This window comes from Hyla sarda, chromosome 8, assembly GCF_029499605.1.
Source record: "Hyla sarda isolate aHylSar1 chromosome 8, aHylSar1.hap1, whole genome shotgun sequence".
NCBI lineage: Eukaryota > Metazoa > Chordata > Amphibia > Anura > Hylidae > Hyla > Hyla sarda.
The window spans coordinates 86,654,931-86,727,019 of NC_079196.1; positions in this window are offsets into that span (position 1 = coordinate 86,654,931).

Genomic DNA, 72,089 nt, shown 5'->3' on the forward strand with positions numbered 1-72,089 from the left:
TTCCCCATGAATACCAGTGCAGAAGTTGGAACACCAGGACTGTTGATGCTGACTGCAGGTAGAGCTGGCAAGATCCTGGCTGTTGGGCAGGTGATGACCTCACTGCTGGAGATGAAGGGGCGCTGCCACGTGTTCGATCTGGAGAGCTGGGTTCTGACATCTTGTTGAGTTTTGAGTGTGCTGTTGCTTTAAGAAGAATAAGGTGCTGACACCGGAGACTAAATATTGACAATCGTTGGTGTTTGCAGAGTCTGCGCTGCAGCGGTTGCTTCACGGATAGTGGCAGATCTGGACGCAGCAGCCAGAACCTCCTCGCTATGGCTGCGCCCAGGGAATTCTTGTTTTGGTCCAGTCGGCAAAATCTTTCCCTGTGCAACACAGGGGAGCTCTTTGATTCCTCCTCGCTTGATTGAAAATGCGTCACTGCTGGGGACTGGCTAGGCAGAGCTGCGACCGTTCTCGCGAGCGGGAATCACCGGACCAACTTTACCCTTTCAGGTACTACCTCTGTATAGTTCACAGTAGCAGATAACAGTCCTTTCTTCACCTCCCCCTCTATTTCACAAGCTCCACGAGTAAACCACTTTTTATTTCAAGTCCCATACACTTTCTGGCACAGACTTAAATTGCATCGGCATGCGGTTTTTGCAGACAATATTTGACACAGTTCAGACTAGGGGAGGACTTGTCGCATAAGGCGCACACCCGTATCCTGTTCGTAGGATGCAAAAAGTTGTGGGGTGTGATGAGGGTAGATGTTGTTACCCTAGAAGCAGATATCATTAACCCAGTATTTGTGACGCCAGGGGGCAATAAAGACTTTGACGCCAAGTTAGGAACAATGTTAGCTTTACTGAGGGTAGACAGTTGGTAAAGTGTATACAGTTCACCCAGGGCCCAAGGACGTGGCCAGTGATGCAGAGACCTTAAGGGATTGCTGGGACTTGTAGTAGGACTGGACAATTGAATGAATACCATGTTGACTTGATAGATGACAGGGACTGACTTGACCTAACTCATAAAGCTGTGACTTTTGCTTACTTGAATTGATGGTGACTGCAGGACTTGACTTTGAGGCCACCAACACTCTGGACACACACACTAGGAACATGTATATAAAAGACAGGCGGGCTCAGCATCATATACAAAGGGGTGCTATTAAGCGTACCAAACAACAATAACTACACAAGAAAAAGAAAAAGAGATACGCAATATAATGCACACCCACAGTAACTGTAATCCAAAAAATATATCTTTATTACATATAAATATTACAATAGATGGAGGAGTAGTACGGCAGGTGCCCCCCTAGGGTCTCTAGGGGGGCACTGCCGTACTACTCCTCCATCTATTGTCCTCCACTACCAGTCCCCTGTGTTATATATTAAGGATACTCAGGTTGTATATACATATCAGTGTTGTGGGGACAGGACTGTATTGATTTAACATTCTTGTTGTATGATAGGTTGATAACCTGTTTATTTGTGGAGGCAGGTGCCCTGGGTGGGGTTTCTCCCCCTCTTTTTGTTAGGGGGTCCCCCCCCTTGTTTGTGCAGTGGCCATTTGGGCCTTTTTTAATTGGTTTTAACTGTATTACACACACTAGGAACGACTGCCCTGGACCTCAGCAGGAAGCAAGAGCTCAGAGCTCAAAAGAGAGAAAAGCCAACTCCACCCAGGGCTTATATGGGGGAGATTAGCAGGGAGCCCGTAGGTCACTCTTGGGGTCACCTGGTCACTGATACCTCCTAGGTAACAATCACATGACATAACTCTTAAAGATACAACACATTTTATAATACAATACACTGCAGAACATATGTATAGGGGGGAAACAGGTGCAAGGGGCCCTGGGGACACTGGAGGCTGCCTGACAGGGCAGCAAGGGGACAGGGTAACATCTCCCTTACTGGGCAACCACACTGGGCATCATACGGTTGCCATGGAAATTATACTGCCCAGCATGAGCTGTGTCTGCATCTAAGTTCTGTTAGTTGTGAGATACGGCCTCCATAGATCAAGCTTGTTTTTCCAGATGCTTACAGATCCCCCCAGGAATTCCTGCTGGGGGACCGATAATGAAGGCTACAGATCCCCCCCCCCTGGGCTTGATTAGGGTGTGCCCAGGCACACCCGGCACACCCCATGTGCATGCCTATGGTCGTCAGATGTAACTGTGTCCTCTTTCAGGTGAAACGGCATCCCGCCTCTTCCCTCGGGCAAATCTCCGCCAGGCGTCAGCCGCAACTCCCTCCTCACTCCTTTGTCATCCTAAAGTCTCTCATCCGAAACTCCATCATCCCTCGAACGGAAAACTTTCCTGCTATGTAGCAGTGCCGAGTCAGTGTCAGGGTTCTGCTGTACATACTATTTAATGTCGGCTCTTCTATACAGACTCTGTAGCACATGTAGTGTCTGCAGTACACACGTGCAAGTTTCACAGTTTCGACTCTGCTATAGAATGCTGTGCAGCGTCGGCTCTGCTATGCGGCAGGATTGCCTCTGAGGGAGAACTGTCTGAGGCATGATGGCCATTTTGGATGACGGAGTTTTGGATGAGGGAGGATGGAGTTGTGGCTGAAGGAGGATGGCAATTGGTACGAAGGAGGAGGTGGGACGGAAGACGGCGTTGCGGCTGACAACTGACGGTAATTGGTCCGAGGGAGGAGGCGGGATGCTGTTTCACCTGAGGGAGGACGGAGTTGTGGCTGACGACTGACAGCGATTGGACCGAGGGAGGAGGCGGAACACCATTTCACTTGACGGAGGATGGAGTTACGACTGACGATGTCCTAAAATGGACACCGTACTCCTGGCTGCCTCTCCTCTCTTGCCTCCTCTCTGGTCCTCTGGCTCCTCCTCCTGCTGGCACACAGGAACAGATGCTGCTCAGGGAAGATGTGCTACACTGGGTAAGAGGAACTTGATCTTATTACTGGGAGTTCTGCTATGTGTGTATGTGTGTGTGTGTGTGTGTGTGGGGGGGGGGGGTAGTCGAGTCCTTCTATGTTCCTTGTATATGGTGGTGGTGGGGGGGGTTTGAGGCTAAATAGGGGGGCCTGTTATGTGGAAGGGAGAGGGGAGCCGAGAGTCCTGCGAGGGGAGACCTGCTTTAAAGGGGGGGGGGAAGGCCTGGGGAGGGTAGATGTGTTATAAGAGGGGGTCTGGAGAGGGTAGAGGTGTTATGGGGGGGCTGGAGAGGGGAGATGTGTTCATGTGTTATAAGGGGGGGATGAAGAGGGGAGACGTGTTATAAGGGGGAGCTGAAGAGGGGAGATGTGTTATAAGGGGGGCTGAAGAGGGGAGACCTGTTATAAGGTGGGGCTGAAGAGGGGAGATGTGGCTGAAGAGGGGAGACGTGCTGGGCACTTTGGTTCTCTTTTTTTGCAATGTAATTTGCTTGTTTATTTTTTTATTGTCTTTCAATTAAGTATATTTTACTATATTTAAACTGTCAGCAGAGTCACCCGCACTAACCAGGGATACTGTCTGGTAGTGCAGGTAGCACTGATAAAAAAAAACGATGCTCACCATGCCCGCATCCTGCTCTGTTATCTTCATTTTTCAAAATATGCAAATGAGCAACAAGTGGCACGGGCAGGGTTATAATCCTTGCCTAGGGCACTGTGACATCAGCTCTGTTTGTTCAGCGCTCAGCCTGGCTGATCAGTATTCATTGCCTTCCTCTGCCTCTCCAAGCTCTCTATTCTATATGTACTGCGCATGTACAGCTTCCTGGGTACACACTGTTTGGTATAGATACATATATAAACACATAGAGGGACATTTATCATTGGGTTTGCACCACTTCAATGTCCCTGCAAATTTTGCACAATAGCAAAAAACATCTTTCAAAGTTGTCTACTGTTTGGTGCACCGTACACCTCTTTTTGCAGTGAAGCTGTATTTATTATTTGTGCAAATTACATTTAGAAGTGTTTTTTTTTTTTTGTGCAAACCTACACCACCTAATAGGACACGTACAAAAGTGTCAGATGCCAGAGCACAAAGCTTAAAGGGGTTATCCAGGAAAAACTTTTTTTTATATATCAACTGGCTCCAGAAAGTTAAACAGGTTTGTAAATTACTTCTATTAAAAAATCTTAATCCTTTCAGTACTTATGAGCTTCTGAAGTTTAGGTTGTTCTTTTCTGTCTAAGTAATCTCTGATGACACGTGTCTCGGGAACAGCCTAGTTTAGAAGAGGTTTGCCATGGGAATTTTCTTATAAACTAGGCGTTTCCCGAGACACGTGTCATCAGAGATTACTTAGACAGAAAAGAACAACCTTAACTTCAGAAGCTCATAAGTACTGAAAGGATTAAGATTTTTTAATAGAAGTAATTTGCAAATCTGTTTAACTTTCTGGAACCAGTTGATATATATAAAAAAGTTTTTTCCTGGAATACCCCTTTAAACCAATCTCTGCAGTTCACTGGTTTCTATAATTGCACAAAATGTATCAAGTCCTGTGCCCCTTTTGGTAGAATTTGAGCAACTGAGCAATCAATACACCGAGCAAACAGGAGTAAAATCTTTACTACTTTACACCAACATTGATAAATGTCCCCCATACAGTACACGGTAGACTAAAAAACAGAGCGCACAGGAGGTGGAGTGAGGCAATGAATATATATTAGCTGGGCCGAGCGCTGACGTCACAGTGCCCTAGACATGGATCGTAACCCTGCCTGTGCCACTTGCTGCTCATTTGCATATTCTGAAAAATTAAAATAATAGAATAAAGGTGCAACAGATTCAGGCATGGTGAGCTTCGTTTTAATCAGGGTCACCTTCACTACCAGCCAGTACCACTGGTTAGTGCGGGTGACTCTGCTGACTACAGTTAAAGGGAACCTGTCATCAACCTTATGCTGCCCAAACCACAGGTAGTATAAAACTGGTGCAGTCATTGCATTTGTGGGACACTATGAATTACACTGAGACACTCAGGTATTTCAGAGTAATCATAATTTAAAAATGCTACCGTGACCCGGGTACTAGTCCTTGGGGTGGGTCCCGTGACTTGTTACCCAGGTCCTTGTGCAAAATATAGCTGGGAAAATAGCGAAAAAGAACCCATATTTTAACAACCACCTCTCAAAATCTGAAACACTGCGCTGGTTGTTTAAAAAAAATCCTTTTTTTCCTAACTTCCCAGATTCAAAAGAAATATGTTAAAGGAGAACTCAACTACTTTACTTCTTATTCCCTATCCATGGCATTCTGGCTCTCTTCACCCATTTAGTGAGGGTCGACACTCCATCTGCATTTATCTCTTTGGTAGAGCAGGAGGTACACGAGCACAGAACTCATGTATCTCTGGCTCTCCCATAGAGATGAATGCACTAGGAAAGTGCCATACAAGAAATTGCAAGGGGTTCCAGTGGTCGGACCCCCTGTGATCAGATACTTATCCCCTATCCTGTGGATAGGAAATAAGAAGTAAAGTAGCAGAGTACCACTTTAAGCTTTGCAGTATTCAGGATTTGATCAGTAACAGTATGATGGTAATATGTATGGTGACAATAATCCTCCTTTTATACTGGTGTTATTGGTAATATTGGTCTCAGTATACAGGATTTGGTCAGTAACAGTTTGATGGTAATATGTTTGGTGATAATGGGGAAGATTCATCAAAACTTGTGCAGAGGAAAAGTCGACCAGTTGCCCATAGCAACAAGTCAGATTACTTCTTTCATTTTTGAAAAGCAAGCTGATTGGTTTCTATGGGCAAGTGGTGGACTTTTCCTCTGCACAAGTTTTGATGAATCTCCCCCAATATTCCTCCTTATATACCATATACCTTATGTACTGTTTTATTTAGTAACTGTATGACTATTTAAAGGTATACAGTATAATTGTGCATGGAAAATGTACTTTATCACATCAAATGTGTACAGACAATGTTTCTCCTGGAGAAAAGTCCTGGAGGGAGCTGAAACCTTTCCTGTACACGTTGATGTAATATGTATACATTGTTTCCTGGTTTTACCTTTAGTGCTGCAGTGGAATGCTTTACGCTTTTGCTTGGTGGCTTCTACCTTAAATGTGCTGCTGTTATTGTTCGTTTTGTATGTATGTATCTATAATATATATATATATATATATATATATATATATATATATATATATATAATTTAAGGGAATCTGTCATCAGTGTCACCTGTCAGTAGTCGCCAGAATAAGGAAGATAACAGACGAGCGGGACCACGGTTCTGAGGCAGGTAATGGTAGGGATGGCACTGATAACAGGTTCCCTTTGAGTCTGTCATGTTGTGCACTTGATACAGAGCCCCTTGACTCAAAGCTTGAGTCAAATTGAACAGCATCAAACCTGCAACATGAGGAAACAGAAGCCCGGCAAATCAAATGCCAGGCTTCATTGTCCCTTCCCTGCGACCTGTGGCTGTTACAATGACACAATACTGTGTGGCTGGTATACAAATATTTCCAGGGATTTTTATCCCCAGTCCAGACCTGGTGAAGGAGTCCGTGCGGCCTAGCTGCTAGTGGTTGAGCCTCCGACGCTGTGTTTCCGGGACCTCAGTGTCGATCTCCATTGATGGAGAATGGCTGGGGAGGTGTATATGTATGATGTGTGTACAGTATGTAATGTATGATGTGGGGGGGGGGGGTGTATGTATGGTATGTGTATGCATGATGTGGGTGTATGTATGATGTGTGCATGTATATATGCTGTGTGTTTGTAGGATTTGTGTATATATATAATGTATGTATAAGGCTTCTTTCACACTGCCGCTGCGCTCCGTCATGAACGGCCGTCAAAGTTCTTTTTTTGCAAGTTTGACAGCCATCATTTTGAATGGGGGAAAACATGTGAAGGGATCTACTTAATGGGGGCACCTACCTATTCTTTCCCCAATCCCCATATCTACTTACTGTACTGTATGAGAATCCAAGGGTTTATTATTACCATATGGAGCGCTATAGGTGCTTAAAGAGTACGGATCCTAAAATGTTTGTCTGGCAGGTTCTGTGGAGACGAACTGTGGATGGAAGAATCGGCATGACCGTCTGGGCTGGATGGAGAAGAAAAAGGAAAAGTGAATGACTCCGATCGCAGATGACATCACCTGATGTAACTGTATGTAATCACTTATATGGTCTGTAGAGCCGAGGTCACTACTATATGGTAAATGCTGAATGGGGGATATTAGTCTGTGTACAGTGGTTTTATTCAGTATCAGTATGATAACATTATCCCGTCATTATATGGTGGTAATGGTAGTGGTCATATTGTTGCGGTATTATTTGTCCCTTGTATAGTGGTATTATTGGCGATACCAGTCTGTGTATAGTGGTTTCATTGGTGATTATGGTCTGTGTACAGTGGTTATATTCAGTATCAGTAGGGTATTACTATCTCGTCACTATATGTGGGTAATGATAGTGGTCATCAGGGGCGGACATATCGCCTGTGCAGCTGGTTCAGCTGCACAGGGGCCAAGTGAGTGAGGGGGCCCGCTGCCCTTTCATACTAGCAGTGGGGTACCTACGCTTTGGCGAAACCGCCCCCGCTGGCGGTGCAGGTCGCCAAGGCGTAGGTACAGGCGCTCGCTCTGCTAATGGGGATCCAGGACACTTGCCCCGGATCCCAAGGCGAGCGAGCCCCGCTTTCAGCTGTATGCGCACAGGCGCATACAGCATCCTCTAAGTGGGACCACAGCATCAGCGGCTCACACTGAGAGGAGACGTGACCTCCACCCCCATGCAGGAGCAGCGTCGCTGCACTTTGAAAGGAGAAGGACACGGCGCTGGAGCCCTGCCAGGTAAGCATTGGGGGAAATGTGAAAAAATGGGAGGGGGGATGCAAAGGGGGTGATGTGACAAAGGGGGAGATGTGACAAATGGGGGGAGAACGTGACAAGGGGGAGATGTGACAAGGGTGAGGGAAGAATGTGACAGAATGTGGCAGGATAGAAATTAAATGGGGTAAATATGAAACGGGGGGGGGGATGTGAAATAAGCAATGGACATGAAATGGGGGGGGGGGGGTCAGCATTTATTATATCACAATCAAATCACAATATTTACCTCCGCAAAGGCACATTTTCCCCAAATCTAACAGCCATACTGGCTACCTAACTAATCACATACCTAGCTACTTGGCTACCTACCTACTTACCTACCTGGCTACCTACCTACCTACTTAGCGGGTTACCTACCTAGCTTCCCAACAAATTGGCTACCCCTATGCAGATGATACTAAACTCTGTAAAGCTGTAAACACTATATAGAGGACAGTGCACTGTTACAAATGGATCTGGATAGGTTGGAGGTTTGGGCTGAGAAATGGCAGATGAGGTTCAATACTGATAAATGTAAGGTAGTGCACATGGGGAGGAAAAAAACGGGCTGGTATTATGTATTAAATGGGAGAACATTTGGGAGGACAGACGTGGAAAAGGATTTGGGAGTCTTATTTAATAGTAAATTTAGATGTAGTGACCAGTATCGGGCAGCTGCTGCCAAGGCAAATAATATCATGGGGTGCATCAATAGGGGCATAGATGCCCACAACAAGGAAATAGATCTACCGCTGTACAAATCACTAGTCAGACCACACATGGAATACTGTGTACAGTACTGGGCACCAGTGTACAAGAAAGATATAGGGGAGCTGGAGAGGGTTCAGACAGGCAACCAGGGTAATACGGGGAATGGGAGGACTACAGTACCCAGAAAGATTATCAGAATTAGGGTTACTTAGTTTAGAAAAAAGAAGGCTTAGGGGAGACCTAATAACTATGTATAATCTCTCTCCCATGATCTATTTATACCTGGACTGTATCTTTAACAAGGGGGCATTCTCTACGTCTAGAGGAAAGAAGGTTTTTACACCAGCACAGACAGGGGTTCTTTACTGTAAGAGCAGCGAGACCGTGGAATTCTCTGTCAGAGGAGCTGGTCATGGTGAACTCTGTAAAAGAATTTAAAAGGAGTCTGGATGCATTTTTGGAGGTTAATAACATTACAAATGATAGATTCTAGATCGATATCAACTCAGTAGGGACTCAGAGTTATAGGTTGAACTTGATGGCCTCTGGTCTTTTTTCGACCTTATGATCTATGTTACTATTATTACCTACCTTGCTACCTGTTTACCTATCTACCTACCTAGTTACGTACCTACTTACACACCTAGCTACTTGGCTTCCTACCAAGCAAGCTACCAACCTATATAATTAGCTACCTACCTACTTACTTATTGGGGGGGTTACCTACCTGAGGGTGTACCTGCCTATGGGGAGACCACATAATAAGGTCAATAACTTTTATTGTACATGCCTACCTAATAGGGGAACTATCTGCATACTGGTGGGGGGCAGGGGCTACTTATTGGGGGACCTACGGTACTAACCTGCCTACATTTTACTGTGAGGGACACTAAGGGGGGACATGATTATGTTTTTTTGGGCCTAAAGATGGGAAGATTGTGTAGAGGGAAGGAAAGCACTGGAAAAATGTCTAGTCCAGCTTGTTTGTCCTGCAGATGCTAAAGAGATGACGTCTTCCAGCCAAAACCTCATCATCGCAGTGTAAGACGGATGGAGAAGAAAAAGAAAGAGGACGACGCTGATCAGAAAAAATGTGACCTGTGAACCGTTTCATTTAAGGGAACGTAAGTTACTGTGTGCAAAATATACCAAACTTCCCCATGCGTGACAGATCCACGCCAGAACTGAATCATATAAAACGAGAAGAAAAAGGCATATAGATCAGATAAAAATTGCATTATTGAAACATAAGTACTCAAAAAGATATGCATTTAAAAACATATATAATTACAAATAAAGATAGAGAGTACAGCTGGTGAAAAACTGAACTGAAATGGAGGCTAGCAATGGGATGTGACCACAATGTAAATAGCTATATCAAGGGTATATTGTTTTTCCAACAATCATGATCATTATCATGAAACTAAATAGCAGCAATAAGTGCAAAGTGCATGATACAAGTAATAACATAATAATGCTACAAAGCAAAGGGAACAGAAATTACCCAAGTAATAACAAAAAAAGTGAGAACAGTCATTACCAAGTGGACGACAGGGATAGACCAGCTTCCACCCCCCTGACATTTCATTCCAAGGCTTCTTCCGCCCCGTCGGGACACCCCAGCGGACATGGAGAGCAGCGGAGCAGGAGAGGTAAGGTAAAGAGAGGTTCTCTTTAATGTTGCACCTCTAGCGACCGCTCCAATGTTGTGGAGAGGAGCCAGAGGGATCACTCACCTAAACACTGGAGGGTTTGCTGAAGAGCGCCAAGTTTATATGTGAACAGACCCTTACTTCCGTTACAAACTAGCAATAAAGTGTGTAATACAGATTTGTCCTTGGAGTCTTTTTATTAACAAGATATATTTTATTTGCATTTATATGTTTATATCTGTATGTGTGGTTTGGGGGGTGGGGGGGGGGGGGCAGGCACATTCTTTGCAAAGGGGCCCTCTACTGTCTGTGTCCGCCCCTGGTGGTCATGGTGTGGTGCAATTATTTGCCCCTTGTATAGTGGTGATAATGGTCTCTGTATAGTTCTTTTTGTTCATATTATTCCATCATTATATGGTGGTAATGGTCATAGTGTGGTGGTATTATCTGTCCCTTGTATAGTAGTGTTATTGGGGATAGTAGTCTGTGTACAGTGATAGTAGCGGTGTTAATGGTGATATTGGTCTAACACCAAAGGATAGGGGATAAGATGTGTGCAGAGGAGTACTCCTTTAACCTGTTGGGGACGAAGGGCATATGCATACGCCCTTGCATCCTGGCACTTAAAGACGAAGGGCGTATGGATTCGCCCGTGGGAATTTCTGTCCCCGCCGCACGCCGGGCGGGGAACGGACCGGGGTGACTGCTGATATCGATCAGCAGGCACCCCACTTAAATGCCCAGGGGGGTCACCAGACCACCCCATGCCGGCGATCGGCGCAAATCGCAAGTGAATTCACACTTGCGATTTGCGCCGATTCCGGGTCATTACGGGTCTATGGTGACCCGGAATATAAGGGGGATCGCGGTTGTCTAAGACACTTACGATCCCCTTGTAGGGATAGGAGTGAGGTGGCAGGGGTGCTACCACTCTTATCCCTGTTATTGGTCGTCAGAATCGAAGACCAATAGCCGATCGGGGGCGGGGGGTTAACTTTTGTTTTCCCCGTCCTGCCCACCCACAATAGGCGGGGCAGTATGGGGAAACCGAAAGAGGACCGGCGACGAAGATCACTTACCCATCCGCAGGCAGCGGGCGACGGTGATCGGCGGCCGGCGATGTCGTGCAGCAGAAGAGGACGGCTCCCTGGATCCTATGGAAGCCGGTAAGTTGCCTAGCAACATCTGAAGGGCTACAGTCTGAGACCACTACATAGTGGTCTCTAACCTGTAGCCCTCCAGATGTTGCAAAACTACAACTCCCAGCATGCCCAGACAGCTGTTTGGGCATGCTGGAATATGTAGTTTTGCAACAGCTGGAGGGCTACAGCTTGAGACCACTATACAGTGGTCTCTAAACTGTATCCCTCCAGATCTTGCGAAACTACAACTCCTAGCATGCCCAAACAGGTGTTTGCTATCTGGGCATGCTGGGATTTGTAGTTTTGCAACATCTGGAGGGTCACAGTTTGGAGATCCCGTTGCAGTGTTCTATAAATTGTAACCCTCCAGATGTTGCAAAATTGCAAATCCCAGCATTCCCAAACAGCTCTCTCGGCATGCTGGGAGTTGTAGTTGCGTACCTCCAGCTGTTGCATAACTACATCTCCCAGCATGCAACAGCTGGAGGCACACTGGTTGGAAAATACTGAGTTAGGTAACAGGACCTAACTGAAGGTTTTCCAACCAGTGTGCCTCCAGCTTTTACAAAACTACAACTCCCAGCATGCAGTCTGTCAGTACATGCTGGGAGTTGTAGTTTTGAAACAGCTGGAGGTTTGTACAGGGTACATTCACACAGTCAGGTTTACAGTAAGTTTCCTACTTCAAGTTTGGGCTGCGGCAAATTTTTCGCTGCAGCGCAAACTCCTAGCGGGAAGCTCCCCGTAACACGTCAGTGTGAATGTACCCTAAAAACACTATACTACACTACACTAACACATAATAAAGGGTAAAACACTACATAAACACCCCTTACACTGTCTCCCCCCCCCCAATAAAAATGAAAAACATATTGTATGACATTGTTCCCAAAACGGAGCCTCCAGCTGTTGCAAAACAACAACTCCCAGCATTTCTGGACAGCCACTGACTGTCCAGGCATGCTGGCAGTTTAGCAACAGCTGGAGGCACCCTGTTTGGGAATCACTGGCATGGAATACCCCTATGCTCACCCCTATGCAATCCCTAATTTAGTCCTCAAATGCACATGGCGCTCTCTCACTTCGGAGCCCTGTCGTATTTCAGGGAAACAGTTTAGGGCCACATATGGGGTATTTCCGTACTCTGGAGAAATTGCACTACAAATTTTGGGGGCTTTTTCTCCTTTTACACCTTATGAAATGGAAAAGTTGGGGGCTACACCAGCCTGTTAGTGGAAAAAAAATAAAACATTTTTACACTAACATGCTGGTGTTGCCCCATACTTTTTATTTTCACAAGCAGTAAAAGGAAAAAAAGACCCCCAAAATTTGTAATGCAATTTCTCCTGAGTATGGAAATACCCCATATGTGGGCGTAAAATGCTCTGCGGGGGCATAACAAGGCTCAGGAGTGAGAGCGCACCATGTACATTTGAGGCCTAAATTGGTGATTTGCACAGGGGTGGCTGATTTTACAGCGGTTCTGACATAAACGCAAAAACATAAATACCCACATGTGACCCCATTTTGGAAACTACACCCCTCACGGAACGTGACAAGGGGTATAGTGAGCCTTAACACTCCACAGGTGTTTGACGAATTTTCATTAAATTTGGATAGGAAAATAAAAATAAAAATAAATTTCACTTATATGTTGCTGTTACCCTAAATTTTTTTATTTTCACAAGGAAAATAGGAAAAAAGCCCCCCAAAATTTGTAACCCCATTTTTGCTGAGTAAGAACATACCCCATATGTGAATGTAAAGTGTTCTGCGGGCGAACTACAATGCTCAGAAGAGAAGGAGTGCCATTAGGATTTTGAAGAGAAAAATTTCCAAGAATTGAAAGCAACATGTGTTTATAAATCCCCCATAGTGCCAGAACAATGGACCCCCCCACATGTGACCCCATTTTGGAAACAACATCCCTCATGTATTGTATTAAGGGGTTCAGTGAGCATTTACGCCCCACAGGTGTCTGACAGATTTTCGGAACAGTGGTCCGTGAAAAAGAAAAATGCAATTTTTCCTTTGCACAGCCCACTGTTCCAAAAGATCTGTCAAACGCCAGTGGGGTGTAAATACTCACTGCACCCCTTATTAAATTCTGTGAGGGGTGTAGTTTCCAAAATGGGGTCACATGTGGGGGGGTCCACTGTTCTGGCACCACGTGGGGCTTTGTAAATGCACATTGCCCCTGACTACCATTCCAAATGAATTCTCATTCCAAAAGCTCAATGGCGCTCCTTCTCTTCTGAGTATTGTAGTTCGCCCGCAGAGCATTTTATGTCCTAACATGGGTTATTTCCATACTCAGAAGAGATGGGGTTACAAATTTTGGGGGACATTTTCTCCCATTACCCTTTGTAAAACATTTTAATTTGGGGAAAAAACTGCACTTTAGTGAATTTTTTTTTTCATTTACACATCGGATTTTAACGAAAAGTCGTCAAACACCTGTGGGGTGTTAAGGCTAACTGGACCCCTTGTTGCGTGCCTTGAGGGGTGTAGTTTCCAAAATGGTTTGCCATGTGGGGTTTTCTGCTGTTCTGGCACCATAGGGGCTTTCTAAATATGACATGCCCCCCAAAAACCATTTCAGCAAAATTCACTCTCCAAAATCCCATTGTTGCTCCTTCCCTTCTAAGCCCTCTACTGCGTCCGCCGAACACTTGACATACACATATGAGTTATTTCCTTACTTGAGAAAGATTGGGTTACACATTTTGGGGGGCTTTTTCTCCTATTACCACTTGTAAAAAAAAAAAAAACTGGGTCTACAAGAACACGCGAGTGTAAAAAATGAAGATTTTGAATTTTCTCCTTCAATTTGCTGCTATTCCTGTGAAACACCTAAAGGGTTAACACACTTACTGAATGTCATTTTGAATACTTTGAGGGGGGCAGTTTTTATAATTGGGTCATTTGTGGGGTATTTCTAATATGAAAGCCATTCAAATCCACTTCAAAACTGAACTGGTCCATGAAAAATTCCAATTTTGAAAATTTGGTGAAAAATTGGAAAATAGATGCTGATCTTTGGAGCCCTCTGATGTCTTCCAAAAGTAAAAACATGTCAACTTTATGATGCAAATATAAAGTAGACATATTGTATATGTGAATCAATATATAATTCATTTGGAATGTCTATTTTCCTTACAAGCAGAGAGCTTCAAAGTTAGAAAAATGAAAAAATTTTCACCAAGAAATGATGCAAGTATCGATGAAAATTTACCACTACCATAAAGTAAAATATGTCACGAAAAAACAATCTCGGAATCAAATTTATAAGTAAAAGCATCCCAGAGTTATTAATGCTTAAAGTCACAGTGGTCAGATTTGCAAAAAAATGCTCCTGTCCTTAGGGCCATAATAGAGGCAGGGATTTTTCATTTTTGCACCTTAGCTTTTTTTTCCTCCTAGCCTTCTAATGTTTTGAATTTCCCACCTACCCATATGGGGCTTGTTTTTCCCACTGTCAATTGTACTTTGTAATGACTTCACTCGTTTTAGCACAAATTGTTAAAAATTAAATTTTATGGAACCAAATTTGAAATTTTATTTTACTGAAAAGTACACTGTGTAGAAACATAAGTCCCTAAAAGTTTCACGCTGTAAAAATGAACATAGACCCCAGACGCCTAAAGAACACACTACCTTAAAGGGGTACTCTGGAGGAAAATTATTTTTTTTCATATCAACTGGCTCCAGAAAGTGAAACAGAAAGTGAGACACCTCTGTCCATGTCAGGAACTGTCCAGAGCAGGAGAGGTTTGTTATGGGGATTTTTTCCTGCTCCGGACAGTTCCTAGCAGGGACAGAGGTGGCAGCAGAGAGCACTGGGGTCAGACCGGAAAGAACTACACAACTTCCTCTGGAGCATACAGCAGCTGATGAGTACTGGAAGGATTAAGATTTTAAAATAGAAGTCATTTACAAATCTGTTTCACTTTCTGGCACCAGTAGATTTAAAATAAAAAAAGTTTTCCACCGCAGTACCCCTTTAAGGTTTTAAGGTGCCTACACAGGCTGTATAGAAACAACCCCCCACCCCGCTCTGAACTCACACACAGCATGCCTCCCACAATCCTGATAGATCCCTGTCTCCTGAATTCACTGCTCCCTGAAGGTACCTATGCTGATGAGCCTGAAGTTTGATTTTGTAGTATCATGCAACATTGATCCTCCCCTTTTGTAGCTCCGCCCCTTTGTGACTCCGCCCTTGCAAAGCCACACCCAGTTAGAATGCTATCCCCCCAGATTTCTGAGAGTTCCTACGCCTCTGTTACAGATGCTTATTCACATTGAGGTCTGGTGGGTTTGGAAGCCAAAATAAGAACTTAAATACTGTACTTTCTCAGTCAGACATGCACTTCCAATGAAAAAATGTTTAAGATCAATCGGACTAGACTAGAAACACATGACTGGGAAAAAATAAGTCTTGTGATAGTTTTCCTACCCAGGCCTTGAAGAAATTACATTTGGTCTTGCAGAATTGGTGACCTTGTCTGCACAGAAAGAGATGTTGTGAAACTAATCGACAGAACATTCTTTCACAATTGCTCACTGCATGAGATCATTCTACAGTATACGGATATATGACATGTTAGAATACATTATACATAAATAAGGATAGATTTACAGTCTATGTATGACATTATGACAGCATGTCAGAAATGACATACTGTGTTAACCTCTTGGTGATTTGCTGTTGGCTGTCAAGTCACGAGTATAATAAAGGCAAGGCCTGTTATGTGCTTTTATCATAAGAAAGGATATCTAAATGTAAAGATCCAGATCTAAGCATGTAGGATATAGTTTGTACTTCAGTTCCCATATACCGCGACAATGATCAACAAACATGATCCATCGTGGGACAGGGCAATATTTCACTGTGTGCCCCTGAATTTCACAGGATGTATGTTGTTTGTATCTCAAGTGTTTTACAGTTATCACCTCGGCTTGTGGATTACGTGACATTTGGCTAATTACAGGGTAGGGTGACAGGTGAATGGGACTTTGGGATTACAACAATGTTCAATAGGAATCAAACCCAGCGACTGGCAATGTTGATGATTCAGGTTCTAATCTTTAGTTCTGGGAGGAATTGAGGTGAAGGGAAAGATTGTATGGAGCTTGGCTTATCCGAAATTACCATGGTGAGATGCAGAGCAACAGATGAACCGGTACAGCTACTTTTAGTTAATCCCCACTAGGCACACCTTAACTTGATAGCTTCAATGCACCTGTCCCACCCTCACACGACTTCTCGTTCAATAGAGTGTTTCCTTGTTTGTCTCTTGAAATTTTGCTCTATTTACAGTCAAGTGCAATGAAGCCTTTACTGGTTGCATTGCTGTGCGGCTGCAATATCGCTGCTGGAAGAATTAACCCTATCAACAGTTGTAAATGTTAGATGTAATGTCATGGAACGGGATACCTAGGGTTGCCATCTTTCTTGCAAAAAAATAAAAATACTGGCCATGCTAATTTGCATAATTGATTATATATGCGTAACATCACAGGATACACATTTGCGAAGGAAATTTTGTCCTATTCTGACCCCTATAACTTTTTTATTTCTCCTTATATGGGCCTGTATGAGGGTCATTTTTTTGCACCCCAATCTGTAGTTTTTAACAGTGCCATTGTTGTTTTGATGGGACTTTTTGATCGCTTTTTTTTATTAAATTCGGGAGTTGCAGTTAGTTACTAAATACAACTCCCAGCATGCCCTGATACAGCCTGTGGCTCAGCAGGGGCCCCAAACGAAAACTAAAACTCCAAGCATGTTGGACTATAGAGTAGTATACAGAATACGTCAGTGTTTCCCAACCAGGGGTGCCTCCAGCTGTAGCAAAACTACAACTCCCAGCATGATGGACTATATAATAGTATATAGTATAGGTAAGTGTTTCCCAGCCAGGATTGCCTCCAGCTGTTGCTAAACTACAACTCCCAGCATGCCCGGACAGCCAACGGCTGTAGTTTTGCAACAGCTGGAGATGCTCTGGTTGGGAAACACTGGTATATTATATGGTGCAACATTCCGGGTGTTGGAGGAATGGTTGGATGAATACATTGCATGGCCGGTATTTTTAACCTCTTAAGGACGCCCGTGGGAATTTCAGTCCCCGCCGCTAGCTGGTCAGGTACCGGACCGGGATGCCTGTTGAAATCATTCATCAGGCATCCCAGCACATCGCCAAGGGGGGTCCTGCATAACTACATCTCCCAGCATGCACTGATAGACTGTGCATGCTGGAAGTTGTAGTTTTGAAACAACTGGAGGCACACTGGTGGGGAAGCACTGAGTTTGTCTGTTACCTAACTTGGTGTTTCCTCAAAGGTGTGCCTCCAGCTGTGGCAAAACTACAACTCCCAGCTTGCACGGTCTGTCAGTCCATGCTGAGAGTTGTAGTTTTGCAACAGCTGGAGAGATTTGTGCAACGGCCCCCCCTCCCCATGTGAATGTACAGGGTACATTTACTCGGGCGGGTTTACAGTGAGTTTTCTGCTGCAAGTTTTCCACCGCAGCTCACTCTCCCAGAGGGAAACTCGCTGTGAATACCCGCCCGTATGACTGTATCCTAAAAGCACTACACTACACTGAACAAAATAAAGGGTAAAACACTACAAATACACTACGGGGGAGATTTATCAAAACCTGTCCAGAGGAAAAGTTGCCCATAGCAACCAATCAGATCACTTCTTTCATTTTGCAGAGGCCTTGTTAAAAATGAAAGAAGTAAGCTGATTGGTTGCTATGGGCAACTGGGCACATTTGCCTCTAAACTGGTTTTCATAAATCTCCCCCTACACCCTTACACAGTCTCCCCCCCTCCATAAAAATTCAAAACATCTCATACAGCAGTGTTTTCAAAAAGGAGCCTCTAGCTGTTGCAAAACAACAACTCCCAGCCTTGTCGGACAGCCATTGACTGTCCAGGCATGCTGGGAGTTTTGCAACAGCTGGAGGAATCCTGTTTGGGAAACACTCCAGGAGGGTATTTGTGGTGGCAGAGGCAATTGTAACACTTGCATCAGGGTCCGTCCCTATGCAAATCCCTAACTCAGGCCTCAAATGCACATGGCGCTCTCTCACTTCGGAGCCCTGTTATATTTCAAGGCAACAGTTTAGTGCCACATATAGGGTATTTCCATCCTCGGGAGAAATTGCATTACAAATTTTGGGGGACTTTCTCCCATTTTACCCCTTATGAAATGGAAAAGTTGGGGTCCACACCAGTATGTTAGTGTAAAAAAATAAAAAATTTTACACTAATATGCTGGTGTTGTCCCATACCTTTCATTTTCACAAGAGGTAAAAGGAAACAACGACCCCCAAAATTTGTAACTCAATTTCTCCTGAGTATGGAAATACCCCATATGTGGGTGTAAAGTGATCTGCGGATGCACAACAGGGCTCATGCACCATGTACATTTGAGGCCTAAATTGGTGATTTGCACAGAGGTGGCTGATGGTTGCTGATGGTGTTTGACGTGAATATTAAACATTTTATTTTTTTCACTAAAATGCTGGTGTTACCCCAAATTTTTTATTTTCACAAGGGGTAATAGAAGAAAAAGCTCCCCAAAATGTGTAACCCCATTTCTTCTGAGTATATAAATACCCAATATGTGAATGTAAAGTACTCTGCGGGCGCATTACAGGGCTCAGAAGAAAGGAGCGCCATTGGGCTTTTGGAGAGAGAATTTGACTGGAATTGAAGGCCATGTGTGTTTACAAAGCCCCATGGTGCCAGAACAGTGGGTCCCCCACAAGTGACCCCATTTTGGAAACTACATCCCTCACGTAATGTAATAAGGGGTGCAGTGAGCATTGACAGATTTTTTGAACAGTGGTCCATGAAAATGAAAAATAAAATTTTTAATTTGCACAGCCCACTGTTCCAAAGATCTGTGAAACGCCTGTGGGGTGTAAATGCTCACTGCACCCCTTATTACATTCCGTGAGGGGTGTAATTTCCGAAGTAGGGTCACATGTGGGACTGTTCTGGCACCATGGGGGCTTTGTAAACGCACATGGCCCCTGACTTCTATTCCAACCAAATTCTCTCTCCAAAAGCCCAATGAGCTCTGTCTGTTTTGAGACCTGTAGTGGGCCAGCAGAGCTCTAAGGTCTTCAAAAAGTAAAAACATGTCAACTTTATGATGTCAACATAAAGTAGACATATTGTATTTGAATATGAAATTTGGGGATTTTTCACCAAGAAATTATGCAAGTAATCACGAAAATTTACCACTATGTTAAAGTAGAATATGTCACCAAAAAAACATTCTCGGAATCAGAATGAAAGGTAAAAGCATCCCAGAGTTATTAATGCATAAAGTAAAAGTGGTCAGAAATGCAAAAAAAAAGGCTGCGTCCTTAAAGCGTACCTGTCATAGTGCAAAAAAATGAAAAAAAGTGATATGTTACTCAGGACCCAATCCTGATCAAGTGCATATAATTTTTATGTGTCTCGGACCTATATATCTAGAGATATAAGCATTTATCTGCTGGTGAGTTACTTTTTCATTGTGCAGGCTGGAGGGGGCGTGTCAGTCTGTCTCCCTCACAGGAGCAAACCTGTGCAGCCAGCCAATCAGTACTCTCTACTCTGTAACCCTTTCCTCTCTGGTTTTATGCTGTGTCAGAGGAAGATTGGAGCTTGCCTGCAGTAATCAGAAGACATTATGGTGGATTCATAACAGGATAAAATGTATAAATATAAGAATAGATCTTTATAAAATTAGTGCAAGGATTTTTTTAGATAAAAGTACAGCATTTTTATGAATACATGTTCTATCTGTTTTATCTTCTCCTAGTAAAGCTGGATGCTAATCAGCATAACTGTCACTATGAGTGTCATTCATCTTTCACAGACTCCTGAATGTCTGATCAACTTCTTTGTCATTCAGGAGTCCGAGAAAGCTTTGACTATTTCAGCACGCTGGGAGTTGTAGTTTAGTAACAACTGAAGCTGCAATGTTTGTAAATAACTGTGTTAGAGCAGTGTTGCCTCCAGCTGTTTTAAAACTACAGCTCCCAGCATGACCACACTGTTACGCCGAGCGCTCCGGGTCCCCGCTCCTCCCCGGAGCGCTCGCTACACTCTCGTTACTGCAGCGCCCCGGTCAGATCCACTGACCGGGTGCGCTGCGATACCGCCTCCAGCCGGGATGCGATTCGCGATGCGGGTGGCGCCCGCTCGCGATGCGCACCCCGGCTCCCGTACCTGACTCGCTCTCCGTCGGTCCTGTCCCGGCGCGCGCGGCCCCGCTCCCTAGGGCGCGCGCGCGCCGGGTCTCTGCGATTTAAAGGGCCACTGCGCCGCTGATTGGCGCAGTGGTTCTAATTAGTGTGTTGCCCTTGTGCCTAGTGAAAGCGTTCCCTTGTGTGTTCCTAGCCTGTGTTCCAGACCTCCTGCCGTTGCCCTTGACTACGATCCTTGCTGCCTGCCCCGACCTTCTGCTACGTCCGACCTTGCTTCTGTCTACTCCCTTGTACCGCGCCTATCTTCAGCAGTCAGAGAGGTTGAGCCGTTGCTAGTGGATACGACCTGGTCACTACCGCCGCAGCAAGACCATCCCGCTTTGCGGCGGGCTCTGGTGAATACCAGTAGTGACTTAGAACCGATCCACTAGCACGGTCCACGCCAATCCCTCTCTGGCACAGAGGATCCACCTCCTGCCAGCCGGCATCGTGACAGTAGATCCGGCCATGGATCCCGCTGAAGTTCCTCTGCCAGTTGTCGCTGACCTCACCACGGTGGTCGCCCAGCAGTCACAACAGATAGCGCAACAAGGCCACCAGCTGTCTCAACTGACCGTGATGCTACAGCAGCTACTACCACAGCTTCAGCAATCATCTCCTCCGCCAGCTCCTGCACCTCCTCCGCAGCGAGTGGCCGCTTCAGGCCTACGACTATCCTTGCCGGACAAATTTGATGGGGACTCTAAGTTTTGCCGTGGCTTTCTTTCACAATGTTCCTTGCACTTGGAGATGATGTCGGACCAGTTTCCTACTGAAAGGTCTAAGGTGGCTTTCGTAGTCAGCCTTCTGTCTGGAAAAGCTCTGTCATGGGCCACACCGCTCTGGGACCGCAATGACCCCGTCACTGCCTCTGTACACTCCTTCTTCTCGGAAATTCGTAGTGTCTTTGAGGAACCTGCCCGAGCCTCCTCTGCTGAGACTGCCCTGCTGAACCTGGTCCAGGGTAATTCTTCCCTTGGCGAGTACGCCATACAATTCCGTACTCTTGCTTCTGAACTATCCTGGAATAATGAGGCCCTCTGCGCGACCTTTAAAAAAGGCCTATCCAGCAACATTAAAGATGTTCTGGCCGCATGAGAAATTCCTGCTAATCTACATGAACTCATTCATCTTGCCACTCGCATTGACATGCGTTTTTCCGAAAGGCGTCAGGAGCTCCGCCAGGATATGGACTTTGTTCGCACGAGGCATTTTTTCTCCCCGGCTCCTCTCTCCTCTGGTCCTCTGCAATCCGTTCCTGTGCCTCCCGCCGTGGAGGCTATGCAAGTTGACCGGTCTCGCCTGACACCTCAAGAGAGGACACGACGCCGCATGGAGAATCTCTGCCTGTACTGTGCCGGTACCGAACACTTCCTGAAGGATTGTCCTATCCGTCCTCCCCGCCTGGAAAGACGCACGCTGACTCTGCACAAAGGTGAGACAGTTCTTGATGTCTACTCTGCTTCTCCACGCCTTACTGTGCCTGTGCGGATATCTGCATCTACCTTCTCCTTCTCTACTATGGCCTTCTTGGATTCCGGATCTGCAGGAAACTTTATTTTGGCCTCTCTCATCAACAGGTTCAACATCCCGGTAACCAGTCTCGCCAGGCCCCTCTACATCAATTGTGTTAACAATGAAAGATTGGACTGCACCATACGTTACCGCACGGAGCCCCTTCTAATGTGCATCGGACCTCATCAAGAAAAAATTGAGTTCTTGGTCCTCCCCAATTGCACTTCCGAAATTCTCCTTGGACTACCGTGGCTCCAACGCCATTCCCCAACCCTGGATTGGTCCACGGGGGAGATCAAGAGCTGGCTCCCTACGTCCTTGCATTGACTACCGCGGTCTTAATAAAATCACGGTAAAGAACCGCTACCCTCTACCTCTTATCTCTGAACTCTTTGATCGCCTCCAAGGTGCCCACATCTTTACCAAACTGGACTTAAGAGGTGCTTATAATCTCATCCGCATCAGGGAGGGGGATGAATGGAAAACGGCATTTAACACTAGAGATGGACACTTTGAGTACCTGGTCATGCCCTTTGGCCTGTGCAACGCCCCTGCCGTCTTCCAAGACTTTGTTAATGAAATTTTTCGTGATCTCTTATATTCCTGTGTTGTTGTGTATCTGGACGATATTCTGATTTTTTCTGCCAACCTAGAAGAACACCGCCAGCATGTCCGCATGGTTCTTCAGAGACTTCGTGACAATCAACTTTATGCCAAAATGGAGAAATGTCTGTTTGAATGTCAATCTCTTCCTTTCCTAGGATACTTGGTCTCTGGCCAGGGACTACAAATGGATCCAGACAAACTCTCTGCCGTCTTAGATTGGCCACGCCCCTCCGGACTCCGTGCTATCCAACGTTTCTTGGGGTTCGCCAATTATTACAGACAATTTATTCCACATTTTTCCACCATTGTGGCTCCTATCGTGGCTTTAACCAAAAAGAATGCCAATCCTAAGTCCTGGCCTCCTCAAGCGGAAGACGCCTTTAAACGGCTCAAGTCGGCCTTTTCTTCTGCTCCCGTGCTCTCCAGACCTGACCCATCTAAACCCTTCCTATTGGAGGTTGATGCCTCCTCAGTAGGAGCTGGAGCGGTTCTTCTACAAAAAAATTCTTCCGAGCATGCTGTTACCTGTGGTTTTTTTTCTAGGACCTTCTCTCCGGCGGAGAGGAACTACTCCATCGGGGATCGAGAGCTACTGGCCATTAAATTAGCACTTGAGGAATGGAGGCATCTGCTGGAGGGATCTAAATTTCCAGTTATTATTTACACCGATCACAAGAATCTCTCCTATCTCCAGTCTGCCCAACGGCTGAATCCTCGCCAGGCCAGGTGGTCTCTGTTCTTTGCCCGGTTTAATTTTGAAATTCACTTTCGCCCTGCCGATAAGAACATCAGGGCCGATGCTCTCTCTCGTTCCTCGGATGCCTCGAAAGTAGAGCTCTCTCCGCAACACATCATTCCTCCTGACTGCCTGATCTCCACTTCTCCAGCCTCCATCAGGCAAACTCCTCCAGGGAAGACCTTCGTCTCTCCACGCCAACGCCTCGGAATCCTCAAATGGGGTCACTCCTCCCATCTCGCAGGCCATGCGGGCATCAAGAAATCCGTGCAACTCATCTCTCGTTTCTATTGGTGGCCGACTCTGGAGACGGATGTTGTTGATTTTGTGCGGGCCTGCACTGTCTGTGCCCGGGACAAGACTCCTCGCCAGAAGCCTGCTGGTCTCCTTCACCCTCTGCCTGTCCCCGAACAGCCTTGGTCTCTGATTGGTATGGACTTTATTACAGACTTACCCCCATCCCGTGGCAACACTGTTGTTTGGGTGGTCGTTGATCGATTTTCCAAGATGGCACATTTTATTCCTCTTCCTGGTCTTCCTTCAGCGCCTCAGTTGGCAAAACAATTTTTTGTACACATTTTTCGTCTTCACGGGTTGCCCACGCAGATCGTTTCGGATAGAGGCGTCCAATTCGTGTCAAAATTCTGGAGGGCTCTCTGTAAACAACTCAAGATTAAATTAAATTTTTCTTCTGCTTATCATCCTCAATCCAATGGGCAAGTAGAAAGAATTAACCAGGTCCTGGGTGATTATTTACGGCATTTTGTTTCCTCCCGCCAGGATGACTGGGCAGATCTTCTACCATGGGCCGAATTCTCGTATAACTTCAGAGTCTCTGAATCTTCTTCCAAATCCCCATTTTTCGTGGTGTACGGCCGTCACCCTCTTCCCCCCCTCCCTACTCCCTTGCCCTCTGGTTTGCCCGCTGTGGATGAAATAACTCGTGATCTTTCCACCATATGGAAAGAGACCCAAAATTCTCTCTTACAGGCTTCATCACGCATGAAGAAGTTTGCTGATAAGAAGAGCTCCCCCCATTTTTTCTCCCGGAGACAAGGTATGGCTCTCCGCTAAATATGTCCGCTTCCGTGTTCCCAGCTACAAATTGGGACCACGCTATCTTGGTCCTTTCAAAGTTTTGTGCCAGATTAATCCTGTCTCTTACAAACTTCTTCTTCCTCCTTCTCTTCGTATTCCTAATGCCTTTCATGTCTCTCTTCTTAAACCACTCATTCTCAACCGTTTCTCTCCTAAACTTATTTCTCCCACTCCTGTCTCCGGTTCTTCGGACATCTTTCCTGTAAAGGAGATACTGGCCTCCAAAAAGGTCAGAGGGAAAACCTTTTTTCTGGTTGACTGGGAGGGCTGTGGTCCTGAAGAGAGATCCTGGGAACCTGAGGACAATATCCTGGATAAAAGTCTGGTCCTCAGGTTCTCAGGCTCAAAGAAGAGGGGGAGACCCAAGGGGGGGGGGGGGGGTACTGTTACGCCGAGCGCTCCGGGTCCCCGCTCCTCCCCGGAGCGCTCGCTACACTCTCGTTACTGCAGCGCCCCGGTCAGATCCACTGACCGGGTGCGCTGCGATACCGCCTCCAGCCGGGATGCGATTCGCGATGCGGGTGGCGCCCGCTCGCGATGCGCACCCCGGCTCCCGTACCTGACTCGCTCTCCGTCGGTCCTGTCCCGGCGCGCGCGGCCCCGCTCCCTAGGGCGCGCGCGCGCCGGGTCTCTGCGATTTAAAGGGCCACTGCGCCGCTGATTGGCGCAGTGATTCTAATTAGTGTGTTGCCCTTGTGCCTAGTGAAAGCGTTCCCTTGTGTGTTCCTAGCCTGTGTTCCAGACCTCCTGCCGTTGCCCCTAACTACGATCCTTGCTGCCTGCCCCGACCTTCTGCTACGTCCGACCTTGCTTCTGTCTACTCCCTTGTACCGCGCCTATCTTCAGCAGTCAGAGAGGTTGAGCCGTTGCTAGTGGATACGACCTGGTCACTACCGCCGCAGCAAGACCATCCCGCATTGCGGCGGGCTCTGGTGAATACCAGTAGTGACTTAGAACCGATCCACTAGCACGGTCCACGCCAATCCCTCTCTGGCACAGAGGATCCACCTCCTGCCAGCCGGCATCGTGACACACACATCCTTTATCTGTAGTTTTGCATACAAAATTGAAATCTCCTATACTGGATACCTGTATGCTTTACGGCCGGTATCCAGTATGCTGTAAAATCTAGACTAGTCTGTCTGGCTAAAAGACAGGCGACCCCTAGTGGTGGATATTTTGAGCTTGAATTTCAGATGAAAATAAAAAAAAAATTTAACAGGTGTATATTGTGAAATGTCATATTATAAGGAGTCCTGCAATATAGGAAAAGTTTTTAACAATGACAGTGCCTCTTTAAGGTAAAAATGATCTGCGTCCTTAATTAAGGGGTTAATATAAAAAATATTGGAAGGGTGGGCAAAACACTGGCCAGGGGGCAACCCTAGTGATACCAGGATCATAACACTTTCCAAAAATAAATGCTTTTGTGAGTGTTGTATTGCAGGACATAACATTGTTTACTTTATTGTTGGTCACTTTGTAGTAAATCTTATTTTGGTTAACTTATTTACTGTGGTTTAGGTTACCTTTGGGCTGTTACCCATACCTTTCATCAGTGAAGGGCACACTTAGCTTCTGAGGAGCTATATTATCTAGTTGTCCTTGGGATCATTCAATTCTGAAAGTGTCTCTGGACAGGATCACAACCCCCTGACTGGATATGCAGGTCTTTGGACAAGCCGGAGCATGCCTGCACAATGGCTGTGGATGTCAGTACTGACCCCTCTCCTTGTTTACTATAATTAAAACGGGAGCAGAAAATGTACACCTCCCTGGTGCCTGCGGTCACAGTACAAAGAGAGTGAAGAAAATCCCTTTGTCCTACCGAAGAGCAACAGCAATGAGGAAGCTGGTTAACTGTCTCACTACCATAAAGATATGCATTCTAAATACTGAATCTATCCATTTTAATGGCTTCACCTTTTTTTTTTTTTTTTATAAATTTGTGTTTTTAGATAGTTTTTATATATTGAAGGAATATTTTCATCTCAGGCATTTATTGTATATCTACAGGATATGACATAAATGCCTGGTATAATGGAGAAAGGAGTCCCAGCACTCACCAAAACTACAAGCACAATAGTAGTTTTATTCCATATGCTCAGTAGAACAGGACACTTTTCGGCTTTAAGCCTTCCTCTGCTTAAGCAGAGGAAGGCTTAAGGCCAAAAGGTGTCCTGTTCTACTGAGGATATGGAATAAAACTTCTATTTTGCTTGTAGTTTTGGTGAGTGTTGGGACTCCTTTCTCCAATATGCATAAATTTATTGTGGTGTCCCGGTACCGTATTGCATCCAGTACCTAGTGTAGAGGTCCCCATAGTCAGAGTAACTACGTTCAGGTAGGGTTCCTCAGGTGGGACAGCCCCTAGTCGCCTCTCCTTAAGTTTAACTTGTATATTAATAAATGTATATATCAGTAATTCTATCTATATTATATAAGAATGTATAGTACTTGCCTTGTTCAGCGTCGCAGGACCTTCGGTCATGTGACCAAGTTAGTAACCACTATGGTATGTTGCAGGACCTTAGGAGGTCCTTGGGTCACGTGTTACCCAGTATTCTCTGTAATGGTGATTGACATCCGTATGGACCAATTAGCTTTAGTCCAGCCCCTGCCCATATAAGGGAGCTGCGTTCAATTATCGTGTGTGGAGAAAGGGGAACAACATGATGTTAGTTTGATGTATGTGTCTAATTATATATAAATATGTGTATATATATATATATATATATATATATATATATATATAAATATATATATATATATATATATATATATATATATATATATAGTCCAAAGAGAAAGAATGCAGCACTACTTATCATAGAAGTAGTTGGTGCCAGCACCACAGTCCTCCAAATGTACACACAACTGCGCAGCACTCCTCCATAAGGTGAAAAAAAGTTGGTTTACTGGCTCACAGCAAAGCAATATTTCTGTCCTACTGTAGGACTATTTCCAAGCTTTAATGTATACCATTATGTATTTGTGTGTGTGTGTGTGTGTGTGTGTGTGCTTGTGGGGTGACTACACTCAGCAGTACCTAATTTCAAGCAATGGTTGTTAAGCAAATAGAATGGAAAAAACATTGCTGACTCCAGTATTATTATAATTTTTGAGGCCACAACTTGAATTGGTGGTATCATTCTTGGAAACACTTAGTAGAGAAAACTTAGCAGCGTAAAACGATGGATTCAAACACAGACAACTATATTGATAACATTGCAAAGGAGCTGTCTCTAATAGCATAAGAGGCTTTTTCAGACTTTTTTTTTATTGACTATTTATTAAACCTCAGGATAGGCCATCAATATCGCATCGTTATGAGTCCGACACTCGGAACTCCTGCCGACTAATTGTTTGCCAGAGCTCTACCACCCTCATATATATATATATATATATATATATATATATATATATATATATATATATATAGTAAATACAGCTAAAAGCAGAGAGCTCCATCTGTACAATGTGTAGTAGCCATGCTGGGCTACTACAGTTTGACTTCCAATGTAGTATTAGATACAGTGACCCCCCGACCTACGATGGCCCCGACATACGATCATTTCAACATACGATGGCCTCTCAGAGGCCATCGCATGTTGAAGGCAGCATCAACATACAATGCTTTTGTATGTCGGGGCCATCGTATAAACGGCTATCCGGCAGCGCAGACTGCTTCAGCTGCCACCGGATAGCCGTTTACGGTGCCCCGTGTGGTCCGCTAACGATCACTTACCTGTCCTCGGGGCTCCGGCGCGTCCTCTTCGGAATCCCCTGCACCGTTGGCGCTCTCCATTGTCGTCATCATGTCGCTGCGCACGCCGTCCCGTCATCCAATAGGAGTGGCTTGCGTAACGACGTGATGGCGGCGACCGAGAGCAAGGATGCCAGGGAAGCAGCGGCTTTGCCGGAGTGTCGGGGACACCCCGGGGACGCGGCGGCAGTGATGGAGGGCGACATCCAGGGCAGGAGTGACGAGCGGTGACGGTCCGGAGCGGCGGGGACATGTGAGTATAACTTCCTATACCAGTGGTCTTCAACCTGCGGTCCGCTGACAATCACTTACCTGTCCTCGGGGCTCCGGCGCGTCCTCTTCGGGATCCCCTGCACCGCCGGCGCTCTCCATCGTCGTCATCACGTCGCTGCGCACACCGTCCCGTCATCCAATAGGAGTGGCTTGCGTAACGACGTGATGGCGGCGACCGAGAGCAAGGATGTCGGGGAAGCAGCGGCTTTGCCGGAGTGTCGGGGACACTCCGGGGACGTGGCGACAGTGATGGAGGGCGACATCCAGGGCAGGAGTGAAGAGCGGTGACGGTCCGGAGCGGCGGGGACATGTGAGTATAACTTCCTATACCAGTGGCTGTCCGGGCATGCTGGGTGTTGTAGTTTTGCAACATCTGGAGGTCCGCAGGTTGTAGACCTCAGTCCTATACTTTACATTGCACGGATCCCTCAACGTACGATGGTTTCAACAAACGATGGTCCATTTGGAACGGATTACCATCGTATGTTGAGGGACCACTGTACATTTATTTTTACTGAATATTATGACTATTTTACTATTGGGGAAGGTACCAGATGTTGAACCTCCACTAGTCAGATCTTGATATTCTGAGAATACGCCATCATCTAAAAAGCACAGCACAGAGGTGATATCAAATGACTGCATAGGTATATGCTATTACATCTTTATATTAAGTAATTACGTTGCAGCCAAGATCATGTTTATCCAAAACATTTGTAATCTGTAATCTCTGAGCTGTGCAATTTGTTAATGACATGGTGTTAATCTTCATCTTGTTACAACAAATGATACAGTTTGGGAAAGCAGCCATATAGACGGAAGTCCCACGCTGGTTCATGTTTTCAGCTTTTACTGTATGTGTATGAAGTAATATGACTAATTTGATGAGCCTGCTCATACATTTATATACCATTATGTCCTGTGGGTCTTCCGACGCCCCCTTTCCTTTACATATTTCTCTGCTCCCCTCCACCCCATGTGCCGTTGACTTTTCCCCTCTTTCAGCACACATTTCAGCAGGTTTATTGGCAGGCTGGCCGCTAGCAGATTCCTGCAGTACACCTGTCATACAGGATTCCAGCTTTCCATGGTAACTCCCAGACCAAGCCCTCCTCCTACTCCACACAAACCAACCTAATCCTCCCTCAGTTCCTCCTCGCTCACCCTGACACGGCTCTGGCCTTGTTGTCTTAAAAGCTCCGTCTTAAACAAATATGAACCGGTTTCTGTTTTCTTACATGGGAGTATATACACAAAGGATTTTAGCTCCCTCTATTCCTGTTTTCAGGGGTGCTGATGGACGTAATAAACCAGGGGTGAGAATCTCAAGTGTCATATTTTAAGTTGAAAACCCATTCAACAGTAAACCTTAGGTGTCCTATTGCTATATAATATTCCTATATATAATATTCTCTGTGTATGTTATATACAAGTAATAAAAGCCTGAAGGTCATTTTTTTGCAGTCCTATCTTTTAACCCCTTAACGACCAAGGACGTATATATTTATGTAATGTGGCCGTCTCCCAATCTGTGAAGCTTCTGATCGCGCTTCGTATCTGCGGGATCCCGGTTGCTATCAGCAACCGGGATCTGCGGCTAATACCAGACATCACCTATGGGGCTTTTGCAGAAACATAGAATGTGTCAGCAGATGAGAACCATTTGGCCCATCTAGTCTGCCCAATAATCTAAATTCTATCAATAGTCCCTGTCCATACCTTATATGAATGTTAGCCTTATGCTCATCCCATGCATGCTTAAACTCCTTCACTGTATTTGCAGCGACCACTTCTGCAGGAAGGCTATTCCATGCATCCATCCTCAGTAAAGTAATACTTCCTGATTTTACTTTTAAACCTTTGCCCCTCTAATTTAAAACTATGACCTCTTGTGGTAGTTTTTCTTGTTTTAAATATGCTCTCCTTCTTTACCATGTTGTTTCCCTTTATGTTTTTAAAAGACTCTAACATATCCCCTCTGTCTCTTCTTTCTTCCAAGCTATACATGTTAAGGTTCTTTAACATTTCCTGGTATTATAATGCAATCCATGCACTAGTTTAGTAGCTCTTCTCTGAACTTTCTCTAGAGTATCTATATCCTTATATTATATGGCCTCCAGTACTGCGCACAATACTCCAAGTGAGACCTCACCAGTGTTCTGTACAGCGGCATGAGCACTTCTCTCTTTCTACTGCTTATACCTCTCCCTATACATCCAAGCATTCTGCTATCATTTCCTGCTGCATTGTATTAAATTGTCTTCCTATGTTTAAGTCTTCTGAAATAATTACTCCTGAATCCCTTTCCTCAGATACTGAGGACAGGACTGTGTCAAATATTCTATATTCTGCCCAAGAGTTTTTACGCCCCAGGTTCATTATCTTGCACTTATCCACATTAAATTTCAGTTGCCAGAGTTCTGACCATTCTTCTAGTTTTCCTAAATCCTTTTCCATTTGGCGGATCCCTCCAGGAACATCAACCCTGTTACATATCTTTGTGTCATCAGCAAAAAGACATACCTTATCATCGAGACATTTTGCAATATCATTACTGAAGATATGAAACAAAATTGGTCCCAGTACAGATCCCTGAGATATCCCACTGGTAACAAGACCTTGCTCTGAATATTCTCCATTAACTACAACCCTCTCTTGTCTGTCACTCATCCACTGCTTAATCCACTCAACAATATGGGAGTCCAAGCTCAAAGACTGTAGTTTATTGATAAGTCTTCTATGTGGGACAGTGTCAAAAGCCTTACTAAAATCTAGATATGCAATGTTTACTGCCCCTCTGCCATCTATTATTTTAGTCACCCAATCAAAAGCAAATCAATAAGATTTATTTGACATGATCTCTCTGAAGTAAACACATGTTGTTTTTCATCTTGCAATCCATGGGATTTTAGATGTTCCACAATCCTATACTTTAGTAGGATTTACATTAATTTCCCCACTATTGATGTCAGACTTACTGGCCTGTAGTTGCTTGATTTCTCCCTACTACCATTCTTGTAAATGGGCACGACATTTGCTAATTTCCAATCCTCCGGGACGACTCCTGTTACCAGTGATTGGTTAAATAAATCTGTTAACGGTTTTGCTAGCTCACTACTAAGCTCTTTTAATAATTTTGGGTGTATCCCATCAGGCCCCTGTGACTTATTTGTCTTCACTTTAGACAGCAAACGTAGAAACTCTTCCTCTGTAAAGACACAAACATCAAATGATTCATTAGTCTTCCTCCCTAATTCAGGTCCTTTTCCTTCTTTTTCTTCTGTAAAAACTGAACAGAAGTATTCATTAAGGCAGTTGGCTAGACCTTATTCTCTTCTACATACCTTCCTTCCTTCCTTTGTTTTTAATTTAGTTATTCCTTGTTTTAATTTCCTTTTTCATTTATATATCTGAATAATGTCTTATCCCCTTTTTTCACAGACTGAGCTTGTTTTTCTTCTGCCTGCTCTTTATTTAGAAGTTCTTAGAACTTGCTTGGCCTCTTTCTGCCTAGTCTTGTAGATTTCCCTATCTTCATTGCTTTGGGTTGAATTTTTGCCACTTCTGCTGAGTACCATAGTGGTCTCTTCCTTTTTCTGCTTTTACTGACAAGTCTAATGCAATTTTCTGTTGCCTCCAATAATGCGTCTTTTAAGTAGTCCCATATCTCCTGGACTCCTTTCTATTCGTTCCGGTTTGATAGGGACTCATTTATGACTAATCTCATTTTTGACAAGTCTGTTTTTCTAAAATCTAAAACTTTTGTATTTGTGTGGTGTGACTCCTTCACTGTTCTTATATTAAACCACACTGACTGGTGATCACTAGATCCTAAGCTTTCGCCTACAATGACATCATATACCAAATTCCCATAAGTGAATACCAAATTCAAAATGTCCTCCCTCCGGGTTGGCTCCTCAACCACATGTTGAAAAGATAAGCCCAGTAGGGAATTTAGAATATCTGTACTCCTGGCAGAACTAGCTATTTTGGTTTTCCAGTTTATATCCGGAAGATTGGAGTTTACCATAATGATAACTTCTCCTTTCATTGTGATTTTAGCTATTTCTTGAACTAGTAGATCATCTATTTCTTTAACTTGGCCTGGTGGTCTATATATCACACCTACACGAGTTACTGTATGATTACCAAACTGCAACATAACCCAAACTGACTCTATGTTGGCCTTACTAACCTGCATTCGGCTCGATTTTTTGCTATCTTTTACATATAGGGCCACTCCTCCTTTCTTGCCTTATCTGTCTCTTATGTATAAAGAGTACCCTGGTATGAATATTTCCCAGTCATTACTTTCATTAACCCCTTCAGGACGGAGCCCATTTTGGCCTTAAGGACCGGAGCGTTTTTTGCACATCTGACCACTGTCACTTTAAACATTAATAACTCTGGGATGCTTTTAGTTATCATTCTGATTCCGAGATTATTTTTTCGTGACATATTCTACTTTAACATAGTGGTAAATTTTTGTCGATACTTGCATCCTTTCTTGGTGAAAAATCCGTAAATTTGATGAAAAATTTGAAAATTTAGCATTTTTCTAACTTTGAAGCTCTCTGCTTGTAAGGAAAATGGATATTACGAATACATTTTTTTTGGTTCACATATACAATATGTCTACTTTATGTTTGCATCATAAAATTGACGTGTTTTTACTTTTGGAAGACACCAGAGGGCTTCAACGGTCAGCAGCAATTTTCCGATTTTTCACAAAATTTTCAAACTCAGTATTTTTCAGGGACCAGTTCAGGTTTGAAGTGGATTTGAAGGGTCTTCATATTAGAAATACCCCATAAATGACCCCATTATAAAAACTACACCCCCCAAAGTATTCAAAATGACATTCAGTCAGCCTTTTAACCCTTTAGGTGTTTCACACGAATAGCAGCAAAGTGAAGGAGAAAATTCACAATCTTCATTTTTTATACTCACATGTTCTTGTAGACCCAATTTTTGAATTTTTACAAGGGGTAAAAGGACAAAATTTTTACTTGTATTTGTAGCCCAATTTCTCTCGAGTAAGCACATACTTCATATGTCTATGTAAAGTGTTCGGCGGGCGCAGTAGAGGGCTCAGAAGGGAAGGAGCGACAAGGGGATTTTGGAGAGTACGTTTTTCTGAAATGGTTTTTGGGGGGCATGTTACCTTTAGGAAGCCCTTATGGTGCCAGAACAGCAAAAAAAAACCACATGGCATACCATTTTGGAAACTAGACCCCTCGGGGAATGTAACATGGGATAAAGTGAACCTTAATACCCCACAGGTGTTTCACGACTTTTGCAAATGTAAAAAAAAAAAATTTTACCTAAAATGCTTGTTTTCCCCAAAAATTTTTATTTTTAAAAATGGTAATAGCAGAAAATACCCCTAAAAATTTGAAGCCCAATTTCTCCCGATTCAGAAAACACCCCATATGGGGGTGAAAAGTGCTCTGCTGGCGCACTACAGGTCTTGGAAGAGAAGGAGTCACATTTGGCTTTTTGAACGCAAATATTTCTCTGGGGGCATGCCGCATTTAGGAAGCCCCTATGGTGCCAGAACAGCAAAAAAAACCCCACATGGCATACCATTTTGGAAACTAGACCCCTCGGGGAACGTAACAAGGGGTTAAGTGAACCTTTATACCCCACAGGTGTTTCACGACTTTTGCATATGTAAAAAAAAATATTTTTTTTTTTACCTAAAATGCTTGTTTTCCCAAAAATTTTACATTTTTAAAAAGGGTAAAAGCAGAAAATACCCCCCAAAATTTGTAACACAATTTCTCCCGAGTACGGCGATACCCCATATGTGACCCTAAACTGTTGCCTTGAAATACGACAGGGCTCCAAAGTGAGAGCGCCATGCGCATTTGAGGCCTAAATTAGGGATTGCATAGGGGTGGACATAGGGGTATTCTACGCCAGTGATTCCCAAACAGGGTGCCTCCAGCTGTTGCAAAACTCCCAGCATGCCTGGACAGTCAACGGCTGTCCGACAATACTGGGAGTTGTTTTGCAACAGCTGGAGGCTCCGTTCTGGAAACAGTGGCGTACCAGACGTTTTTCATTTTTATTGGGGAGGGGAGGGGGGCTGTATAGGGGTATGTGTATATGTAGTGTTTTTTACTTTTTATTTTATTTTTTGTGGTAGTGTAGTGTAGTGTTTTTAGGGTACAGTCACACGGCGGGGGTTCACAGTAGTTTCTCGCTGGCAATTTGAGCTGCAGCAGAATGTTTGCGGCAGCTCAAATTTGCAGCCAGATACTTACTGTAATCCTCCGCCCATGTGAGTGTACCCTGTACGTTCACATTGGGGGGACATCCAGCTGTTGCATAACTACAACTCCCAGCATGCCCGTTGGCTGTCGGTGACTGCTGAGAGTTGCAGTTTTGCAACAACTGTAGGCACACTGGTTATGTATCACTGAGTTTGCGACCTAACTCAGTGTTTCACAACCAGTGTGCCTCCAGCTGTTGCAAAACTACAACATCCAGCATGTACGGTGCATGGTGTACGGTGACTGCTGAGAGTTGTAGTTTGCAACAGCTGGAGGCACACCGGTCGTGAAACACTGAGTTAGGTAAAAAAAAAACTCTGAGTTTCACAACCAGTGTGCCTTCAGCTGTTGCAAAACTACAACTCTCAGCAGTCATCGACAGCCAACGGGCATGCTGGGAGTTGTAGTTATGCAGCCAGCAGATGCACCACTACAACTCCCAGCATGCACTTTAGCTGTTTGTGCAAGCTGGGAGTTGTAGTTAGACAACAGCTGAAGGTACACTTTTCCATAGAAAGAATGTGCCTCCAGCTGTTGCAAAACCATAAGTCCCAGCATGCCCATAAGGCAATGCTGGGAGTTGTGGTGGTCTGCCTCCTGCTGTTGCATAACTACAGCTCCCAGCATGCCCTTTTTGCATGCTGGGAGCTGTTGCTAAGCAACAGCAGGAGGCTGTCACTCACCTCCTGCTGCTGCCGTCAGTCCCGCCGCCGCCGCAGCTGCTCCTGGGGCCCCGATCCCAACAGGGGCGCCGGGGATCGGGGTCCCCAGCACCCGGGGTGCACGTCCCGCACCCGCTCACGTCCTCCAGAAGAGGGGCGGAGCGGGTGCGGGAGTGACACCCGCAGCAGGCGCCCTGATTGGTCGGCCGGTAATCCGGCCGACGAATCAGGGCGATCGTGAGGTGCCACCAGTGCCACCTCACCCCTGCAGGCTCTGGCTGTTCGGGGCCGTCAGAGACGTCCCCGAACAGCCAGTAATTCCGGGTCACCGGGTCACTGGAGACCCGATTGACCCGGAATCGCCGCAGATCGCTGGACTGAATTGTCCAGTGATCTGCGGCGATCGCCGACATGGGGGGGCATAATGACCCCCCTGGGCGATATGCCGGGATGCCTGCTGAACGATTTCAGCAGGCATCCGGCTCCGGTCCCCAACCGGCTAGCGGTGGGGGCCGGAATTCCCACGGGCGTATGGATACGCCCTCGGTCCTTAAGGACTCGGGATTCAGGGCGTATCCATACGCCCTATGTCCTGAAGAGGTTAAACCATGTCTCAGTAACAGCCACTAAATCTACATTCTCAGATGCCATTATTGACCCAAGTTCATTGATTTTATTACCTAAAAACTTCACATCAAAATATTAGCCCTCATACCGCCCCATTTGTGGAAAAATAGAAAAGTTATAGGGGTCAGAAGATGACAATTTTAAATGTATTAATTTTTGTGCATGTGGGTATGATTTTTTCCAGAAGCATGACATAATCAAACCATATAAGTAGGGTATCGTTTTAATTGTATGGACCTACAAAATAAAGATAAGGTGTCATTTTTACCCCCAAAAAACGGAAGCCCCCAAAAGTTACAAAATGGCATTTTTTCTTCAATGTTGAATGATTTTTTTTTTACGTTTCGCTGTAGATTTTTAGGTAAATTGACTGATGTCATTACAAAGTAGAATTGTTGGCGCAAAAAAAGGGCCATCATATGGATTATTAGCTGCAAAATTGAAAGGGTTATGATTTTTAAAATGTAAGGAGGAAAAAACTAAAGTGCAAAAACTGAAAAACACTTGGTCCTTAAGGGGTTAAAGCATTACTTTCATGTCAATATTATTTTTACATTGCATGCAGACAGCAATTGAGTATTCCCGATAGTTGGTTTATGTAACACTCAAGTGGATGTGGATCCGCTGGATCTGTGTGGCAGATGACTCAGACTGTACCAGAGAGCGGAGTCTAAGGTGCCGCTGGTTTTCATCAGAGCCCACCACAAAGCGGGATGGACTTGCTGCGGCAGGCGGCACCCAGGTCGCTACCCCTGGCATGGCTCGACCACACAGGTGGCTGAGGATATGCGAGGCAGGGGAGGGATAAGACAGCTCGTAGTCAGGATAGCAGAAGGTCAAGGCAGGCGGCACAGTAGCGTAGTCATGACATAGCAGGAGGTCAATAGGCAGGCGGCAGAGGAGCAAGGTCAAGTCACAAGGCAAAGGATAAGATACACGGCAAGGAAACTCTCAGGAATGCTTTCTCTCAGGCACAAGGCAACAAAGATCCGGCAGGGAAGTGAGGAGGGTGGAGGAATTTATCAATGAGCCACAGGGGAATTATAATAATGAGCGCACTGGCCCTTTGAATCTTAAAGCTCTGACGCGCGTGCGCCCTAGGGGACGGGGACACACATGCCGGAGCAGAGGTAGAGGCAGGGGCAGGAGAAGCACCAGATGAGTGACGGACTGGGGCTTGTATATGGGTGTGTCCAGTGATGCGAGTCCAAGCCCCACCGGCAGCAGCAGGTAACGGGAGCCCATAACGTAACAGTTTTAAGTATAGCAACACAAAGTTTCCTTTGCACCTTTCCAGCCACGAATGCAGAGCACTTTTCCATACTGATGCATCAGCACAGTAGATGGGGACTTTATTTATAAAGCATTTGGAAAGCTTTCAGACCTTTTTTAACCATTTTGTTATTTTTTTTCCTCATCATTCTGCACTCAATACACCATAAAGAGATTGTGAAAATAGAATTTTAGAAATTCTAACATGACAGTTAGCTCTGGGTGCCTCCTAGTTCTCTTTATTTTCTTTTGAGATGTTTACTGTATATATGCGAGTATAAGCCAACCCGAATATAATCCATGGCCCCTAATTTCACCCCAAAAAACCTAGGAAAGCTTATTGATAGAGATGTCGCGAAGTGCTCGCCGGCGAACAGTTCCCAGCAAACTTAGCATGTTCGCGTTCGCATCACCGGGCGAACATATGTGAAGTTCGATTCGTCCCCTATACTTTAACATTGCGGTAAACTTTGACCCTATGAGTCAGAGTCAGCAGACACATTACAGACAATCAGCAGCAGTCCCTCCCTTGCAGACCCTCCTACCTCCTGCACAGATGCCATTTTACCTTCATTCGGCATGCTGCAGGTTTAGAAAGTGGAGGGACAGAGAAGCTGCTCCTGCTTTAATAGAGAAAGCCATAGCTAGGTTGCTGCTAGGTGGTGTATTCAAGGTCCACTTTACTCCTAAAGCACTAGTCTAACATCTGCTTTAAGGACAGCACCCAAAAAAGCCCTTTTTAGAACTCAAATATCAGTCCGTGTGTCTTGCAACAACTGGAGGCACCCTGGTTGGGAGGGAACCGCTGGTTAAAAGGTGTACTCCAGTGTAAAACTTAATTTCCTTCAAGCAACTAACTACAGTATTAAAAGGGCTATAAGTTCAGTCCGTGTGTCTTGCAACAGCTAGAGGCACCCTGGTTGGGAGGGAACTGCTGGTTAAAAGGGGTACTCCTGTGTAAAACGTAATTTCCTTCAAGCAACTAACTACAGTATTAAAAGGGCTATAAGTTCAGTCCGTGTGTCTTGCAACTGCTGGAGGCACCCTGGTTGGGGACCTCTGTTTAAAAGGGAAACTCCGCTGGCAACCTTTTTTGCTCATTGTCACACTAGTGCAAATCATATTTGGTGTGACTGTTGTTCAAGTAAAAAATAAAAAATACCTTTTTTGGCTGTGAAATAAAACCAGTGCTGCCTAAAGGGGGGCTCTAACTATGTACTGCCTTATATGGGGGAATCTATGTGCTGCCTAAAGGAGGGATCTAAATATGTGCTGCCTAAAGGGGGCTCTATGTGCTGCCTAAAGGGAGGCTCTAACTATGTGCTGCCTAATATGGGGGAATCTGTGCTGCCTTAGGCAGCTCTATGTGCTGCCTAAAGGGGGGCTCTAACTATGTGCTGCCTAACATGGGGGAATCTATGTGCTGCCTAAAGGGGATCTAACTATGTGATGCCTAAAGGGGGGATCTACCTATGTGCTGCCTAAATGGGGCTCTATGTGCTGCCTAAAGGGAGGCTCTACCTATGTGCTGCCAAAAGCGGGGCTCTTACTATGTGCAGCCTAATATGGGGGAATCTATGTGCTGCCAAGAGGGGGCATCTAACTATGTGATGCCTAAAGGGGGCTGAAGCACGTTATTCCAAAGAATTTAGGAATAATAGGTGATTTATGCCCTTTATGGATTAAAACCAGACTCTGCATCAACTATGTAATTTTCCATGGGAGTTTTGCCAGTCCACGGTCCAGGTGTTAGTCCCCTTGAAACAACTTTTAAATCACTATTGTGGCCAGAAAGTGTCCCTGTGGGTTTTAAAATTTGCCTGGCCATTGAAGTCAATGGTGGTTCGCCCGGTTCGCAAACATTTGCGGAAGTTCGCGTTCCCCACTCGCGAAGCGAAAATTTTATGTTCGCGACATCACTACTTATTGACTCAAGTATAAGCCTAGAGTGGGAAATACATCATCCCCCATCCCCCCCCTCCCCTATCATCATCCATCACCCCCCCTTGTCATCATCCAGACCCCCATGTCCATTTCACCCCCTGTCCAAATCACCCCCTGTGATCATCGAGACCCCTTTTGTTGTCTTCTCACCTCCCCAGTTGTTGCTCTAGTAGCTGTAGGGAACCGTTCGGGGAGGGTGGGGAGGACGAGCTGGGCCATCAATCTTCACTGCAGGGACCATTCACGTTCCAGTTGGGAGGATGAGCCGGTCCAGGTCATCCATCTTCATTGGCAGGCCCTCTTCTCCGCTCATTCTCGGACTAGTGACACTGCATTGACGCTGCTGAGCAGGGACATCCTTGTGCATCGTCGTCAGTGCAGCATCACAAGTCCGTGGATGGCTCGGAGTGGATGCCTAAAGCGTTATTCTTTTTTAATTTTTGGTTCACTCGAGTATAAGCCAAGCAGGGCATTTTCAGCATGAAGAATTTTCTTGAAAAACTCAGCTAATACTAGAGTATATACAGTATATACCTTTATCTGAGTCCATCTGGCACTGCTCATGACCTGTCCAATACCATCCAATTCACCACAGTGAAGCAGAAGCTATTTGGCACTTCTGCAAATATTCCATTCAGCAAAGCTTTCTGCATTCTCGGAACACAAAATATTGTAAAATTTCAAAATGTAAGCCTTTTTTTTACTTCAATGGGATTCCACCTACAAAATTACGCGGAATTCAACACATAAATTCCCCAGCATGACAACAACATCATGCTCTGGGTACTTTTCCGCAGCTGGTACATGGAGACTGATCAGGGTTGAGGTAAAGCTGAATGCTCTGGTTGCTCTGGGCCTCAGACTGGGCTGATGGTTCACCTTCCAACAAGACAAACCTGTACATGTCCTTGAGTGGCCCAGCTAAGGTCCTGGCTTGAATCCAATCGAACATCTCTGGAGAAACCTGAAAATGCCCAAATCCAGGTGCAAACTTTGTGGCATCATATCTAAGAAGACTGGAGGCTGTAATCGCTGCCAAATGTGCTTAAACTAAGTATTAAGGGTCTGAATACTTATTTTAGCTTTTCCATTACAATAAATATGCAAAGATTTTTAACATTCTGTTTTCACCATGGGGTATTGAGTGCACAATGATAGGGAAAAACAATATGTGAAAAAAGTAAAGAGGGTCTAGAAATTTTCCAAATGCATCCATAAGAGCTAATTTCTCTAATTTCTCTCCATCAACATGCCAACTCATGGACAGCCAAATAGTTCTATGTTGCAGGTTGGTTACAGCTTTTATTTTATTTGTAATCGAAGCATTAGGCATGTAATAATTCTGTTACTATCTCACTTTGAAACACTATCCCGATGAGTGGACTCCCAGCAGACAAGTCCAGCTCCGAAGCATGCACCGATAGCCCACCAGTGTGACTTCAACTGATCCCAAGGAACTGTGACATAGGACACATAGGACTAGAAGAAGAAAGCAACAGCAACAAATGTCAATACCTGTATACAAATGTAACAAGATAAGAACAGGAGAGGGTAGGCAAGATAAAAAAAAAAAAGAAGAGGAACAGCTGGATAGGGGCTTCAAGGCGTACTCCGGTGAAAAACATTTTTTTTTTTTTAAATCAACTCGTGCCAGAACATTAAACAGATTTGTAAATTATCACAAAAACCAAGGCAAGAAAATGGGGAGAGCACTCAAGGGGCTGTATCACCTAATGATGTATGCAATAAGGTCCTCGGTGACCTCTGATCAAAGTCTCCTGCGGGGTGCACGTCCACAAATATGAAGCATCAAATCAAACAACCAAAGAAAACGTAAGTGCACTCACCGCAAAGCAGAGACTGTCGGGTCTAGAAGTCCGGTGGCGGGATACCGGGTCACGGCATAGGCGCTGGTGGAGTGTGGCGCTCGGAGGCTACGCCGGCAGTTTCGCACGCACGGATGCTACGCCGGTAGTTTTGCACGTGAGTGCGTGCTTCTTCCGGCCTCTTCAGGCCGGAAGAAGCATGCACTCGCGTGCGAAACTGCCGGCGTAGCCTCCGAGTGCCATACTTCACCAGCGCCTATGCTGTGACCCAGTATCCCGCCACCGGACTTCTAGACAGTCTCTGCTTTGCAGTGAGTGCACTTACATTTTCTTTGGTTGTTTGATTTGTAAATTATGTGAATTCAGGTAGAAAACAGACATGGTGCACATCTACAATCTTGCACAATGATCCAATTGCTTCTCAGCATAATTTCAAAAACTAACAGGTTGTTCGTATATACGTTTTGATCAAAAAGTACAAAGCCCACTAGCCACGTCAAGGCCACCTATTTAGAGTGGGTCCATAGCATAAAATGGCGTAGCACTGGGCGGCGAATAGGTGGCCTTGACGTGGCGAGTGGGCTTTGTACTTTTTGATCAAAACGTATATATTATTATTTGAAATTATGCTGAGAAGCAATTAGATCATTGTGCAAGATTGTAGATGTGCGACCATGTCTGTCTTCTACCTGAATTCACATTGTGTTTTCTATCCCCTCTTTTTTTTTTGTTTTTGTTTTAACATGTGTCTGCACTCTTCCCCACCCCCTCAGCCCAACCCTATATAAGTAGTACTTAGCTACACATGGGCCATTTCTTTCCTAGCAGCCTTCCAGTCTGACTGGGAGAGCATTGTAAGTGAGCTGTAGCACCTTGTTCACACTGGTGTGGTGCTGTGCAGCATCTGTTGCTGCCGTGGCACCGTGTCTGCGGGGAGGTGCGACCCATGGACTGGTTTGAGTGGCATTGGGGCCGCTCTGCCAGTGGGTCTTTCCCCCTGTGGGCACTGGTGTCGCGGCGGTGGTGGTCGCCGCCCAGTGCTACACCATTTTATGCTAGGGACGTTAGGGACCCACTCTAAATAGGTGGCCTTGATGTGGCGAGTGGGCTTTGTACTTTTTGATCACAACGTATATACTAACAACCTGTTAGTTTTTGAAATTATGCTGAGAAGCAATTAGATCATTGTGCAAGATCGTAGATGTGCGACCATGTCTGTCTTCTACCTGAATTGATTTGTAAATTACTTCTATTTTAAAATCTTCCAGTACATATCAAACTTATATAAGTAGGGTATCATTTTAACTGTATGCACCTACAGAATAAAGATAATGTGTAATTTTTACCCCAAAATTTACTGCGTAGAAACGGGAGCCACCAAAAGTTTCAAAATTGCGTTTTTTTTCTTCCATTTTGTCACACAATAATTTTTTTTCCCATTTCGCCATTTTTTGGGGGGTAAAATGACTGATGTCACAACAAAGTTGAATTGGTGGCGCAAAAAAAATAAGCCATCATATGGATGTTTAGGTGCAAAATTGAAAGTGTTATGATTTTTAGAAGGTTATGAGAAAAAACGAAAATGCAAAAACTGAAAAACCCTCCGTCCTTAAGGGGTTTACCCAGACTGGTTGGAGTTGGCACAAATTGGGGTATAGAAATGGCTTACCTTATAATGAATGAAAGAGGTGTGGCTGGGTAATATGGCTGCTTCATGAGCTGTTCTGTCGATCAACTTACACTCAATAACAGAAACCTTTACATGGGGGGTACAAACAATCACTGGATCGCTGGATGCTGTATATCCTCTGTTTAAACTAGAAGAGGTGCGGCCAAATAACCCTGATCCCAGTGATCAGAATGAGTTGTTGCTTGGTCATTGGCTGATTGCTCAGTCATTTACACACATCAATAATTTTTTGCTGATAATTGCCCTGTATAAAAGGCCCCTTAGACAGTATATCTACTGTATACTGTGTAGTGCTGCCTTTTTACTCTTGTTAGATGATGTTGGTGGACAAAATTGTTTTGGTGTATTGGACTTTCTCTTCTCGCCCCTATTGTTCTAGGAAAGATTTGTTGCCATCAGAGCTGTCTGGCTGCAGCCTGCCCCTCCCCTCTACAAAGAGAAATCGTGAATTTGTGTATGGGTAAATTCCTCTTTTCTTTGTTTGTGAAAGATATATCCTTCTAAATCTACATCTTCAAGGTACAAATGGGGCCATAATAATAAAAAATAAAAAAAATTGCCTGATATATTGTCACATTTAATAACAGTGAAGCGAAACACTCTGATATAGAAAACAAAAAGTGTGCTAACAAACAGTATAAACAATTTGCAGAAACCAGACCCCCCAATCATTAAAAAACAAACAGAAAAAACATAAAACAAAGCAAACTTAGAGTCACTAATGCAATCTGTATTGATGCAAACAAAACATTAGTTTTAAAGCAACGATAAGTACCACAAGAAAGGTTAGGTGGTATCACCAGGGAAAGAAAATTCTTAAAGGTGTACTCCACTGGCCAGTGTTCGGAACGAAATGTTGCGAGGTTTTGTCACGCCCCGCGTGATGCCCCCTCCCATAGAATTGCATTGAGGGGTGTGGGCGTGACTGCCCCCAACAGCGCGAAAACAGAGTTCAGAACATTTCTTTCCGAACACTGGCGAATGGAGTACCGCTTTAACATATGGTAAGTACAGTCCATTAGGGGTAGAATATAAATATAAGCATTATTTCAATATTTCAACGCAGCACATACAGTATTAGAACCTCTGCCCAAAGTGGTTATCAAAACAGGAAGCAGGATGATGACACCAACCCTACAATTTGGCACAAAGCCTTCTAATAATACTGATATGACTCAGGTTCTAATCACTTTTAGCATCTGTAGCTGCAGCTGAAATTTGAAAAATAGTTTAAAAAAAAATAAAAGCAGACCAGGGGTTACATTTCCAGAGAGCGAGCTGTGTATTAATCGAAATTACAATGATCTGATCCCCATTGATATCCCTTGGACACCATATGGACATCATCTGGACACACTAGGCCCCTGCTCTGGCTCTTTCTGGCAGTTTGTGTTCCTTGTACTGTTACATCTTGGAAAATATCACAAAAGTCCTTCATGGTGGAGAAATACCACTGAAGTACAGAGCTAAACAGGGGTTTGCTAGAATTTCACTGAGGTTTTTTCCCTGCGTTTTTTTTGGCTTAAAAACGCCTGAAAAAACGCCAGAGAAACTGCCACTGTTTTTTCCTGCGTTTGGCGTTTTTTCTGGTGTTTATTAACTAACTGTTTTTTTTTATAACCAATTTTTAATAAATTAAAGTGTGTGTGTGTGTTTACATTTTTTTTCTCTATTTTTTTGATTTTTTATGTAGTACTACTACTTGCAGCATGAAACACACTGTTCATGATGGGAGTAGTAGTACGTGTACTTATAGACATATCGCCCTGGGTGTCAGTTATGCGATCGTCCATAATATAGTAGAGATGCAGAGTGGCTCTATACAGCACATGCATCTCTACACCATATTCCAGCCAGTGATGTGAATAGAACAACATTCATTCATATTTCCCACCCAGAGTGGTGATTAGCCAGATGGTTACGGCCAATCACAGCTCTCTGGGGGAAATATGAATGAGTGAGTGGCCAGCCGGAGTATAGTGCAGAGATGTGAGCGCAGGAGAAAGCCACTCCATCTCTGTAATCGACAGGACGATCACAGCGGATGTCAATAGTGATACCCGCTGTGACCTGTTCTTACCTGCAGGTACTACTACTCCCAACATGGAGCACACTCCGCTCCATGCTGGGAGCTGTAGTACCTGCATTAATAGACAGGTCGCAGCGATTGTATTTCTGACACCTGCTGTGATCTGTTTATTAATGCAGGTACTACAGCTCCCAGCATGGAGCGGAGTGTGCTTCCTATTGGGAGTAGTAGTACTTGCCGTTAAGGAAAGATCACAGTGGATGTCACTCCTGACACCTGCTGTGATCCTCCTGTATATTTTATTGATGCGGCGGATGCTCTTCTATGGTCCCCTGCTCTGACGTATATATACACCTATTCATATTTCCCACAGAGAGCTGTGATTGGCTGGAACCATCTGGCTAATCACAGCTCTCTGTGGGAAATATGAATAGGTCTATATATACGGCATTGCAGGGGACCATAGAAGAGCGGCCAGCCGCATCTATAAGTTATACAGAAGGATCACAACAGGTGATCTCTCAATTAGTACAGGATCAAACCTTAACGCAGGGTCCTAAGGCAAGCTCAGGGAGGACAGAAACCTCCCGTGAACAGTGTGTTTCATGCTGGGAGTGGTAGTACTACCTAAAAAATGTTGGGGAAAAAAGTGACAAACACACACAAACTACATTTTTATTATTGTCGGCTAAATTTTTAGTGCTTTATCCGCCCACATAAATTGATCCCTGTTTAAAAATGAATAAACATTTTGTAATAAAAAAGATAAATTTCGTTAAATACAATTTTTTCCATCACTACTGTATCTTTTTATTATTATTTTTTTAATGGTACCCTACGAAATTTTAATAAAAAGGTATCTCCATCACTTTTATGGATCGCTAAAGTAAAAAAAAGGATTTTTTCATCATTTTTGACGGCGTTTTTGCAAAAAAAAAAAAAAAACTCCAGCTTTAGAGTCACTTACCAGATCGAGTTGTGCAGGACCACACACGTGTATAATCAGATAGATCCAAATGCAGCTTTTCCCAATGTCTACCATGACATGTATCGAACAAACAACTGCTCCAAACCTTTAGGGCACCCTGTTCACACACAAAACAATTCAGCTCTATTTGAGGAGAGTCCCATTGTTTTCAATGGGATTCTGCTGCATCGTGCACACTGTGGAATTTCCCGATTCTATCCTCCGCAGAAGAACTGACATATCAATTCTTTCTGTGCAATTTGCTCAGAAATTCATTACCATTTATGGAGACAATTAGAGATGAGCGAACTTACAGTAAATTCGATTCGTCACGAACTTCTCGGCTCGGCAGTCATGACTTTTCCTGCGTAAATTAGTTCAGCCTTCAGGTGCTCCGGTGGGCTGGAAAAGGTGGATACATTCCTAGGAAAGAGTCTCCTAGGACTGTATCCACCTTTTCCAGCCCACCGGAGCACCTGAAGGCTGAACTAATTTATGCAGGAAAAGTCATCAACTGCCGAGCCGAGAAGTTTGTGAAGAATCAAATTTACTGTAAGTTCGCTCATCTCTAGTGACAATGCATCTCCGAGTAGCCTTGAACCACCATACTCTGCCGCTGCTGTTGTTTGTTGTATTGTTACATGGAAGGCCATTTATTGGAAAAGTCGTAAAGTTCCCCCACATTAGGTGCAGTACAGTTCCCCACATTAGGTGCAGTATAAATCCCCCACATTAGGTGCAGTATAGTTCCCCCACATTAGGTGCAGTATAGTTCCCCCACATTAGGTGCAGTATAGTTCCCCCACATTAGGTGCAATATAGTTCCCCCACATTAGGGGCAGTATAGTTCCCCCACATTAGGTACAGTATAGTTCCCCCACATTAGGTGCAGTATAGCTCCCCACATTAGGTGCAGTATAGTTACACTATTACTTTTTACCTCTTCTCTGGTCTGCGCTGTGTATTCCCTAAGACCTTGTTCACACACAAAACAATTCAGCTCTATTGGAGGAGAGTCCCATTGTTTTCAATGGGATTCTGCTGCATCGTGCACACTGTGGAATTTCCTGATTCTATCCTCTGCAGAAGGAACTGACATATCAATTCTTTCAGTGCAATTTGCTCAGAAATTCATTACCATCTATGGAGACAATGCATTTCCGAGTAGCCTTGCACCACCATACTCTACCGCTGTTATTGTTTGTTGTATTGTTACATGGAAGGCCATTTATTGGAAAAGTCGTAAAGTTTCCCCCACATTAGGTGCAGTACAGTTCCCCCACATTAGGTGCAGTACAGTTCCCCCACATTAGGTTGGCAGTATAATTCCCCCACATTAGGTGCAGTATAGTTCCTTCACATTAGGTGCAGTATAGCTCCCCACATTAGGTGCAGTATAGCTCCCCACATTAGGTGCAGTATAGCTCCCCACATTAGGTGCAGTATAGTTCCCCCACATTAGGTGCAGTATAGTTCCCCACTTTAGGTGCAGTATAGTTCCCCACATTAGGTTCAGTATAGCTCCCCACATTCGGTGCAGTATAGTTCCCCCACATTCGGTGCAGTATAGTTCCCCACATTAGGTACAGTACAGTTCCCCACATTAGGTGCTGTATAGTTCCCCACATTAGGTTCAGTATAGTTCCCCCACATAAGGTGCAGTATAGTCCCCCACATTAGGTGCAATATAGTTCCCCCACATTAGGTGCAGTATAGTTCCCCCTCATTAGGTGCAGTATAGCTCCCCACATTCGGTGCAGTATAGTTCCCCCACATTCGGTGCAGTATAGTTCCCCACATTAGGTACAGTACAGTTCCCCACATTAGGTGCTGTATAGTTCCCCACATTAGGTTCAGTATAGTTCCCCCACATAAGGTGCAGTATAGTCCCCCACATTAGGTGCAGTATAGTTCTCCCACATTAGGTGCAGTATAGTTCCCCCACATTAGGTGCAGTATAGTTCCCCACTTTAGGTGCAGTATAGTTCCCCACATTAGGTGCAGTATAGCTCCTCACATTCAGTGCAGTATAGTTCCCCCACATGCGGTGCAGTATAGTTCCCCCACATTAGGTACAGTACAGTTCCCCACATTAGGTGCTGTATAGTTCCCCACATTAGGTTCAGTATAGTTCCCCCACATAAGGTGCAGTATAGTCCCCCACATTAGGTGCAGTATAGTTCCCCCACATTAGGTGCAGTATAGTTCCCCCACATAAGGTGCAGTATAGTCCCCCACATTAGGTGCAGTATAGTTCCCCCACATTAGGTGCAGTATAGTTCCCCCTCATTAGGTGCAGTATAGCTCCCCACATTAGGTGCAGTATAGTTCCCCAAATTAGGTGCAGTATAGTTCCCCCACATTAGGTGCTGTATAGTTCCCCACATTAGGTTCAGTATAGTTCCCCCACATAAGGTGCAGTATAGTCCCCCACATTAGGTGCAGTATAGTTCCCCCACATTAGGTGCAGTATAGTTCTCCCTCATTAGGTGCAGTATAGCTCCCCACATTAGGTGCAGTATAGCTCCCCATATTAGGTGCAGTATAGTTACACTATTTCTTTATACCTCTTCTCTGGTCTGTGCTGTGTGTTCCCTAAGACCTTGTTCACACACAAAACAATTCAGCTCTATTGGAGGAGAGTCTTATTGTTTTCAATGGGATTCTGCTGCATCGTGCACAATGTGGAATTTCCCGATTCTATCCTCCGCAGAAGGAACTTACATATCAATTCTTTCTGTGCAATTTGCTCAGAAATTCATTACCATCTATGGAGACAACGCATCTCCGAGTAGCCTTGCACCACCATACTCTGCTGCTGCTGTTGTTTGTTGTATTGTTCCGTGGAAGGCCATTTATTGGAAAAGTCGTAAAGTTCCCCCACATTAGGTGCAGTACAGTTCCCACACATTAGGTTGGCAGTATAATTCCCCCACATTAGCTGCAGTATAGCTCCCCACATTAGGTGCAGTATAGCTCCCCACATTAGGTGCAGTATAGTTCCCCACATTAGGTGCAGTATAGCTCCCCACATTAGGTGCAATATAGCTCAACACATTAGGTGCAGTAAAGTTCCCCACATTAGGTGCAGTAAAGTTCCCCACATTAGGTGCAGTATAGTTTGCCACATTAGGTGCAGTATAGTTCCCCCACATTAGGTGCAGTATAGCTCCCCAGATTAGGTATAGTATAGCTCCCCACATTAGGTGCAGTATAGCTCCCCACATTAGGTGCAATATAGTTACACTATTACTTTTTACCTCTTCTCTGGTCTGCGCTGTGTATTCCCTAAGACCTTGTTCACACACAAAACAATTCAGCTGTATTGGAGGAGAGTCCCATTGTTTTCAATGGGATTCTGCTGCATCGTGCACACTGTGGAATTTTCCGATTCCATCCTCCGCAGAGGGAACTGACATATCAATTCTTTCTGTGCAATTTGCTCAGAAATTCATTACCATCCATGGAGACAATGCATCTCCGAGTAGCCTTGCATCACCATACTCTGCCGCTGCTGTTGTTTGTTGTATTGTTACATGGAAGGCCATTTATTGGAAAAGTCATAAAGTTCCCCCACATTAGGTGCAGTACAGTTCCCCACATTAGGTGCAGTACAGTTCCCCCACATTAGGTGCAGTACAGTTCCCCCACATTTGGTTGGCAGTATAATTCCCCCACATTAGGTGCAGTATAGTTCCCCCACATAAGGTGCAGTATAGTCCCCCACATTAGGTGCAGTATAGTTCCCCCACATAAGGTGCAGTATAGTCCCCCACATTAGGTGCAGTATAGTTCCCCCACATAAGGTGCAGTATAGTCCCCCACATTAGGTGCAGTATAGTTCCCCCACATTAGGTGCAGTATAGTTCCCCCACATTAGGTGCAGTATAGCTCCCCACATTAGGTGCAGTATAGCTCCCCATATTAGGTAGAGTATAGTTACACTATTGCTTTTTACCTCTTCTCTGGCCTGCGCTGTGTATTCCCTAAGACCTTGTTCACACACAAAACAATTCAGCTCTATTGAAGGAGAGTCTTATTGTTTTCAATGGGATTCTGCTGCATCGTGCACACTGTGGAATTTCCCGATTCTATCCTCCGCAGAAGGAACTGACATATCAATTCTTTCTGTGCAATTTGCTCAGAAATTCATTACCATCTATGGAGACAATGCATCTCCGAGTAGCCTTGCACCACCATACTCTGCCGCTGCTGTTGTTTGTTGTATTGTTCCGTGGAAGGCCATTTATTGGAAAAGTCGTAAAGTTCCCCCACATTAGGTGCAGTACAGTTCCCCCACATTAGGTTGGCAGTATAATTACCCCACATTACGTGCAGTATAGCTCCCCACATTAGCTGCAGTATAGCTCCCCACATTAGGTGCAGTATAGCTCCCCACATTAGGTGCAGTATAGTTCCCCACATTAGGTGCAGTATAGCTCCCCACATTAGGTGCAGTATAGTTCCCCCACATTAGGTAAAGTAAAGTTCCCCACATTAGGTGCAGTAAAGTTCCCCACATTAGGTGCAGTATAGCTCCCCAGATTAGGTGCAGTATAGCTCCCCACATTAGGTGCAGTATAGCTCCCCACATTAGGTGCAGTATAGTTACACTATTACTTTTTACCTCTTCTCTGGTCTGCGCTGTGTATTCCCTAAGACCTTGTTCACACACAAAACAATTCAGCTGTACTGGAGGAGAGTCCCATCGTTTTTAAAGGGATTCTGCTGCATCGAGCATACTGTGAAATTTCCTGATTCTATCCTCTGCAGAAGGAACTGACTTATCAATTCTTTCTGTGCAATTTGCTCAGAAATTCATTACCATCTATGGAGACAATGCATCTCCGAGTAGCCTTGCACCACCATACTCTACCGCTGCTTTTGTTTCTTGTATTGTTACATGGAAGGCCATTTATTGGAGAAGTCGTAAAGTTCCCCCACATTAGGTTGGCAGTATAATTCCCCCACATTACGTGCAGTATAGCTCCCCACATTAGGTGCAGTATAGCTCCCCACATTAGGTGCAGTATAGTTCCCCCACATTAGGTGCAGTATAGTTTCCCACTTTAGGTGCAGTATAGCTCCCCACATTAGGTGCAGTATAGTTCCCCCACATTCGGTGTAGTATAGTTCCCCACATTAGGTACAGTATAGTTCCCCACATTAGGTGCAGTATAGTTCCTCCACATTAGGTGCAGTATAGCTCCCCACATTAGGTGCAGTATATTTCCCCACATTAGGTGCAGTATAGTTCCCCCACGTAAGGTGCAGTATAGTTCCCCACATTAGGTGAAGTATAGTTCCCCCACAATAGGTGCAGTATAGTTCCCCCACATTAGGTGCAGTATAGCTCCCCACATTAGGTGCAGTATAGCTCCCCATATTAGGTAGAGTATAGTTACACTATTGCTTTTTACCTCTTCTCTGGCCTGCGCTGTGTATTCCCTAAGACCTTGTTCACACACAAAACAATTCAGCTCTATTGAAGGAGAGTCTTATTGTTTTCAATGGGATTCTGCTGCATCGTGCACACTGTGGAATGTTCCGATTCTATCCTCCGCAGAGGGAACTGACATATCAATTCTTTCTGTGCAATTTGCTCAGAAATTCATTACCATCTATGGAGACAATGCATCTCCGAGTAGCCTTGCATTACCATACTCTGCCGCTGCTGTTGTTTGTTGTATTGTTACATGGAAGGCCATTTATTGGAAAAGTCATAAAGTTCCCCCACATTAGGTGCAGTACAGTTCCCCACATTAGGTGCAGTACAGATCCCCCACATTAGGTGCAGTACAGTTCCCCCACATTAGGTTGGCAGTATAATTCACCCACATTAGGTGCAGTGTAGTTCCCCCACCTTAGGTGCAGTATAGTTCCTCCACATTAGGTGGAGTATAGCTCCCCACATTAGGTGCAGTATAGTTCCCCAAATTAGGTGCAGTATAGCTCCCCCACATTAGGTGCAATATATTTCCCCACATTAGGTGCAGTATAGTCCCCCACATTAGGTGAAGTATAGTTCCCCCACATTAGGTGCAGTATAGCTCCCCGCATTAGGTGCAGTATAGTTCCCCACATTAGGTGCAGTATAGTTCCCCACATTAGGTGCAGTATAGTTCCCCACATTAGGTGCAGTATAGTTCCCCACATTAGGTGCAGTATAGTCCTCCACATTAGGTGCAGTATAACTCCCCACATTAGGTGCAGTATAGTTCTCCACATTAGGTGCAGTATAGTCCTCCACATTAGGTGCAGTATAACTCCCCACATTAGGTGCAGTATAGTTTCCCACATTAGGTGCAGTACAGTTCCCCCACAGACATATAGCCTTCAGCCATATGCAGTGTATGCCTGGAGGCTGTATGCCTGTGTACTGCCCATCTTCAGTTTTCCGACCACCACTCCTCCGGTCCGGGGTCACAATCTACTGCTATGGCCTACAGGCCATAGCAGTAGGTCCCAGGACCGGAGGAGTGGTGGTCGGAACACTGAAGATGTATTCACTGTACTTCAATGTATTTTCATACCCAAGCGTATACTGTAACTGTACTGTTATTTTTATGTGATTTTAATTCCTTTTGATACTTTTTGATACATTTTTGTAAATTTTGTATTTTCGCTGTAGAATTAAGATCTTGCGAGAATGTAGACATATTTAACTTGGTGATGGGCATTTTTCACATTGTGCTGGACAAAGAATGTGTAACCTTCGAAATGTTGCATGGACTTATACACCCGCAGAAGGAACTGACATATCAATTCTTTCTGTGCAATTTGCTCAGAAATTCATTACCATCTATGGACACAATGCATCTCCGAGTAGCCTTGCACCACCATACTCTGCCGCTGCTGTTGTTTGTTGTATTGTTACATTGAAGGCCATTTATTGGAAAAGTCATAAAGTTCCCCCACATTAGGTGCAGTACAGTTCCCCACATTAGGTGCAGTACAGTTCCCCCACATTAGGTTGGCAGTATAATTCCTCCACATTAGGTGCAGTGTAGTTCCCCCACATTAGGTACAGTATAGTTCCTCCACATTAGGTGCAGTATAGCTCCTCACATTAGTTGCAGTATAGTTCCCCACATTAGGTGCAATATAGTTCCCCACATTAGGTGCAGTATAGTTCCCCCACATTAGGTGCAGTATAGTTCCCCCACATTAGGTGCAGTACAGTTCCCCCACATTAGGTGCAGGACAGTTCCCCCACATTAGGTTGGCAGTATAATTCCCCCACATTAGGTGCAGTGTTGTTCCCCCACTTTAGGTGCAGTATAGTTCCTCCACATTAAGTGCAGTATAGCTCCCCACATTAGGTGCAGTATAGTTCCCCACATTAGGTGCAGTATAGCTCCCCCACATTAGGTGCAATATAGTTCCCCACAATAGGTGCAGTATAGTTCCCCACATTAGGTGCAGTATAGTCCCCCACATTAGGTGCAGTATAGTCCACCACATTATGTGCAGTATAGTCCCCCACATTAGGTGCAGTATAGTTCCCCCACATTAGGTGCAGTATAGTTCCCCCACATTAGGTGCAGCACAGTTCCCCACATTAGGTGCAGTATAGTCCCCCACATTAGGTGCAGTATAGTCCACCACATTATGTGCAGTATAGTCCTCCACATTAGGTACAGTACAGTTCCCCACATTAGGTGCAGTATAGTCCCCCACATTAGGTTCAGTATAGTCCTCCACATTATGTGCAGTATAGTCCTCCCACATTAGGTGCAGTATAGCTCCCCACATTAGGTGCAGTATAGCTCTCCACATTAGGTACAGTATAGTTCCCCCATTAGGTTCAGTATAGTCCCCCACATTAGGTGCAGTATAGTTCCCCAACATTAGGTGCTGTATAGTTCCCCACATTAGGTGCAGTATAGTCCTCCACATTAGGTGCAGTATAGCTCCCCACATTAGGTGCAGTATAACTCCCAACATTAGGTGCAGTATGTTCCCCCAAAGACATACAGCCTTCAGCCATAGACAGTGTATGCCTGGAGGCTGTATGCCTGTGTACTGCCCCACTTCAGTGTTCCGACCACCACTCCTCCGGTCTGGGGTCACAATCTACTGCTATGGCCTACAGGCCATAGCAGTAGGTCCCGGGACTGGAGGAGTGGTGGTCGGAACACTGAAGATGTATTCACTGTACTTCAATGTATTTTTATAACCAAGCATATACTGTAACTGTACTGTTGTTTTTATGTGATTTTAATTCCTTTTGATACTTTTTGATACGTTTTTGTAACTTTTGTATTCCCGTTGTAGAATTAAGATTTCGCGAGAATGTTGATGTATTTAACTTGGTGATGGGCGTTTTTCACATTGTGCTGAACAAAGAAGGTGTAACCTTCGAAACGTTGCATGGATTTTTACACCTGCTGGTGTAGGAGATGGCCGTATACAGGTTATACAACTAAAGAAAACCTGATGAGCTGATACATATCTCCAGCTGGACAATGCTGATCTATTATTTTTGTGCACATGGGTGAATATTCTGATGTTGAAAATTGTATATCTTCTGAATATATATAAAAAGAAGACTTAAGCAGCAATTGAAAGGTGTGTTACACTTTTTTTCTATCGGAACACTGAAGATGACATACAACATACAGGTAACTTACCATGCGCATGCATCCTCCTCCTCATCGCTGCTCCGCTCTGCACGGGACGTCAGTGACTTCCCTGCATGCGCTACATCCTGGCGGACCCTGCGTTAATGCGGGGCCGCAGAAAGATAACAAGACATCCTTGTGTCCTGAAAAGATCTTTCGGGGCACAGGGATGTCCAAAATGTGATGGGGGGCCCCTGCGGTGGTCAGGGCCAGAGCGAGGCCCCAACCAGAGCGAGGCCTTAGGCAGCGGCCTAAATGGCCTAATTGGTAGAGCCGCCTCTGGTTACAGCTTACACTGGCAAAATGAGCTACTTTTCAGGGTGCATAAGGCCGTACCTGTGATTCTCACTGTGTGGAAATAAATTGTATGAGACAAACCCTTTAAGGATAAAATTATACACCTTGAAAGATCAGATCCAGGACACTATCATTTGGTAGTTCAGATTGTAGGCTAATAAAAAAAAAAAAAAAAATAATGATGCCCGTTGAAAGTTACTCAGAAAATCATTGTGAAAAGACATAATAACTGTGCAACTTGGTGGCTCTGCTGCGGTTCACATAGCAGGACGCGCCTGCATGTGAACGCCGGGCCGTCACTCACCTCCCCGCGTCTCTGTCGCCTCCACTTTCCCTGGCTGCCGGGGTGTGCGTCCCCGCCTCCTGGGGCGCACACATGCTGGCTTCCTGTGATTTAAAGGGCCAGCGCACCATTGATTGGTGCTTGTTTGGACCTGACCTTATTTAACCCCACACTTCCTCTTGACCCTGCTGAATCTTTGTACTCACTAACCTAAGAGAAAGCGTTCCCATTGTGTATTGTCTTACTATATATCTGACCACTTGCTCTGTGATCTGACCTTGCTTCTGTGCAGTCTGCACTCCTAGCTACGTTCCTGACTACGCTCCTGTGCTGCCTGCCCTGACCTCTTGCCTGTCCAGACTTTGAGTTTGCCTCATCCTTCCTGTGCCACGCATCACTTTGGCAGCCTGTGTGGACGAGTTGTTTCAGGGGTAGCGACCTGGGTGCCCCCTGCCACAGCAAGTCCATCCTGCGGCGGGCTCTGGTGAAAACCAGCGGCACCTTAAACTCTGCTACCTGGTACGGCCAACGCCATCATCCACGTTCAGCAGATCCACTTCACCACTGCCATTACACAACTGTATGTTTTCCCTTATTTACAATGATCTTTATGCAGGAATGGGAACCGAACGAGCACTCTCTTATTGCAGAAAACATAATTTTATTAAAGGATACTCCACTAGCTGTATTCATACCTACTCCTATTTCGTTTCGAGCAGTGTGTGTGCACTGCGGGGGTCAGCCACATCCCCTCCTGACATCACGCCATGCCCCCTCAATGCACGCCATCTCCATAAATGTTCTGAACGCTGGCCAGTGGAGTACCCCTTTAATAATTCTCCCATCAAAATGGTCAAGTAGGCTGAAACACATTTATTTTAACTCAATGAAATATTGAAGATGTCTTGTTTAGACAATGACAGCTGCACTGTTTGTATTGCTTGTTTTTTTCTGGAATACAAAACCAAGCTTCAATCCAGCTGTCTTGCCAACCTAGCTCAGCACCAATGCTTCCTGAAGAAAACCACAGAGGATTTTAGTAAGGTAACACCTGCATTCTGCTTTAACATCAATGGCACCTGTCAACCCCTAGCTTGTAATACATAATAGGACCTGTGACTTTGGTGTAATAAGATTACAATGCTTCCTGTTGACTTTGAGTCTTCTATAAGTGTTGTGCATATTGTGTTTTTCCTATAGAAAAAAAAAAAAACTTACCTTATCAGACTCTTACCCCTTATACACAGGATAGGGGATAAGTGTCTGATAGCAGGGGTCCGACTGTTGGAGCCTTGTGTGATCTCCTGTATGGGGCCTGTCTTACTTACCCGTCCTCGGTCCATCATTTGCCCACCTTCCTGGGCCTGGGTAATTAACAGCCCGCTCAGCCAATCAGCAGTAGGCCATTACTTGCCCACGTCCAAAAAGGTGGGGGCCGGAGCACGGCGAGAATGGGTAAGTAGGATGGGCCCCATACAGGAAATGGGGACTCCTCATGTTCAGACTCTTATCCCCAATTCTGTGGATAGAGAACAGCTCTAACTGTGGTTATGCCATGAATGTCTGTGTTAGGAATTTCTTATAGAAGGAACTCTTAAACCTCCTTTAAGCTAAAGCCAGCAATTAATAGGTTTAAAGGCGCAGATTTTAAATTTGTAATTTTTAGCTCTTTACTCACTTGCATTCCCCCACTGTAAGCTGGCAAACATAGGGGTCTAAGGACTCTCCATTACATTTCATAGTAGTCCTCTGTATATATTGGTATGACTAGTTTACAGTGGGGAAATCAAGTGAGCAACAGGATAAAAACATTTCATATTTCATTATGGTCTTTTAATCCATTAACTGTTCACTAGAGAGCTGGAGAACAATTATGCCAGAAAAGTGAACTACAGCATGTCACTGCATTAAAGATTGTTAGGATATGGGAGCCATTTGCGGGATAGTGTGGGCCTAACTCTCAAAGCTACATAAACGGAGTAGCCAGCTTTGTGCAACCCCCATTATAGTCAATGGGTCGCAAATTGGGTAAATTCCCTGCTCCGGCATTCCCAACCGCCTCCAGCCACTGTAAACAGGCCCAAGAGCCAGAAAACCTGGATGTAATGAGATGGGATAACCCCTTCAAAGGAAACCTGTCATGAGATTTTACCCTATGTAACCGTTGGCAATAGGCTATATAGGGTAACTCAGCTTGCCTACCATGACCGGACAGTGATAGTGAAGATAGATGTCCTGCTCCGTATGCTAATCTGGTCCATTAGTCCCTAAGGAGTTCTTCTTCCTCAGGTGGTCACTATGCTCTGGCCTGTATTCATTCCTACTCCGGTATGATTGACAGCCATGGCATCTCTTTGTTCCAAAATATTGTGCAGGCCCAGAAGCAGCACTATCCCTGTGAATAATGCACCAGACTTCAGTGTGCAGAGGGAGTGGAGAGTTGATGTTGGAGATGTCTAGGCTGGTAATCACGCCGTGGTGAGCATGAAAACAGCTCATTGCCCAGGGATTACCCTAGGTGCCAGGACTGGAAGATCTGACAGCTGCAGCATCGGGGTGAGGGAGATAAGTATGTGGTCTTTTATTGTTTTAATGCAAGGGGAGTCACATTCTAAACTTAGATATTTCCAGGGAAGCCCCCTTAAATTACAGCATGGATGAATTCCAAAGTATCAGAAAGGATTTCTACTGCTGGCTTGTTTATTATAAAAGGATATTTCGACTTCTTCCTAATCAACCTGATGTGTGTATGCACGTTATATGTTCTGTTGAAAGTTGTTATCAATATTCCACCTTGTCATAGAGTTGCACAGCAACAAATATATTAACATTATAGCTATATACTTCCTCAGGCAGAATCCAAACTACTGTCTCTAATCTAACAGGAATCTTGTTTTAGTGCATTGTTTGCCTAGGAGTGTCTGCAGGTTTGTGAACGTATTGAGCAGTTAATAAATGTGTCCACTTACACCACTATTAGTAAAGGCATTATTAATCCATTATGGGTTCCTGCAGTAGACACAAGTCATTAATGCCACCAAGACATGTATTATTAGTCCACTAAAGTGTCCACTGGGCAAATTGTGTCAAACAATATATGTATGTTTCTACTTCTGCATTTAGAATCAGGTCGGAATTGTGGTATGATAAAAGAAATACAAGTTCAATCTTAGAAAGAAAGGCATCCTAATGTCAAAAAAGAAAAAGATTCCATATCTATAAATACTTTACTGAACATTCTAAGATATTTATTTTTCTTCAAAAAATGAAGAGCAGTCTAAGTCTGAGGTCATATTCCTTAGCCCTTATTTGTTAGAATTGTAGATTAAAGGGGATGGGAGAGGAAGCCAAACTCTCTATAGCACTAACAAATATAAATAGCGAAAATAAATCAATAAATGCCTCTGATAAACAAAACAGTCCTTTATTATTCTTTATTTAACAAGCTGCCTATGTAGCAGCCCAATGGGAGCATAGATGGTGCACTATGGAAAAAAGGCCTGTGGGATAACTGGGACCTGTAGTCCTCCTGCTAGTCATGATCTGTGTCATGCTCGTCACAATGACCTTTCACAAGGACTTCTGTGGTAGCCAAGGGTGCTAGGAAAGACCTTATCACCTTGTGATGCCAGGGCACCATTATCCTATACACGGTGCAAGATCTGAGACAGCTTCTCCTGGGCCAGACACTGGGCGTAAAGAAACACAATTACGTCAGTTTGCGGATAACTGTCTTTACTGAGCAGGGTGCAGATGTATTACACAGACCGTCTGGTTCAGAGTAAGAGGATTCAGCGTAACGCCTTGGGAGCCCTGTTGCCTTGCTGGGACTTGGGGTGCTTACACCCAATTAATTGATACTGACTTGAGAGAATTGAAGATTGACCCAGGTAGCTAGGGTTCTGTCAAGGAAGGTCCTGTAGCTTTCTCTGCCAGGGCATGAACTTCCACCGTCAGGGCGATCCTTGCAGAATGACCGGATAAGATAGATTTGATCTGGCCCTTCCCTTAGAGCTTCTCCACACACCTCACACTTTTATCACACTTGTGCTCTGCTGACAGCTCTAGACTGAACTGGACTGGGACTACTCCTCCCCCACTACACTATATGGACAAGAATTTAGGGGTTCCCCTTGGCAGGCAGGCTCACGTGGGTTTCACTGCTCCTCTCTTAAAGGTACAATAACACATGTAAATAACATAGAAATAACATAACATGATAATTATAAAAATATACTCATAAAAAAAAAAAAAACTCTTTGCAAAATGCTGGGACATAATAGACACAATAATACGTCCCTCAGTGGGCCCAACACCTGTGCAATAGGTCTGCCTGAGGAAGTCCGAAGCCACAGGACAGCCTTTGGTGCTGGGACACCACACGTCCACATGGACCGTTATTTAAACAAACATTTGGAATGTCATACAGGCATGTCTAATGTTTAGATTGGTCAGAGTCTCAGTGCTGAGACATCATCCACTTGTTACATATAGCCAGAAAAAGCATGCGGCTGTGTGTTTCACTCAACGCTAGATCTGACTTTAGCTGACGATCAGATGGGGTCTCAGGATTGAGACCCTGACTGATGAAAACTTTTGACATGTCTGCGCAACATTTATTTAAATGACAAGTGCATTTAAAGGGCTAATAATTCTTGATGTAGTTCTGTTATGTTGGTTCTTCACATAGGGGGTAAGAAACAGGTATGTTATGGCACCAGCTAATAAAGGCCAGCACAGCATATAATGACAATATAATCAGATTGCCTTTACTTTTATATTAATTGACTACATGATGGAATATTTATTTGTATTCTATTTACTATTTTACAACATTACCTCCTTTTCTGTTCCTTTATTTGATTTGTACACTTTTACCAAAATTGATTATACTAAAAGCTATTTTACCATTTACTGCCATCATATTAATAACCCCAAACTGTATTTGGTCAGCATATATGAGTGCATTCGTTGCTGTGCACCTTTTGTTGTTGTGATAGTGTACTGTTTAAATGTGCCTAAACCTTTATGTGTCTATCAAAAAAAGAGAATAAATATTTTAGAGAATAAATAGAATTTACTGGATTCTGGTACTTAGCATAATAAAGTCTGAAAGAATTTAAACCACATATTCCATAAAAAGGGCTCATAAAAGCGCTAAACCTGCTCCTAGATAGAACCAGTTTTACTTCATTCCAGTTCTTCATCCAGCTGGATCTCCCCTTTGTAGCTCAACGACATTGTGTGTCTTCACAAAGGTGCCCCAGGTGACATTCATATTGTTTATAGACACCAGTGGCTCCAGCTAGTCACATCATCAAGGCCAAGAGCAATGAAAGACTGGAAAAAGAGGGTCATCGGCCTTTGCATAGTTACTAGGCACAACCCTAACCAGTGATGAAGTGTACACAATAATGTTATGTACTGTAACACTTGTCATATCAGTCAGTCATAGGTAAACTGCATCTGTTGTCCTTCAGTCATTTTTACTAGACTAGGCTTCTTGTCTTTGCTGTAGATTGAAAAGCAGCATATATGATCTGTAATGTACTAAAATAAGATAATAGGTGTATACATGCAACCCTGTACATCCATTCATATACTTAAGCGCCTACATTAACAATAAATTGTGTCTAGGGGAGCTAAGTGAACCCACAGAACCTGAGTTTGGTCAGAACGTTGCTATACTGCAGAACCTGCAAAAATAACACCAGCCCCATAGCAAAATAGAAGAAGGAAGGATCACATGACCTCAGGGAATCCCATTGTGCCCTGCAAACAACTCTCCTAGACAATCAGGAGGCAGTATAGGGGTAATGTCAAAGTCACTATGAACATGGCAGCCTTAGCAGTCATTTTTACCCGTTAACGACCATGGACGTGTATGCTCGTCCATGTGCCATTAATGGGGTATGTCGCGGGCTTCCGACAACGGCGTCTAAAGCTGAGAGTGGCGTCTAAAGGTGCCTCTATCTCATCCCTGATCACCCTCCCCCCCCCCGCAGCACGATCGCGCACACTCGCGCCCTGGGGGGGGGGTGTCAGAGGTGTTAATCCACTGTGGAGGTAGCCTAAGGGCTTACCTCTCCTCCTTTGCCAGCTCTGGTACTCAGAATGATAAAGCCTGGCAGGACCAGGCTTTATCAATTGAGCGCAGAGCACACAGATCAATGTGCTTCTATGAAACCACATTGATCTGTTTGAGGAATCAAAGGATTTTTCCTGAAAGTACCCTAAGTGGACTAAAAGTGTAAAAATACATAAAGTTTAAAAAAAAAGTTTAAAAACACACACATTAACCCCTTCCTTATTAAAAGTTTAAACCCCCCCTTTTCCCGAATTCCATATAAAAAATATATAAACATAATAAAAATAAACATATTTGGTATTGTCACGTGCGTGAATGTCCGATATGTAAAAATATATTGTTAATTAAACCGCACGGTCAATGGCATATGCGCAAAAAAAAATCTAATTTCCAAAATAGCATATTTTTGGTCACTTTTTATACCATTTAAAAAGGACTACAAAGTAATCAAAAAGTCTGATCAAAACAAAAATGGTACCGATTAAAACTTCAGATCGGCGCAAAAAGTGAGCCCTCATACTGCCCAGTATGCGGAAAAATTCTAAAGTTATAGGGGTCAGAAGAGGACAATTTTAAATGTATTAATTTAAGTAGGATATCATTTTAATAATATGAACCTACAGAATAAAGATAAAGTATCATTTTTACTGAAAAATGTACTGCGTAGAAACGGAAGGCCCTAAAATTTACAAAATTGTGTTTTTTCTTCAATTTTGCAACGATTTTTTTCCCATTTTGCCGTAGATTTTTGGGTAAAATTGGTGGCGCAAAAATAAGCCCCCATGTGGATTTTTAGGTGCAAAATTGAAAGGGTTATGATTTTTAAAAGGTAAGGGGGAAAAAACTAAAGTGCAAAAACAGAAAAACGCTTGGTCCTTAAGGGGTTAAAGATAGCAGGTGTTAGGTGAAGAACTCTGTGAGGGACACTAAGCAGTGAAAAACACAGATAGGAATAGGAGCACACATGTAAAATAATTGTAATAAATCAGCAGCGAGAGTTCTGTGTCTGTTCTGTCAGTGCAACATCTGTTTTAATTGGAAGTTAGGTGTGACAGGTTTTTTGTATTACGCTTATTGTGAAAACATTGCCCATAGAGGGTTTTGTGTCACTTATGTACACTTTCTAAGATACAAATTCTGTTGCTACACCTCAGACTGGGGAAAAAAAGACATTGCTTCTTCACTTTCCAGGCACAAAACCTGTTGCTACTCTCTAAAAAGAATAATTGTGGACCACTTGAAAAGCCATTTCTTCTTCTGATACCTCTGTGTGCATAAAAACACCACACATTTTTGAGCGATTGGCAAAGTGAAGCTTTTTACAGAACTATTTTGATCAGAACCAGAACCTTTTGCCAGAGTTTGGTGAACTAGCAAAAAGTTTGCTCATCTCAATCGTGACAGATGTTCAACTACTGAAACTATGTCTACACCCTTTAAGTAATACAACACCTATAGAGGTCTGTTGCCATACATTGTACCTTAGGATGCCTCCCACTTTCAATTGATAGATGATAGATGCTACATAATACGAGCAAACATTTTGTTAACAAACATTGTAATGATTGAATTGAGGTATTTCAGCCATACCCATTGCAAAAAGGTACATAAAAGCTCAGAGCTGTACAATCTGCATTAGTAGTATAGGTCTTACTGAGGAGCTTGGTTACTTAAAACTTGGCACTGTAATGTGCCATCTTTGCCACAAGATAATCGGTAACATTTCTGAAGTGGAAGCATATAGGAGCAACAATGGCTGAGAAATGTTGTATTTCTCATAATATAACATTTATTGACTGAACATCAGCATGTGAACAATGCATCAGAAGCTTCATGCTATTGGTTTCCATTTTCAGAAAGCTACACAGAAGCCTAAGATCACCATGAACTATGCCAAGTGAAGGCTGGTGTGGTGTAAACTACTCCAACACTGAACAATGGAGCATTGTAAATTGTGCTCTGAAGTTAGAACATTCTCTGGCAGAGGTATCAGCACCTAGAACCCTAGCACCTCTGACATGTCACCATTGAACTGTCAAACGTTTTCTAAAATGTCAGGCACCTTTTAATATTGTAACCATCAAAATACATTATGACTCTAAGCCACTCCATTGCTCCAAAAATCTTTCTTGTGGGTCCTGATCCACATTATTAATGGGATTTACCAAGTTACAGGGGTACTCCGGTGGAATTTTTTTTTTTTAAATCAACTGGTGCCAGAAAGTTAAACAGATTTGTAAATGACTTCTATCAAAAATCTTAATCCTTCCAGTACTTATTAGCTGCTGAAGAAATTATTTTCTTTTTGGAGCACGGAGCTCTCTGCTGACATCTCTGTCCATTTTAAGAACTGTCCAGAGTAGGAGACAGTTCTGGGCAGTTCCTGAAATGGACAGAGATGTCAGTAGAGAGCATTGTGCTAGTGATGTCAGCAGAAAGCACTGTGTTCAAAAAAGAAAATAACTTCCTCTGTAGTATTCAGCAGCTAATAAGTGCTGGAAGGATTAAGATTTTTTAATAGAAGTAATTTACAAATGTTTTTAACTTTCTGGCACCAGTTGATTTAAAAAAAAAAAAAAAAAAAGCTTTCATCAATGGAAACCTCAAGGCCACTGGATATTCAAAATTGCTACATGATGATGTGTTTCCCTCTGAAGCTGGCACGTTCCCTGAGTTTTTCCAGCAAGATGGTGCACCACCACATTATGGGTGTCAGGTCCGAGCATTCCTAGATGAACAGTTTCCTGGAAAGCAGATTGTTCATCGTGGGCCAGTTGAATGGCCCACAAGGTCTCCCGATCTGACCCCCTTAGACTTTTATCTTTGGGGTCATCTGAAGGCAATTGTCTATGTTGTGAAGATACGAGATGTGCAGCACCTGAAACTACGGATACTGGAAGCCTGTGCTAGCATTTCTCCTGCAGTGTTGCTATCAGTGTGTGAAGAGTGGGAGAAGACGGTTGAATTGACAATCCAACACAATGGGCAGCACATTGAACGCATTTTATACGTTGTCAGAAACCTGTAAATAACTCATGAAAGAATAAAGTTATGTTAAAACCAAGCACATCATTGTTTTTCTTGTGAAATTCCCAATAAGTTTGATGTGTCACATGACCCTTTTCCTATTGAAAAAACTAAAGTTGGATTCAAAATGGCTGACTTCAAAATGGCCACCATGGTCACCACCCATCTTGAAAAGTTTCACCCCTCACATATACTAATGTTCCACAAACAGAAAGTTAATATCACCCACCATTCCCATTTTATTAAGATGTATCCATATAAATGGCCCACCCTGTACATCAGCTACGTGGTTATGCATGCTACCTGTGATGTTACGTGGAAACTCACGTGATACACACTTTCAATTATATATATCAATTAACAATATACAATTAAAAAGAATAAATCACAGTTCCAGTGGTTACAGACAGACTGGTCTATCTTTTTCTGGTTTGGCATGTTAGAAAGAAGTAGAACATGCATTGAAGAAAACATGACTGTGGGAGCAGACTCTATTTGTAGTCTGTAACCATGGAAACATATAGGTCTTAATCGGAGCTATAGACACAAAAGGAAGAAATACATATCATATATTTTAATGTTTTTACATTCATTGAAACAATAGAAATAAGTGCGAATTTTAACATGTTCTAGATCTCATAGATCACTGTACATGATTAGTGATATATAACAGTTGTTATACACATTTCTTTCTATATCCTTAAATAAATGTTTGCAAATTTGCATATACAATCTTGATGCCATGAACATTACAAGAAACAAAATGTTCAGTTTTTCTAATAGGAAGTCTCCCAGGACAGAAAAACATGAGAAAAAAGTAATGACAGAAGATCGAATTTTTACAAAACACTACATTTTACCACAAGAGATACCATTGGGGCTGTCCCTAGCTGGCAATGACTGAAACTGTAACACAGTTACATAAGGTGGAAGATACTCAATCTCATCTATCAGTTTCATACGGGAGTTTTAAATTCAATGTTAGGTTTTTTTGCAATACCTTCTCCTTCAAGTAGTTTCAGTTACATCCAGTGATGTTTATCAACCGACTTTATATCAGAAATTCTATTGCCGCCAGTTCATTATAATAAATATAATATTCTAGGCCACTTTGAAATCAAACAGTATCTGCAAGACTGGATAAAAGCAAATGACTAACAATTTAAATACTTGTGGATTTGGGAATAACATTTACATCAATTTCTATCATACAGTAATCTTTGAGACAACCACCTAAAATCACAATATGTCTTCTAGAGGGATGGTCCTCTAAAATAGGCTAATGTAATAACATAAGGAAATTGAAAATTCATCTTAGGATGATCTTGCTGAGAGGTCGCCTTTTGCTGAGAATTCACTGTACTTCTCAATTGCATATGCTTAAAATACAAAAATAATTTCTGCTGCTTCTTCTTGCTCTAACTATACAACAATTTTCCCTATCTATACAGGTGGCTTACTACCAGCCACCCAAAACAGTTTTCAAATGTGACTTTAGGACTCCAAATCCCATGAGAGGTACAGACATCTCACAGCCTCAGCCTGCAGATGTGAGTTACACCAGTAACCACATCAGTAACCAGCTATCTTTAGCACCTGTACTGGTTTTGGGCCATACTGAAAACCTGGATGGGCCAGGAAGAGAATGAAAGACCCTACTACCAACCTGCCTTAGGCTGGGTTCACACTACGTTTTCTCCCATACGGGAGCGCATACGGCAGGGGGGGAGCTAAAACCTCGCGCTCCCGTATGCCTTCGTATGCGCTCCCGTGTGTCATTCGTTTCAATGAGCCGGCCGGAGTGAAACGTTCGGTCCGGTCGGCTCATTTTTGCGCCGTATGCGCTTTTACGACCGGACCTCAAACCGTGGTTGACCACAGTTTTAGGTCCGTGGGGAAAGCGTATACGGCGCAAAAATGAGCCGACCGGACCGAACGTTTCACTACGGCCGGCTCATTGAAATGAATGACACACGGGAGCGCATACGAAGGCATACGGGAGCGCGAGGTTTTAGCTCCCCCCTGCCGTATGCGCTCCCGTATTGGAGAAAACGTAGTGTGAACCCAGCCTTACATTCCAAAAATCAGGCCTGAAAGCAGTTCTTAGCACCTATGGTCTGCAAAGGATTCAACAATTCCAGAATTTCTCATATCTATCAACATGTTATAAAGGGATAAATAAGCTTTCTCAACGTATGTTGGAAAACTGAAACTTCCAGCAGGCCCAGACAGCTAATAGCTGACCACAGATGCTGGGAGTTGTAGGTTTCCAACATCTGGAGGTCCACAGTTCGGAGACCACTTCTAAACAGAGTAAACTCTAGTGACAGGTTCCCTTTAGGTTACAGGTTGTTGACATGAGGTACATACATGGACACTGAACACCTTTATTGTTTTTGCCAATTGTTTGAGGAAGGTTTATGCGACCAAAACATCAAATATTGTCTGGTTTGCTTTCAATAATGCTTTAAAGGGGTACTCCGCCCCTAGACATCTTATCCACTATTCAAAGGATAGGGGATAAGATGTCTAATCACTGGGGTCCCGCCGCTGGGAAGCCCTGTGATCTCTCCTGCAGCACCTCCTGTCACATGCTGCACGGTGCGAACTTCGCTCCATGCCTGATGATGGGCGATAAAGGGGCCGGAGTATTGTGACATCATGGCCCTGCCCCCTCGTGACATCATGGCCCGCCCCCTCCCTTAGACTTGCATTGAGGGGGTGGGCTCCTGTATCGCTCCGTGCAGCAGATGACATGGGGTGCTGCAGGAAAGATCGCGGGGGTTCCCAGCGGCAGGACCCCCGTGATCGGGGATAAGATGTCTAGGGGCGGAGTACCCCTTTATGTTTTTGTGCATAGGATAATAGGACCAATGATATGGTGTGCTGTGCATTCCCTCTTTATTATGTTCATGGGATATGACAAAAATAGATCACATAAATAAAGGTGAGGGTCTCAAAACCCTAACCTATCTTCAAAATGGGGACCCTAGTTCCACCTTGCCACTGCAATCAGATAGAGAATAAATAGAGAGGTGGCCACACATGGGCTAGAGACAGAGGGGTGAGTTTCAGAAGTAAGATATCTGTGAGACAATTATGGCATATGCATTTGGATGTTGCACACATGTCACAAATGGCTGCAGTAAAATCAGGGGTGTGGAAATTTCATAAAAAAAACACTTGTCCACAGGACTAAAATCTGAGCAAAATGTACTTGTCCCTCATGATGATCCACTTGTCCGGACCAATTTTCGCTTTTACACTCTCCTATTGAACTCCATTGATCTGTGTGTTCTGCGCTCCATTGATAGAGCCTAGTCCAGCCAGGCTCTATCAATTACAGAGCCACAGACACCAGGGAAGCAAAGGTAAGCCCTCCGGCTACCTATATAGTGGATCGCCCCCCTCCCCCACGATCACGCTGTGGGGGGGGGGGCGATCCACCCCACTAGCCCACCAGGGAGCATTCACATGTCCCTTTAGACGCTGCTGTCAGCTTTGACATCGGCGATCTAAAGGGTTAATAGCCAGCCGCGGCAGTCAGTGGCGGCCCCCAGCTGCAAAGTATGTTGGGGGCAAGAGTTCGGAGCCCGCTCCATACAGACTGCTGAGCGCCGCCGTGCTTGTCAGGTCCGGCTCTGCTTGCCCGAAGCCGGGTTAGGGCCAGAAAAATTCACGTGCCCGGCGCCCAGGACTGCATGTCCTGGGAGTGAGGCGATAGGAGTTCCATAGGAGTTGCTTCATCACCCTTCCTGAGTATAATGAGAAGAACAATGATTCTGGACCAAGGAGATAGAACAGTTTACAGGAAGTTACAAACACCAAAACCCACTAATGTTTACTCAATTTATGTTAATTTTTTCACCCGCTAAAAATCAACTTTTAAAGTAAAATTTTATTAAGTTTTCCATCATATGCATAAATGAGCCATCACATGTCTTTAAAGGGGTACTCCGATGGAAAAAAAATTTCAAATCAAACGGTGCCAGATAGTTAAACAGATTTGTAAATTACTTTTATAAAAAAAATCTGAATCCTTCCAGTACTTATCAGCTGCTGTATATTCCAGAGGAAGTTTTTTCTTTTTGAACTTCTTTTCTGTCTGACCACAGTGCTTTCTGCTGACACCTCTGTCCATTTCAGGAACTGTCCAGAGACAGATAGGTTTGCTATGGGGATTTTCTCCTGCTCTGGACAGTTCCTAAACTGGACAGAGGTGTCAGCAGAGAGCACTGATCAGACAGAAAGGAAATTCAAAAAGAAAAGAACTTCCTTTGGAACATACAGCAGCTGATAAGTACTGGTAGGATTAAGATTTTTAAATAAAAGCCATTTACAAATCTGTTTAACTTTCAGGCATCAGTTGATGAAAAGATGATGAAAAGCCTAATAAGATGCCAAAAACCGGGTGAAAATTTTAATTTATGGCTCGGATTATTAAAAAAAAAAAACCACAACAAAAAAAATGATAATAATAAAAAAATGACACGTCCACATATTGGGGGGGAAAAAAATTAAATATATTGATGGTTGTAGAAATAGACAAATTTGGGTGCATGTTTAGTGAAGGATATTAAAAAAAATATTGTGAAAATTTACAGGGAAATCCTATAGTAAATGAAGGGCCTCATGTTCACTTCTGACCTAATCTTCACTGTTATCAGTGTTTTCTGTATAAGCATACTCTAAATTGTATAAAAGCAAGTGCAGGATATATATGTGTAAATACACCCTTAAAGGGGTACCCCGCCCCTAACATGTCTGATCGTGGGGTGGGGGGGGTCCGGCCATTGCAATAAATTTGCTACAATAAAATGCTACCACCATTATTCCTTTAAAACAGTACATTTAGTTAATACATCACTCTGTCTTAGGGTATTGATTTATTTCAGTCTCAGTCCTATTTAATGAATGTTTACAATTAAACGTCTCGTTGCTATTGTTACCTTTCATAATCTATAGTATATAAACTATTTTTTGATGTGACTCAGATCTCCCTCAAACTCCCACATATTGTAGTTCAAATTGGTTGCATCTCTTGGTTTAGAATTACTGGTTATGCTGGGATGACTAAGCAGTAAGATATGAAACTCACTGTGACATTATATACTGCTGAATCAGAATATTAATCGATCTCATTTTAAAAATGGTGCATCATGAGGAAAACATGTGTTCTTTATAGTGGCATAGTCTGAGTCTATACAGACATAAAAAAAAAATAATAAATAGCGCTCCAAGAAGTAGGCGATGGAATATCATACAACTTTAAGGGCAGGGTCACAAAGGGCACATCTGCAGCATTTTTAACACTGCAGATGTGCCAACTGCAGTCACAGAAGGACTGCAGAGCGAGCTCCAGGCTGCGGGCGGGTAGCTCTGTGTGTCCGCTCGTAGTGGCGGATTTCCCGCAGTAGAAATACTATAATAGTAAAAACAATTTCACTAATGTATAATTATCCACATTAAAATGATGCTGGGACCTGGGTAACTAGTCATGGGGACATATCCTGGCGAATGCTTCCCATCGTGCCTGCCCGATGCTGGCATCTACCCAACTCAGTACTGACAGCCTCGTTTTGGTGACCACTACTGCCACACAGTAGTACAAAACAACCTAATATTCCTCTTTTTCTTTATATTATATTCACATACTGACCGATGTATATGTGTATAGTAATTATCACAATGTCTGTCATACCTCCGCAATTTGAAATGAGCTATGTAACCTTTTTTTCAATATGCCCCCTGACCCCGGTCTTGGCGCCATTTTCAAGGGTATTAAGTCAGTACCCTTACTGTTACCCCCCAGACAGCACACTCCTCACAATTGAAGAAGGGAGGGCTCACTCCCGAAACGCATCTTGTTTCTTTGTCTTTTTGTTCGCATGTATCAATAAATGCTTGATACTTCATCCGAAACGTGTCGACAGAAAATCATTCCATTGAGCAGCGCCAGCATCCAAAGGTGTAAACTTTTTTCCTGTTTCTTCGTATCCTGTATCTTTGCCGATGGACCCTGCCAGGACATCGGCCAGAACACCAGCAGGCTGCAGCTCCGGGATTTTGCTACAAACACCCCGCGAGGAAGGGGTTACATGCATGATACCAAGTATCGCTCCAGGTGCGCACAATACCTATTATTACTTCTATACAAAACCACCCATCGGAATTACACGAGGCGCTGCCCTCCCTCTCTCTCCCCCTTTTTTCTCCTATACCTACACATCTCCATGGCTGGTTAAGAAGGTCCTAGCATCATTTTTTAACTAAGATTACTCTGAAATTCCCAATCATTTTAGAGTATTTCACAGTGTCAAGACATTGAGCTGCCTGCACTAGTTTTATGCAGTTTTATTTATATTGTAAAACATGAACCATATCACACAGTATATTTCTTAACCATCAGAAACTAACAATAAGAAAATATATACAATTATTTATTTCAGAAATTAGCTGGTGTAAATTTTTAGTTTGTGGTGTATAGGCAACCACAGATGTGCCAAATATTTTAAGAGATGCTGAAAACACTGAAGGAAAGATGCGGAGCATCTCACTCAAACGGAGGCAGCGAGACACATCACATAAAAGTCGAGCGATGGACATATGTGGCACATTAGTGTATAAAATGCCAGTTACGTCTTCCCCATAGTGTCCAATTTATGTGTTCAATGTACCTCTTATCCAGTATTTTTACAGGATCCCCACCTTATCTAGGACAAGGTACATTCTCAAAAACTTTTAACAATTATAAATTGGTGAAGTAACCTTGTTCTATAAAACTTTGTTGTATAGAACCTTATGAACAAGTAGGCCTGTTAAAAAAAATCTTATGTCTTCTTTAATTTTGGTGGTAGAGAGAGAGAGCGCGAGAGAAGCACTGTTGATCTTTAATGAAAGGGGTACTTCGCAGAAACAGTAAATTTCTTCTATTTAAAAATCTTAATCCTTCCAGTACTTATCAGCCGCTGTATACTCCAGAGGAAAAAGAGTTGTTCTTTTCAGTCTGACCACAGCGCTCTCTGCTGAGACCTTTTTCAGTGTCAGGAACTGTCCAGAGTAGGAGGAAATCCCAAAAGCAAACCACTCCTGCTCTTGACAGTTCCTGACATGGACAGAGGTGTTAGCAGAGAGCATTGTGGTCAGACAGAAAAGAAATCCAAATAAGAAATGAACTTCCTATGAAGAAATTTATAGATTTTTTTTTACTTTCTGGAACCAGTTGATTTGATAAAAATTGTTTTCCACCAGAGTACCCCATTAAGTTTTGGATTTTTAGAGGACCAGAAGATTTTTTTTTAAAGGAACCTGTCATGACTTTTATGCTGCCTTAACCATGAGTCACCTTGGCAGTCCCCAGTGGCTTCTGCTTGCCTTTCCATACGTACTGTATATCTCCTTATATATATACAGGGAGGGATCAATCAATAGAGTGGTGGGTAAAAGCCTTCAGGACTGCCTCCAAGGAATCCTGCTTCAGGCAGCATAAAAGTAATGACAGGTTATCTTTTAATAAAAGTCTAAAAGCCTTCTAATAAAATAATTAAGGAAAACTTTCCTAAAATTTGCATATCCAGTAATATACAAGGGAGGTGCGTTAATAGCAATTTCATTATATATGTTTAGTACTGGAATCTCTCTAAGGCTGCTTTCACATCATGTTTCTTACATACAGGGACTGGATCCGGCAGGGAGATGGAAAACCGGGCACTCCCGTTTCCCAGGTACTCCCGTTTCCCAGATACTCCCATTTCCCAGATACGGGAGGTAGTACACCAGATCTCATAGTAGTATACCACGGTTTTTAGTCCAGTCACAAAACTGGATATGGAGCAAAAATGAGCCGGGGGCCGGGTCTGGCTGGGATACCGAAGGGCCCGGTTTTCCCATCTTCCAGCTGGATCCG